The 72,089-nt window shown below is 43.5% G+C and overlaps 1 protein-coding gene across 3 annotated transcripts; it reads left to right on the plus strand.

Moving 5' to 3' along the window:
- The first annotated feature begins 271 nt into the window (after positions 1-271).
- Positions 272-49,731, plus strand: HCK (HCK proto-oncogene, Src family tyrosine kinase). 3 transcript variants are annotated; one of them, XM_075350547.1, is made up of 14 exons: positions 272-367; positions 452-570; positions 4,866-4,908; positions 12,892-13,139; positions 35,549-35,579; positions 37,960-38,059; positions 38,431-38,529; positions 40,961-41,064; positions 42,663-42,812; positions 44,497-44,649; positions 45,550-45,809; positions 45,904-46,057; positions 46,231-46,362; positions 47,030-49,731. In XM_075350547.1, the coding sequence occupies exons 4-14, from the start codon at positions 13,023-13,025 to the stop codon at positions 47,230-47,232; spliced, it is 1,503 nt and encodes a 500-aa protein (XP_075206662.1). In that variant the 5' UTR covers positions 272-367; positions 452-570; positions 4,866-4,908; positions 12,892-13,022; the 3' UTR covers positions 47,233-49,731. The 3 variants fall into 3 exon arrangements, with proteins under 3 accessions (XP_075206662.1, XP_075206663.1, XP_075206664.1); XM_075350548.1 differs by lacking the exon at positions 4,866-4,908; XM_075350549.1 differs by lacking the exons at positions 272-367; positions 452-570; positions 4,866-4,908 and adding an exon at positions 12,162-12,200.
- The last annotated feature ends 22,358 nt before the right edge of the window (positions 49,732-72,089 follow it).

A 72,089-nucleotide genomic window follows, 5' to 3' on the forward strand; every position in this document is an offset into this window, starting at 1 on the left:
AATAAAAATATTTTGTTTGGGTTTGGTTTATTTGTCCAATTACTTTTGACCTCCTAAAATGTGGAGTGTTTGTAAAGAAATGTGTACAATTCCTACAATTTCTATCAGATATTTTTGTTCAAACCTTCAAATTAAACGTTACAATCTGCACTTGAATTCTGTTGTAGAGGTTTCATTTCAAATCCAATGTGGTGGCATGCAGAGCCCAACTCGCGAAAATTGTGTCACTGTCCAAATATTTCTGGACCTAACTGTACATACCCTTACAGCTTCTTTATAGTGTTACCTGTCTGGAGTGGAAACAGCCGTAGCTCTCTTGCATCTATAGCCACACGCCAGGTGGCTGGAGCACAGTGGTGAATACATGGTAAATACTGGTGATGTAGAATGATTTCTCTGAATTACTGTTCTTGTCTGATATTGAGCCTCACTTGTCTTTTTTCCATGACAGGTGCACGGGAAGGAGATCATTACTGGTGATGGTTATCTGTGTAAAATATGTAAACTTCACAAGATCGAAATCACCCTCTAAGACAACACTGATTAATAACTGAAGACGCAACACAGATGGTAACCTATGCATAAGGAGAGATAAACAAGTGGATCATGAGAAATAAGTCTGTATATAGGATGCAATGTGTAATATCTGAATTGACACAAGCTTCTTATGAATGTGTACCCATAGTATTCTATAATCTTCACAGGGAGCTGTAATATAGCTGTTTTATTCTTGTACAGTAGCAGATCCTGACAGCTTGGAGCCCCTGTACATAAAATTGTGCCTGGCCCCACTTCTTTTATAGTGACAAAGCTGCAGATATAGATATGTGCCGCCCCACACCAGCAGCCGGGCTGCTCGGATCCGGATCTCCGGTGTGGCTCAAGGGGTCTCCGGACCCGGGGGTCTCGCGGACACTTCGAATAAAAAGGGGGGATGTTGTATGTGGGATTTTCTGTATAGACTGTGACGCCACCCACGGCGTATGGTAAGATGGGGTACCACCGCTGCTGTTAGGGAGCACCCGGGGGCGTTGGGATGGCAGTTGTTTTTAACCCTCCGTGGGTAGGGGTGGATGCCCCGGGGCCCAGTGTCTCTGTGCTGAGGATGGTGGCTGCAGAGGCCGGCGCGCCCGGTTGGACCGGGGGATGTTACTGTACTCACAGTTAAAGAAATCACACAAGTCCTGTGGTAAACCAAGGTGCCAGTGGCCAGAGCTCCGTGGCCGGGTGTATTCTGGTCCCTCACCCGGGGTGATGGTCTGTGTCACTTTCCTCTGCACTATTTTTAGTTCTCCTTGGACTTCTCGGTATAGAACACGGGAGTCTTCTCCAAGAACTACGGGTGGGAGCCTTGCCTTGCCTTGCAGACGCTGACCCTTGGGATCTATGGGGCCCTGGCGGATGCCCTATCCCCCGCGGTGGGCTGCCGGTCTGATCTTTTGGGACTTTGGGTGGGACAGGACCTATAATCCTATCCTCAGCTGGTTAATTAACAAAGCCGTTTGTTTTGGTCCTTGCTTCAGGGTCCAGGTACCCCCTCTGTGCACGGTTTCCTGGTCGGTTCTCCAGTGTCGGTACCGGCGGGCTCCTACCCTGTCCCAGTCCACCTCGGATCTCCGGTAACCGTCTTCCCGTCTCCTGACAGACACAGACCACCGTCTGCCACCTAGCCAGCACGCCGGGGCTCCAACCCCGACGCCTCTCCTCTCTGGCTTGCACTTGAATTTCACTTTCTCCTCTCCTCTCAGCTCAACTACTCCTTTCTCACTCCAACTACAATTCAAACCAGAACTTAACTACTCTTTTTCCCATCCCGGGTTCCCTAGACCCCTAGGTGGGTGTTTTTCTTCCGCCTGGTCCCACCCACTGGTGTGCTTTTCCTACCCTGGGGGGGTGACTAGGGTTTTGTTGGCTTGGTGTAACCCTGTGAGGGAAGCTGTTGTGTGGGGGCTATTTTGTGTGTGACCACCTGGCGGCGCCAGGGCGTCACATTCCCCCTTGGTTTAATACAGACCATCCACGGGCTGTCCGACCACTGACATTTATTTTAACTGCAACTGCAAATAGAAAAGTAGAAAACATAAATAACAGTAAAAACATTTCTTCCCTTACGGGAGGCACATTTCTTAAACGTTTCAAACAATAACTGGACCACTTTCCCATTGCACCCGCCACCCAAGAAAACCTGTTCCCTGGTGCCACCGCTAAAACTGGTTGGCACCCCTTTCCCAAGTCCAAAAACAGTTCTGGGTGACGCCCACACGGGCCGGGTAAAAAGCTCCTTAAGCGGCAGTCCTTGTCAAGGGTCCCTTGTCCGGGGGACCCTTGGCCTGGAGGTTAGCCACCGGTTTTGGTGATGGCTGGGCCTCGGCCTACTCTACCGCAGTCCCTTCCTCCAATCAGCCTCTCCGGAGGCCGTGCCGGTGCACAACAAGAAAGTAGAAGGGAGTATTTACAAGGCCCAAACGTTCTTGGGTTGGCCTGCCAGTTCTCAGCCATGGTCCATTTTAAACTGTATGATTTTCAACGGGGGTAAACATCTGGGGTAGCCGGGAAGCCGCTACCACTGCTGCCTAGGGCCATACGGCTCACTCAGCTGTCCGGGGACAGCATCCCTTGACCAGCCACAGCACATCCCAGAGCTCTGGACTTCTATCGGGAACGGAGGCTGTATAACAGGCGATACCTTCACTTCAGGGAGCTGTGTCAGCGGGTGTTCCATGGCCATATTGGGAACGGGCTCGGGGTGCGGACAGGTCAGCGAGGCCAGAGGGGTCTGTGTTCCTCTCTCCCGACACGGCGCTGCGTGAGCAGCTCGGTTCTTGCGGGCCCACACCACTGCCACCATTCTCCGAATCTCCGTCTTCCAGTCCAACACTTGTTGCATCGACTGGACTCTCACCTGGACACAGAACCGCGCTAATTCTCGCTCCAGCCAGGCAGCGGTCCCTGGTGGAAGACGGTCCGACTCCTGCTCCGCTGCGGGAGCCACCGCTCCACCTCCGTCACTGCTAGGCGCCGCCATCCATCCGTTGCTTCTCCCCCTTGATTTTTCGGGAGCAGTCTCTCAGCGCGTCTCTCTAGTTTCGTTTTCTCAGCAATCACTTCCTTCCACCCGCGTTCCCAGGGTGCGGGGCTTCCTGTTCGCGCTCTTTCTCAGGGAAGAAGACGCTGGGCTGTCGTTTTTTGCGGCCAAAGATGGCGGCAAAATGGTGACTTTTCAAAACTTTTACAGCGTAGCACCACTGACAGTCCAGAACAAGGCGCACTTCCACCAGGTAGGTGGATGGGTCAGAATCCTGTTCGTTTTTTATGTTATACAGAGCAGAATGGGCTCTTATATATAGCATTTTGGAATACTATATATAAGGGCTCACTGGCTTCATAATGAATTGTGTGGTGGGTGGGGCAAGACACAATAAGAACCATATAATGAATTGTGGGGTGGAGAGGACACTGAGGGCCATATAATGAATTGTGGGGTTCGGGAGGACACTATGAGGCCTTTTAATGATGGGGTGGGGAGGAGGCTATGAAGCCATAAAATGAATTGCGGGGAAGAAGTTATGGGAAACTTAACATCCTCCCCCACCATCCTTAAAGGGAACCTATCAGGACCTCCATGCCCTCCAACCCAGCAGCATGCACATCCATATGTCAAAATTCCCTGCCTAACCAGCCCTGTGTAAATGTCAAACTAAAACATGAATGTTTAAAAAAAGGAATTATAAAGTGCGCTGTTTCTATGCTAATTAGGTCCTTGACTAGTCGATTGGGCGTAGTTTCCGCAGACTAGTCGGCCATGTTTCCGTGTTCTCACGCCCCTGCCGGGCAGGGAGCAGAGGACAGATTCCTGTGTTCTGCTGCCTGCATTGTGCTGATCTGCAGGATTGCTACCTGCCAGGCATGCTGCTTGTCGAACGGGCAATCTGGCAAAGGGCCCATGCAGAGCCTCGCGCTCTGAACAACAGGCCAGATTGCCCTCATTATTAACCTGTCAGCATGTGCTCCCTTCACCTCCGGGCCCCGGTGAAGCTGCAGCGGCGGTATGTCCACCACTGTTCTTGTACCGAGAGGGCAGTATTAGTAGTTATAGTCTTGTACCTAGGAAGCAGTATTATACTAGTAATATTCTTGTACATAGGATCCAGTATTATAGTAGTTATATTCTTGTACATAGGGGGCAGTATTATAGTAATTATATTCTTGTAGACAGGGACAGTATTATAGCAGTTGTATTTTCGTACATAAGAGCATTATTATAGTAGTTATATTCTTGTACATAGGGGGCAGTATTATAGTAGTTATATTCTTGTACATAAGACCAGTATTATAGTAGTTATATTCTTGTACATAGGGGGCAGTATTATAGTAGTTATATTCTTGTACATAGGGGTAGTATTATAGTAGTTATATTCCTGTACATAGGGGTAGTATTATAGTAGTTATATTCTTGTACATAGAGGGCAGTATTATAGTAGTTATATTTTTGTATATTGAGGGCAGTATTAAAGTAATTATAGTCTTGTACATAGGGGAAGTATTATAGTAGTTATAGTTTTGTACATAGAGGACAGTATTATAGTAGTTATATTCTTGTACATAAGGGCAGTATAATAGTAGTTATATTATTGTACATGGAGGCAGTATTATAGTAGTTATATTCTTGTGCATAGGTGGCAGCATTATAGTATGGTGCTATAATTTTCTAAAAGGATATAATAATGGCAGATCAGTATGAGGACCACTAACCATGACGTGCAGGGCTCCATTGAGCGGAGTGTATAGGGTTCAGTGGTTATGCACTTGCAGCTTTTGTGTTTCCTGCTGATAGCTCACTTTTGGTTCCTCTTTCCCCCTTGCAGTTTTGTGAACGGCCAGAGATGTTTTGCCATCTTTGAGTTTACAGTAAGTCTTGTGGTCGCTTCCCTGTCTTGCCGCTTGCTTTGTGACTGAGTATTCGGCTCCTGGTCCTTGTGTATTTGTGTATTTCTTTTAGTGGAGCATCTTCTTTCCTTGTGTTTGTCTGCCTTTCTCTATTAGGAATTGCATTTGCCTTTAGACATAAGTGTATTGGTTGGCTCAGTGGAGTAATGTCGTATCGTAAGTTATGGTCTGTGCATGCAGACGCGTTATTAGAGAATAGAGAAAGTTCTACTAAAGCTTCAGTAGTCTGTAAAACTGTATGTATGTAATATGTCTTCATTCATTTATTTGTTTTGCTGCCATAAAAAAATATGGAAACCATCAACAAGCAGACTAATCACATTTTTGATTATAGCGTTATCTTCATTTGAATTGCATTGTGTCCATATCAGTTTATTATCTGGGTGCTTTGCATAAATATACAACTAGACGAAAGGTCCATTTACATGGACTGACCGCTGGCACGATACCACTGCCGATCATTTCACAGGAATTGTCACAGGAAGATGACAGTAAATGATGCGCACTGAGCGATCTGTACTAGCTTTGTAATAGATGGCTCAGTGCACACTGGCTGCCATTGTTCCCAGCAGTGGGATGTTTACACAGGTTGATGTGCCGACAAGGACGACAATCTTTTTCTTTGACAAAAGGATCCTATTATCCGATGATGTGCAGCCTGTTTACACTGCAAGATTATGGTGAAACAATCGATTTTAAGAACCTTTGTTTGCGATAATGCTTCAGCGTCAATGCAGATTAAAGCCCCCATAGACATTAGACTAATGTCGGGTGGACCTGCTGATATCAATGAGTTTGGCTGACAGTCTGATATGTATGGGAACCCTGCACTATTGATTGTCGGGGAGCATATCGATCTGGCATGTCCAGTTTCTGACTGCCGATCGTTTTCACTAGGGACATGTTTGGCATTAGCTTTTTCATAGAGAATACATTAGCCCCCGATGAGCAGCGCTCCTCTGTATGGGACAGCCGGACGAACCATTGCCTCAACCATCGTTCAGCCAATCACCATTTAATGTGTATGGCGGTCTGTATGTTCTTTAGATAGTTTGGTATTATTGTGCTTAAAGCAGTGTATTATAGGGATCTTGTCTGGTCCCCTATGCCCTCCAACCCAGCAGGCTGTATGTCCAAATATCCTCCCTATCTAGCCCTGTATTACGCTATTCACTAATATGAATGTTTAAAAAAAAGTACTTATAAACCTCACTATTCCTATGCTAATTAGGGCCTTGACTAGTCACAGGGTTGTTGTTTACCTAGACTAGTCAGCCCTCTTTCCGTGTTGTTACTCCCCTGTGGGCGTCACCACCAGTTCTTGGAAATCTCGCGGATGCGTGCTGCTCATTTTGGCCTTGTGAGTCTGTCTTTGAAGCCAGGTGTACGCTTCCCGGTTTCATTAGGCATACTGCACATGACCTTATGTTTAGAAGACATGTACGTGAGCCGTCTTCTGCATTACCGGTCATGCGCAGTGCACCTAATGTAGCTGGGAAGCGTCCACCCTTCGTCTGAGGTGCACTGACATTGCCAAAATCAGTTATACACATGTGCAAGATTTCAAATAGCTGAGGATGATGCCTACAAGTGGGTAATAACACGGAAAGAGGGCCGACTAGTCTGGAGAACTAATGCCCCTACGACTAGTCACAGGCCTAATTAGCATAGGGACAGGTTTATAATTCGTTATTTTAAACATTCGTAATAGTGAATAGCAATATCTAGGGCTGGTTAGGGAGGGATTTTGTACATACAGGTATGGAGGGCATGGGAGACCTGACAGGTTCCCTTTAAGTGTTTTAAGAGTCCAGTAGATCCCTATCGGTGAGCTGACACTGTGTGACTAGTGACCGTCACGATCGTCTCCCTGCATGTTGAGACCAGTGACAGCCTTTGGACTGGAGCCTCTCAACTGGCTCTCTTCATTTAAATGGGTTTCATTTCTCTTGGCACTGAAGTGGTTAAGTGTCAGTTTTTCTATTGCAGCTTCTCCATAGCAGTTCCTTGCTGAGTGATCAGCTGCACTTACTCAGTAGTCACACCCTTCAGCTTTAAATAATGATGTATCCCAGCATTTCTTGCTGAAGATACAAAGTCATTTGTGTCCTGGCCGCCTTTGAGGAAGGTTCTGCTAGTCAAGTTCCTGTGCTCAGGCTATATCCTTTTGGTTGTTTATTTTCCCCCTGTTTGTCTTTATTTCCCTGGTGTGTTGTTAGTGCAGTGGTGAGGTCTAGTGAACCCCACCTGCCCCTCACTGGTCAGAGTTACTATAGGGTCTTCTGAGGGTCCCAGGTTCCTGTTCGGCGACATTTGTGAAGACTGTATAGGGTCTGGTGAGGAGAGATTTGCAGGTGAGGGACCTTTGCAGGTGAGGTTAGGAGGTGCCCACCTACCCCTCTTACTAGTTCCAGGGCCTCCCATTGTTTTTGTGTTCCTGGTGCCACGCTTGCTTAACTCGGCAAGCGTGACATTATCTTCAGCCCTTTACATTTTTTCCATGTGTCACTATGGCTCAGGCGGCTGCGTTCGCACAACTGATCCAGACACGCTCCCCGGTTGTGCAGCAACTGCAGCAAATTGCTGGATTTCTGGTCTCACTGCATGCCCAGGCTCAAACAACCCAAGATAGTTCTCCTAGATAAGGTTGCTGATGGGAGTTATATTTACCACCTTGAGGGAAGACTGTAAATTGTACTTCAGTCTCCGCCCTCGAAGTTCCGGGAGTGAGGAGCAGTGGGTGGGGATAGTAGTCTCTCTGTTGCGGGGAGATCCCCAGTCCTGGGCCTTTTCTCTGCCGACCGACTCGCAGGCATTGTGGTCAGTAGATTCATTTTTCGCGGCTCTGGTCATAGTGTATGGAGGCCCTGACGGCATCACGCTTGCGGAATCTAAACTGAAAGCTCCAGCAGGGGGCGCAGCCAGTAGAGGACTATTGCTCAGAGTTCCGGAGGTGGGCCACTGACACCCAGTGGAATGACCCAGCGCTAAGAAGACATTTCTGTGAAGGGTTCTCAGGCTGAGGTACTTTCTGGTGTAGTACTCCACCCCGCAGTCGTTGGAGGCCGCCATGGACCTCGTTATACGAGTAGATCGTTGTCTCAGGGAGAGACCCTCTAAAGGTGGCATTACACGCTACGACATCGCTAAAGCGATCTCGTTGGGGGTCACAGAATTTGTGACGCACATTCGGCCGCTTTAGCGATGTCGTTGCGTGTGACACCTATGAGCGATTTTGAATCGTCGCAAAAACGTTCAAAATCGCTTATCAGTGACATGGTGGTCCCTTCCCAATTATCATTGCTGCTGCAGTAACGATGATGTTTGTCGTTCCTGCGGCAGCACACATCGCTATGTGTGATGCTGCTGGAACGACAAACATCTCCTTACCTGCGTCCGCCGGAAAAGGAGGAAGGATGTGGGCGGCATGTTCCGGCTGCTCATCTCCTCCCCTCCTTTTCTATTGGGCGGCGGTTCAGTGACGCTGCTGTGACGTCGCTGTGACGCTGAACGAACCGCCCCCTTAGAAAGGAGGCTGTTCGCCGGCCACAGCGACGTCGCTGCACAGGTATGTGCGTGTGACGCTGCTGTAGCGATAATATTCCCTACGGCAGCGATCACCACATATCGTTACAACGACGGGGGCGGGTGCTATCCGTTCGACATCGCTAGCAATTGCTAGCGATGTCGTAGCGTGTAAAGCGGCCTTAACACTATGTCCCCCGTCATCTTTCCCAGGGAACATCTCCCACTGGTGTAAGCTGACGAGCCCATGCAGTTGAGGGGACCCTGCCATCAGTCGGGGTCACTTGCGGTTTGTCATGGGTCTGGGTTTTTCTTTTACTGTGGGGACAAGAGTCATTACATCGGGGCCTGTTCTATAAGACCTAAGCCAAGTCCATCTGGCAATAAGCCGCTTCCGCCTGGTCGGGTGGAGAGAAACGACCAGGCCGTATACATCTCCATCTTCACGTCCCAATTTACCATCACAGCAGAGGGGATTATTGGTGGAAAAACTGAGACAATCTCTTTGTTGGTGGACAGCGGAGTCGGTGCCAATTTGGTGGATTCTTGCTTTATGCAGACTCGGGGTCTAACGTGTTGTGCACTGACAAGATCCATTCCCATCCAGGCTATTGACTCATCCCCTCTCAGCCAGAGTTCACACATACGGTGCCTAATATCAACCTGCGGGTGGGCTCAGTTCAAAAGGAATGTTTATCCTGTTATGTCCTGGAATGTTTGCCCACTTCTATCGTGCTGGGACTTCCTTAGTTGAAGAGGCATAACCCTGTGATAGACGGGCAGTCAGGTGAAGTGGTCAGTTGGGGCAGTTTTTGTGAGACTAAAGGCCCCGTTACATACTACGATTTATCTGGCAATATGTCGTCGGGGTCATGGTTTTCGTGACGCACTTCCGTCATTGTTAGCGACGTCGTTGCGTGTGACACCTACGTGCGACTCCGAACGATCGCAAATAGGTTAAAAATCGTTGACACGTCGTTCAGTTTAAAAATATTGTTTGTCGTTTGGAACGCAGCAGACATATTGCTACGTTTGACACCCTGCCAACGACGAACAACATCCACACGACCGCCTTGGTCAAACAATATATCGCTGAACGATGTTGCGTCATTTGTGAGATGTATACGTGTGACCGCTACTAAACGACCTATCTGCGATCTCGGCAAATCGTAGCTACGATCTGGGCATGTCACATCGCTACTGAGATTGTCAGATAAATCGTAGCGTGTAGCAGGGCCTTATGTGCCTGGGTGCTACCATTGCTGCAGTATTTATTAAACACCCACCACCCTTCCCGCCAGTAGTGACTTCTAACGTGTCAAATAAAAGTAAGGGTACGCTACCCCCACCTCAGGGGAAGAGTAGGCCTCAGTGCGGCTCCTATAGAGGTGATCGGGGGAGGGTAGTTGGTCCCTCTAAGTGTGCGGTTCCGGAGTGTAAGTTGTTTAATGGGCGGGTAGACTCCTCCATTGTTGGCTCTGTCAAGAGTTCTTCCTCTACGACCCGGTGCATGCGTGTGAATAAATGTCCAGGTCCAGACCTGAGAAAAAAATGACCTTGTATGGTGTCCACCAAGAACACCAGTTGGAAGTATGTGTCTGGGGCTCTAGGCTCAAAGTTGAGTGGTCCCTTTAGGGTTCTTAACATTCTCAATCCTATGGCCGTACGGTTGGAATTACCCCCATGACATAGTCCACAAGTCCCTGCTCTGGAAGTGTGTAGTGCCCCCTACTGGTAACTGGAAGGACCTGTTCACATTAAAATGGCAGTATCAATCTTGAGAGTCCAGAGGCCTCTCATTAAGGGGGAGGTACTGTCACGATCGTCTCCCTGCATGTTGAGGCCAGTGACAGCCTTGGACTGGATCCTGTCATCTGGCTCTCTTCATTTAAATGGGTTTCACTTCTCTTGGCACTGAATTGGTTTAAGGCTACTTTCACATTTCCATCATTTTCCCTCAGTCACAATCCATCTCTTTGAGAAAAAAATGAATCCTGTAAAATTATTTGCATAATTCCGTTTTTTCCCATAGACTTGTATTAATGACGGATTGCGACTGATGGCCTTGCGTTGCATCTGTCGCACGACGGATTAGTCGTGGAATGACTGACCGTCGGGCGGAAGCAACAGTCAATGTAACGTTTTTCGGAGCGTCGAAAGGACGCAGTGCGCAGGATTCAGTCTCAATATGTCAAGAGGTATCATTGTTGTCTATGGTGCAGGATTCCTCCATAATACGTCGCACAACGGAATCCAGTGCTGGATTCCGTCATTTTTATACTGAGCATGCCCAGTATGTACACAATCCCATTGCAAGGCTCCAGAGTGGCTTGATACGAATAATGCCCACCCAATTTTAGCTATAACACCATTCATTCTGCCCTTTTCTCTCCAAACTGTCACAGATGGCCTGTGAAAACACAGTAATAGGTCTCCAAAATATCTGGCACTCCCATTGGGCTGTCCCAAAAAAAAAAACAAATCACGACAAATCCATCGTAAAACAGACGCACAATGGATGTAACGGACGCAACGGATCAGTTATTTCACAGGATTCCTGTGAATGGAATACTGTGAAATAACTCATCCGTTGCATCCGTGGCCAGCTAAAAAAAACTACGCATCCGTTGTTCTGTCGCAACGACGGGCCTGGCGGATTTGAAACTACGGAAATGTGAAAGTAGCCTAAGTGTCAGTTTTCTATTGCAGCTTTTCCATAGCAGTTCTTTACTGAGTTATCGGCTGCAGCTGCACTTACTAAGTAGTCACGCCCTTCAGCTTTAAATAGTAGTGTAGCCCAGCATTCCTTGCTGAAGATACAAAGTAATTTGTGTCCTGGCTGCCTTTGAGGAAGGTTCTGCTAGTCAATTTCCTCTGCTCATGCTATGTCCTTTTGTTTTTTATTTCCCCCCTGTTTGGCTTTATTCCCCTGGTGTGTTGTTAGTGCAGTGGTGAGGTCTAGTGAACCCCACCTTACTATAAGATCTTCCGAGGGTCCCAGGTTCCTGTTTTGTGACAGTTGCAGAGACTGTATAGGGTCTGGTGTGGAGAGAAGGGACAATTGTAGGTGAGGGTAGGAGGTGCCCACCTACCCCTCTCAGTAGTTCCAGAGCCTCCCGTTGTTTTTGTGCCCCCCCTTTTGTGTGTTTTTTTGTTGTGCTTCAGACGCATGGAGTTCTGAACGCACCCCGCCATGCATGCTACACCCGGCAAGCATGACAGTGACACGGTGACATTCTGTCCGTCCTCTCGCGGGCCAATTCTAAAATAAGATCATGCAGCAATTCTCCCCACTTGTGTTTTGACAAAAGCTGCCAGCCTTCATGTGTGGTACCACCCTAAACCTCCAGGAAACCATGATACACAAAAAAACACCAAACAAAACATAGAAGTATATAAGATCTGTAGCAGCAGCTTGCTGATGGTTTCCACAATCAATGTATGATATTTTGCTCTGCATAGGGTAAAGACAGACAGAAAACCAGGTAAAAGCAGAAGACAATAAAAGGTTTGTTGACTTTAAGCTAACATCACTGAGGCGTGGCGCTTCAATTTCAGCCGATGACATTAGGTCATATGTGGGGTAAACCAGTTTCGTCCACACTATTTATGGAACATTTCCATTCTATGGTGGAAAAAAGATTTTAGATCCAGAGCTCGTTATATCTCATATCTGTGTCCGTGAAGCTCGGTGACAAGCAATATGGTGGCCATTATGGCTCCCACAGGTGAAGCTTCCTAGAGTATGCCTATTTGTATCGTGGTACTGTCTCGCTGCCTGACTTGTTGGGTTTGCCATTGAGGATCCTGGGTGACGCTGTCTATGAAAGCTCCATTGGTGACCATCGCTGTTCAGGGCTGTGGATAAGCTGGGTGACTGTATGATGGCTTTATGCTTATGACCTGCTTCATGATAGTTTTATTAGTAGTTATTTCTGTTCAGGACCCTGGATAAGCTGGGTGACCCTCCCTGTGGTTGCTGTAATGGTATCCATGGATGTTCAGGGTCATGAATAAGTTGGTTGCCACTTTCTGTGGTAGCTGTATTGGTAGCCATGACTGCTGAGAACCCTGAGTAAGCTGGGTGACATTCCCTTTGGTAGCTGTATTGGCTGACATTGCTGTAATCACCCAGCTTTCTGAGGATCAGATATATAACTGGTAAGTAGTGACATAGAACTGCTGAACATTTCACATGACGCTCGGATGTGGCCCTTTAAGGGCTATCTTTCTTTTGGTTTCTTCTGCTCTCTGGGGTTTGTCTCTAAACCGCCAGTTCTGCATTTTTAGAAGGAAGCTCATATTATGTAAATTTAGCTCTTGAAAAGTGAAGTGACTTGTAGCATTCAGCATTCAGCCGGCCGGAGAAGTTGTCACGTAACCTGCGCCGTCCAGTAATGTCACCTCCATCCCTTCTAGGAAACGCTGCTTACTATCTGGGAAACATGAGGATGAGCCACTAGTGACCTGGAGAAAAGTCAGGACATCTCTGGAGCTGTCACCCCCTCCCTGCACCCATATTACCTCTGCCCATCAGCAGTGCCACCAGCATGGGCTGCATAAAGTCCAAACCAGGTCCGAATGTGCCAGTGAAGACATGGGAGCCAGCCGCACCCAGGACCGAACCCGGGCACTATGTGAGGGATCCCACATCCCCCAATGGGGCGGTGAGTATATAATAATGTATACTGCATAGTATATTATTACACTGAATACAATATAACTAGGTATGTAGTATATTATTACACTGTATACAGTATAGCTAGGTATATAGTATATTATTACTCCGTATACAGTATAACTAGGTATATTACACCGTATACAATATAACTAGGTATATAGTATATTATTACACTGTATACAGTATAGCTAGGTATATAGTATATTATTACTCCGTATGCAGTATAACTAGGTATATTACACTGTATACAGTATAGCTAGGTATATAGTATATTATTACACTGTATACAGTATAGCTAGGTATATAGTATATTATTACTCCGTATACAGTATAACCAAGTATATTACACCGTATACAATATAACTAGGTATATAGTATATTATTACACTGTATACAGTATAGCTAGGTATATAGTATATTATTACTCCGTATACAGTATAACTAGGTATATAGTATATTATTATACTGTATACAGTATAGCTAGGTATATAGTATATTATTACACTGTATACAGTATAGCTAGGTATATAGTATATTATTACTCCGTATACAGTATAACTAGGTATATAGTATATTATTATACTGTATACAGTATAGCTAGGTATATAGTATATTATTACACTGTATACAGTATAGCTAGGTATATAGTATATTATTACTCCGTATACAGTATAACTAGGTATATTACACCGTATACAATATAACTAGGTATATAGTATATTATTACACTGTATACAGTATAGCTAGGTATATAGTATATTATTACTCCGTATACAGTATAACTAGGTATATAGTATATTATTATACTGTATACAGTATAGCTAGGTATATAGTATATTATTACACTGTATACAGTATAGCTAGGTATATAGTATATTATTATACTGTATACAGTATAGCTAGGTATATAGTATATTATTACTCCGTATACAGTATAACTAGGTATATTACACCGTATACAATATAACTAGGTATATAGTATATTATTACACTGTATACAGTATAGCTAGGTATATAGTATATTATTACTCCGTATACAGTATAACTAGGTATATTACACCGTATACAATATAACTAGGTATATAGTATATTATTACACTGTATACAGTATAGCTAGGTATATAGTATATTATTTTTCTGTATACAGTATAGCTAGGTATATAGTATATTATTTTTCTGTATACAGTATAGCTAGGTATATAGTATATTATTACTCCGTATACAGTATAACTAGGTATATTACACTGTATACAGTATAGCTAGGTATATAGTATATTATTACACTGTATACAGTATAGCTAGGTATATAGTATATTATTACACTGTATACAGTATAGCTAGGTATATAGTATATTATTACTTCGTATACAGTATAACTAGGTATATAGTATATTACACCGTATACAATATAACTAGGTATATAGTATATTATTACACTGTATACAGTATAACTAGGTATATAGTATATAATTACTCCGTATACAGTATAACTAGGTACATAGTATATGACACCGTATACAATATAACTAGGTATATAGCATATTATTACACCATATACAGTATAACTAGGTATATTACACCGTATACAATATAACTAGGTATATAGGATATGACACCGTATGCAATATAACTAGGTATATATATTATTACACTATATACAGTATAACTAGGTATATAGTATATTATTACACTGTATATAGTATAACGAGGTATATAGTACATTACACTGTATATATAGGATATATACTGTAATATATTACTGCACCATATACAGTATAACTAGATATAGTATATTACACCATATACAGTATAACTAGATATATAGTATATTATTACATTGTATAAAGTAATATTAGATGTAGTATATTCTTACACCGTATACAGTATAACTAGGTATATAGTATATTACACCGTATACAATATAACTAGGTATATAGTATATTATTACACCATATACAGTATAACTAGGTATATAGTATATTACACCGTATATAATATAACTAGGTATATAGTATATTATTACACTGTATATAGATAGTATAACGAGGTATATAGTACATTGCACTGTATATAAAGGATATATACTGTAATATATTACTGCACCATATACAGTATAACTAGATATATAGTATATTACACCATATACAGTGTAACTAGATATATAGTATATTATGATACCGTATACAATATTAGATATAGTATATTCTTACACCATATACAGTATAACTAGGTATATAGTATTACACTGTATACAGTATAACGAGGTGTATAGTATTACACCGTGTACCGTATATATATATAATATATACCGTAATATTAGTGCACCATATACAATATAACTAGATATATAGAATATTACACCGTGTACAGTATAACTAGAAATATAGTATATTACACCGCATACAGTGTAACTAGGTATATAGTATATTACACTGTATACAGTAATACTAGATAGATAGTATATTACTACACCACATACAGTATAAATATATATATATATATATATATATATATATATATATATATATATATATAAAATTACACTGTATACAGTATAACTAGATATATAGTATATTACACTGTATACAGTATAACTAGGTATATAGTATATTACACCGTATACAGTATAACTAGGTATATACCGTAATATATTACTGCACCATATGCAGTATAACAATATATAGTATACTATAAAACCGTATACAGTAATACTAGATATACTGTATATTACATCGTATGCAGTAATACTAGATATATAGTATATTATTACACCATATACAGTATAATTACTAGTAGATATATAATATATCATTGCACCATATAAAGTTAAACTACATGTATATTATAATACTGTATACCTAACCGGTATACCTATAACTAAACACATTGTATATTATTACACCCTATACAGTATAATTAGGTACATACCCTGTTTCCCCGAAAATAAGACCTAGTAGAGGTTTTGCTGAATTGCTAAATATAAGTCCTCCCCCGAAAGTAAGACCTAGCAAAGTTTTTGTTTGGAAGCATGCCCGCCGAACAGAACACCAGGGCATGTTATACATGGAAATAATGGCAGTAACAAGAAATTCTTGATAGATTTCACAGTTTGTTTATGCTGGTTTGTGATGACCACTACTGTACAGTATATAATAAATGTTCATTTTTTTTGTTCAACAATTAATATGAATTCTTCTTCATGGAAAAATAAGACATCTCCTGAAAATAGGACCAAGCACATATTTGGGAGCAAAAATTAATATAAGACACTGTCTTATTTTCGGGGAAACATGGTAGTATATTATTACACCATAACTAGATGTGGATGACATCACGGGGCAATCACCATGTTTGATGACATGACACCTTATATATTTACATTGTAATAGTAATCCATAAGAGGGTTGTCTACTCAGAGCGCAATTAAGATGCTATACTTTTTTCTAAGTTACTGTATATCTCTACTGATTTAATTGTGGGGGGTGGGGTGGGGACCATTGGTATTTACTATTTATAAGGTAGGATCCCTCTCCATAGAGGCACTTGGCATGGGTGGGCCCCTTTCCCCCACTACTATTTGCAAATGCAATTGAGCCACTGGCACCTGTAATTCGTGGGTCCTGTAATGTCCATAGGTCTCAATAGGGGACCCTGCAAAAAAAACTGCACTGCACATAAAAATCTGTTCTTCATAATGAATTGGTCTTATTTGTTGAGAGAGGAAGCCATGTGCATTATTAATAATTTGGGCACGTCATCAGGCCTCACAATTAATTGGAATAAATCCTGTCTTATAACCATAGGACATAAACACCGTCACCTAGATGAACAGGCCGGGAACTAGTGGATAGTTTTAACATTTTTATATCTAGGAATACAAATCAGTGAGAAAAGTATAGATTATGAAGACCTTAACAGCTTGTCCCCTTCCAAAAAAAATCTTGGTTCCCTGGTGCAGTTTGGCATGAAAAAAAAACCCCACGCTCCCAGGGTCTGGCATTGGCTATGGCACTAACGTAACATTGAGAGCACGACAGCCAATTGCCAGGCTCCGCGGCTCTGGCAGTGTAGACAAGGTGCCCCACTCAGAGCCGCTTAGCTCACTTATTGGCCATTGTTAGTGTTGGAGCCAATACTGGACACTGGGTGCAGTGGCGGAGATTCACCGGGGGATGGTGAGTATGGCGCGGTTTTTTAACTATAAATTTAATTTTGCATATCGAACTACCAGGGGAAAAAATAAAATAAATACCAAGAATTAAGTTGGATATTGGAGGACGGAGGTTTAGCTGCCCCAGACCCCTGGCTTTACTTTATTTCCGTCCAACTGTAACATCACAGAGGGTGGGGAGACCTTTTCTGTACTGTCTCATCTACACAAATGAGTGCAAGAGACCCTAAACTAGAACCATTTACTGGTTGCTTTAGATTTAGTTGTATTAACAACCTTATCCCTATGATATCACACGTTATTATACTGTATATACAGCAGACATGGAACAAAGTGATAGTAGGGATATCTGGATATAGCGTCCCACACCTCGTATGAGAAGCAATATCCCGAGTTCCAGAAGTTGGAGGGATATGAGTTTTGGCAAAGGGAAGGAATTCTATGAGCACCATGATTCAACGAAAGACCTACCCCAAAAATAAGCCCTAGCATGATTTTACAGGATTTTCGGAGTATGCTTGAAATATAAGCCCTATATACAGTCAGGCACGGCATTACGGGGAGTCAAACTATGCAATTTCTCAGGGCCCCCACTCTCTTAGGGAACCCATCATTTGTTTCCCATGGTTAAGATTGTTTAAGGACCTTTGATGACTTCACAGTCATGTGACCAAAGGTCTCTTAATTGCAGGACTCTAAAAAACTGAACAGACAACAGGCTGACATACAGGACTGGCATTATGGAGAAGGGAAAGCACACTGGTCATTTTCACAGGGACCCTTATTCTCCCAGGGGCCCCAGCATTTATATCCTGATGATAAGACTGCTTAAGGACCTTTTGTGACATCATGTCATGTGACTAAAGGTCTCTTAATTGCAGGAGTCTAAAGCTGAGAGGAGACAAGCAGGTACATATTTGCAGTGTGTGTGGATAGATAGATAGATACCATAGATACCATAGATAGATAGATAGATAGATAGATAGATAGATAGATACCATAGATAGATAGGCCAGGGCGTCACAGTATCTATCTATCTACCTACCTATCAGGTCATCCAGGGTATTGTGCAATCTGCCTTCTGCACAGTATCCTCCCTCCTTGGTTACGGGTCCTGGTCCTTTGGTGTTGCTAACAGCTTAGCCAATCAAAATCCTAGGAACACTCCACACATTAACCTACCAGACACACCATTGGGGGCCCTGAAGGGAATAGGGCCGCCCACATGGGGGGTTGGTAAGGGGACAGTGAGGAAAGTGACAGTTGAGCTTGAGGAGTTGAGCAGTGGAGAGTGAAAGGGGGGGGAAGAGGTGGAGTGGTGACCCTCGTGAGGAGAGGTCACGGAGCAGAGCTCCTGTGTACTAGGTGGCAGACATTGGTCTGGGCCTGGTAGGAGCTGGAACCCCGGTTGCAGGGGACAGTATCAAGGGGCACGGACTGCCGAGGAGGGCGGCCGGCGGCCTTGAGCTATCACCGGGCAGGGGCCAGGGCACGACGGTTTACGTGGACCATAGGCTGAAAAGTAGCTTCACACGTTCCGGTAATTTACCCGACGGGGGTGAAGACTTCAAGTGTCATCCCCAACCCGCTCCAAAATCGGGGTACTAGCGCATCGATGGGATAGGACTTTCCTAATACAGTCCAAAGAAATCCTACGCGTGAACCCTGAGAGCAAGCTCACTCAGTTAGCCATACGGGTGAGCGGGACCCGAAGAGTTTTATACCCACGGGTACAACAGAGACAGAGGTGCCAAGGACAGGGCCACAGGCTAACAGCAACGCCAAGGGCACGGACACAAGCGGGCTCCCTACAAGCTGCAGTGGTGCTCAGAATTCTGGTTTACAAGCTGTCGGTGTTGTTATTCCTGGACTGAGTGAGTACACTGAAATACCCCTGTTTCTACCCCAACGGCACCCAATCACCAACCATCCGACGGGTCCCAGGACACAAACCCCCTACCCACGGAGGTGTTAAACATCAGGCTGCCACACCATCGTCACTGGGCACCGTGGGTGGTGTCACGAACTTTCCAATCCCCCTGTACATAGTCCCCCTTTTATCGAGCGCCCGCACGACCCCCCCGGATCCGGAGACCCCTCGAGCCACGGCGGATCTGAGCAGCCCAACTGCTGGCACAGGGGCGGCACAATACCATAGATATATAGATAGATAAAGTGATAGATAGATAGATACATGTTACACACAGGATTTGGAGGGTTATGTTGATGTTCCAGAATGCAATATGACGAATAAATGTTGAAATTTTTTTTTTGTTCAAGAATAAATATGGATTGTTGTTTATGGAAAATTGTAAGACATCTCCTACAAATAATCCCTAGCACATCTTTCAGAGCAAAAAAAAATATATAACACCCAGTCTTATTTTTGGAGAAACACGGTACTTCCAGTTACGACACATTGAAGACAAGTTGACACCTTTTAGACTTTCATTGCATACATCCTTTATATAATATATAACACATGTGGCACACTGGGAGTGATCCCTTTACAGTACAAATGTCTACTGTGCCACTTTCCATTAGGACATTAACATTAATGATGCCACTTTCCATTAGGACATTAACATTAATGATTGGGATTCTTTCGGCATTTTTTTCCACCAACTCCCCAAGTTTATAGCATGGTAAATTCAGCAACGTCAGTTTTTGCAGGTGCTCAGTTAACACCTTGCCATAGTCAATAGTGACCCTTGCATGTAAGAGGAGTGTGACAGAGGTGGATCGCTCCCTCTGTCACTTCCTTGGCTCCCCGCAGCGCTATTACAGGGTGTCAATTGATGCTTTGGCCTAAAAATGGCATCTGCATCCACAATAGATTATTATTATTATTATTATTTATTATTATAGTGCCATCAATTCCATGGCACTTTACATGTGAAAGGGGTGTACATAATAGGGACAAGTACAATAATCATAAACAATACAAGACACAGACAGGTACAGGAGGATAGAGGTCCCTGCTCGCGAGGGCTCACAGTCTACAAGGGATAGGTGAGGATACAGTAGGTTAGGGTAGATATATATATATATATATATATATATATATATATATAGCGATACACTAATAGGTTTAGAAAGAGATCTGCGCTACATAAGTAGTGCAGGGTATTATCAATGCTTGTTCAAGTCTATTTGTGGGGCTAATAGATAATGTAAAAAAAAGTTTTTGAGTGTTTACAAAAATCTAAAAGCAAAATAATTTTTAATTTAATAAAAAAAGACACATCCTGTATAATCACATCCGTAATGACCAATACAATAGAAATACATCATCTTTTATCCTGCCTTTTGAACTGAATTGTTTTTTTGTCAAGCTCATTTTTTAGTTACCCCCCTACAAAAAAAAAAAAAATAAAAAGTGATCAAAAAGTTATATGTACCCAAAAATGGTACTAGTGAAAACCACATCTGGTCATGAAAAAAATAAGCGCCCTCATAAAGCTCCATTGTCGGAAAATGTTAAACTTGTGACTTTCGGAACATGGTGACACAAAAATGTTTTTTTGTTGTTTTTTTTTAAAGAGTGTTTATTATATAAAATTAATAAAATATTCAGAAACATATTATCAATTTGGTATCCCCAGAATCGTGCTGACTCACAAAATGAACACTTTATTTGTGCAGCAACTGAAAATCCTAAAATGTGTATAAAAAACAGAATGGGTGGGTTTTTTTTCCTCATTGCCTCCCATAAAAAGTTAATATGTCATGTATTAGGTTGTGTGTACCCCAAATGATGCCACTGACAAATGCAATAGAAAAACCCACACACCTACTCTACTCCCCCATACAGCTAAATCTACAAAAGAAGAACAATTACAGTTCCTGAAATGTGACAACACAAAGACAATAATGTGTGGATATTAATGTCAAATTAACACTTACTGCCTAAAGGGAATCTGTCAGCAGGTTTTTCCTATGTAAGCTGAAACCAGCATGCTGCAAGGGTTGACACAGAACGTTCAGGGATGCCTGTCTTGTCACAGTCCAATCTTTTGTTTATTTGCTGTTTGTTTAAGCAGCAGGACAATTATTATTAGAGGACTAGAAACTCGCATGCTGAGAAGTCTAACATACCAACTCACTGTCAATGTACAATCTCTATAGAGTGCCTGGTATGGGCGAGGAAAGCTCCCTAGACTCAGCTACATACCTCAAGCTAAAAATTCAGATTGAGTCAGAACGACTGCAGCCAGTAATCTAAGTAATACATCATTGGCCTGTCAATGTACAATCTCTATAGAGAGCCTGGTATCGGCGAGGAAAGCTCCCTAGGCTCAGCTACATACCTCAAGCTAAAAATTCAGATGGAGCCAGAACGGCTGCAGCTAGTAATCGAAGTAATACACTATTGCCCTGTCATTGTACAATCTCTATAGAGAGCTTGTTATGGCCGAGGAAAGCTCCCTAGGCTCAGCTACATACCTCAAGCTAAAAATTGAGATGGAGCTAGAACGGCTGCAGCTAGTAATCGAAGTAATACACTATTGGCCTGTCATTGTACAATCTCTATAGAGAGCTTGTTATGGCCGAGGAAAGCTCCCTAGGCTCAGCTACATACCTAAAGCTAAAAATTCAGATTGAGTCAGAATGGCTGCAGCCAGTAATCTAAGTGATAAATCATTGGATTCAGAATCTCCTTGCCTACATGATGCTGCTCTGAAATGAGGTAGCAAAAACCTGTGACCGATTCCCTTTAAGATAAATGGCATCAAAGATTTGGACCCTATCAGTGATCATATATGGGCGGAAACTTTATAGAAAGGAAAAATCTGCTTGATTAAGACCACAAATGCGGGCGTGTGGCCCAACAGTATGACCTGTCATGTGGCCCACTGCATGGTTCTTACTACTGAGTGGCACACCTGAAATGTTTGTATCACATCTTCATTACACTTTGTTAACCATTTTAGTGATACCACGCTATTTTTTGGCATCATTTACAAATTTCGACACCAATGACCAGGGTGTCAAATTAACACCAAGAAGTGCTTTGCATCCTGCCTCATTTGCTTTGCATGTGTTGAATAAGATCTTTTGTGTGGCCATCATGTTGCCCCCATCCATTATCGTGTCGGGTTACTGCACATTAATGCCCCAGCCTTTAGTCAGCCCTAGGACATTATGGTCAGTGTTCAGTTTCTAATAAGAGGTGTGGGATTATCTAACCACAAGTGCAATTCTCCAACTTCCCCTTATGTAAAGCTTGATATAATGGGCCTTCAGCTGATACCAGCTATTTTTGGATGGTTTGCAGAAACCACAATCGGCACACTTCCTATCTTTTTATTGCACAGTAGATCCAATTTGATAATTCTTTGCCATTGTATCTGGTTTGCTGCTATCCAATAGTTTCCTGCCTCTTCACCTCTATCCAGGAGATAATTTCCCCAGTTTCTGGTCTGGAGTAATTCAGTGCATCGGACCTTTGTCTACTGGTTCAGTGGTTTTGTCCTGGTATCTAGTGGCTGTGTCCCAATCTAAGGCTGGCTATCCACATCAGGTGGTTCTTGGCCAAACAATGCTTCAGCCATCTCAGCCGCTTCTCCCACACACAGTACTGCTCGCTCTGCCGGGCGCTTCGGTGTCCTCTATGGCAAAACGTATCTTAGAGAGAACAATGCGATTGGAAGTCCGAAATTGGACATGCATGATCAACCTCTTTCCCGACCATAAGCTGCCTGGCACCCCATACACATTAGACCATCGACCAAACCCATCCATATTGGCAGGTTCGGCCAACTTTATTATAATATCTATTGGGGCCCTAAATGTCCAGTTGTTTAGTGTCCCAGTGTCCATGTGCCGCACCTGGTGTTTAGTGTATGTGTCTTTATGTCCACTGGCTTAGTGTCCCAGTACTACTATCCAGTGGTTTAGTGTCCCAGTACTACTATCCAATGGTTTAGTGTCCCTGTACCGATGTCCAGTGGTTTAGTGTCCCAGTACTGATGTCCAGTGGTTTACTGTCCAAGAAAACTGATGTCCAGTGGTTTAGTGTCCCAGTACTGATGACCAGTGGTTTAATGTCTCACTACTGATGTCCAGTGGTTTAGTATCCCAGTACTGATGTATCATGGTTTAGTGTCCCAGTACTGATGTCTAATAGTTTACCAGTTCTGATGTCCAGTGGTTTACTGTCCAAGAAAACTGATGTCCAGTGGTTTAGTGTCCCAGTACTGATGACCAGTGGTTTAGTGTCCCAGTACTGATGACCAGTGGTTTAGTGTCCCAGTACTGATGACCAGTTGTTTAATGTCCCAGTACTGATGTCCAGTGGTTTAGTATCCTAGTACTGATGACCAGTGGTTTAGTGTTTCAGTACTGATGACCAGTGGTTTAGTGTCCCAGTACTGATGACCAGTGGTTTAGTGTCTCAGTACTGATAACCAGTGGTTTAGTGTCCCAGTACTGATGTCTAATAGTTTACCAGTTCTGATGTCCAGTGGTTTACTGTCCAAGAAAACTGATGTCCAGTGGTTTCGTGTCCCAGTACTGATGTCCAGTGGTTTAGTGTCCCAGTTCTGATGTCCAATGGTTTAGTGTCCCAGTACTAATGACCAGTGGTTTAGTGTCCCAGTACTGATGACCAGTGGTTTAGTGTCCCAATACTGATGTCTCATGGTTTAGTGTCCCAGTACTGATGTCTCATGGTTTAGTGTCTCAGTACTGATAACCAGTGGTTTAGTGTCCCAGTACTGATGCCTAATAGTTTACCAGTTCTGATGTCCAGTGGTTTACTGTCCAAGAAAACTGATGTCCAGTGGTTTAGTATCCTAGTACTGATGACCAGTGGTTTAGTGTCTCAGTACTGATGACCAGTGGTTTAGTGTCTCAGTACTGATAACCAGTGGTTTAGTGTCCCAATACTGATGTCTCATGGTTTAGTGTCCCAGTACTGATGTCTAATAGTTTACCAGTTCTGATGTCCAGTGGTTTACTGTCCAAAAAAACTGATGTCCAGTGGTTTAGTGTCCCAGTACTGATGACCAGTGGTTTAGTGTCTCAGTACTGATAACCAGTGGTTTAGTGTCCCAGTACTGATGTCTAATAGTTTACCAGTTCTGATGTCCAGTGGTTTACTGTCCAAGAAAACTGATGTCCAGTGGTTTAGTGTCCCAGTACTGATGTCCAGTGGTTTAGTGTCCCAATACTGATGTCTCATGGTTTAGTGTCCCAGTACTGATGTCTCATGGTTTAGTGTCTCAGTACTGATAACCAGTGGTTTAGTGTCCCAGTACTGATGCCTAATAGTTTACCAGTTCTGATGTCCAGTGGTTTACTGTCCAAGAAAACTGATGTCCAGTGGTTTAGTATCCTAGTACTGATGACCAGTGGTTTAGTGTCTCAGTACTGATGACCAGTGGTTTAGTGTCTCAGTACTGATAACCAGTGGTTTAGTGTCCCAATACTGATGTCTCATGGTTTAGTGTCCCAGTACTGATGTCTAATAGTTTACCAGTTCTGATGTCCAGTGGTTTACTGTCCAAAAAAACTGATGTCCAGTGGTTTAGTGTCCCAGTACTGATGTCCAGTGGTTTAGTGTCCCAGTTCTGATGTCCAGTGGTTTAGTGTCCCAGTACAGATGACAAGTGGTTTAGTGTCCCAGTACTGATGTCCAGTGGTTTAGTGTCCCAGTACTGATGTCCAGTGGTTTAGTGTCCCAGTTCTGATGTCCAGTGGTTTAGTGTCCCAGTACAGATGACCAGTGGTTTAGTGTCCCAGTACTGATTTCCAGTGGTTTAGTGTCCCAGTACTGCTGTCCAGTGGTTTAGTGTCCCAATACTGATGTCTCATGGTTTAGTGTCCCAGTACAGATGACCAGTGGTTTAGTGTCCCAGTACTGATGTCCAGTGGTTTAGTGTCCCAGTTCTGATGTCCAGTGGTTTACTGTCCAAGAAAACTGATGTCCAGTGGTTTAGTGTCCCAGTACTGATGTCCAGTGGTTTAGTGTCCCAGTTCTGATGTCCAATGGTTTAGTGTCCCAGTACTGATGACCAGTGGTTTAGTGTCCCAGTACTGATGACCAGTGGTTTAGTGTCCCAGTACTGATGACCAGTGGTTTAGTGTCCCAATACTGATGTCTCATGGTTTAGTGTCCCAGTACTGATGTCTCATGGTTTAGTGTCCCAGTACTGATGTCTAATAGTTTAGTGTCCAAGTACTAATGACCAGTGGTTTAGTGTCCCAGTACTGATGATCAGTGGTTTAGTGTCCCAGTACTGATGACCAGTGGTTTAGTGTCCCAGTACTGATGACCAGTGGTTTAGTGTCCCAGTACTGATGACCAGTGGTTTAGTATCCCAGTACTGATGACCAGTGGTTTAGTGTCTCAGTACTGATGACCAGTGATTTAGTGTCTCAGTACTGATGACCAGTGGTTTAGTGTCCCAGTACTGATGTCTCATGGTTTAGTGTCCCAGTACTGATGTCTAATAGTTTAACAGTTCTGATGTCCAGTGGTTTACTGTCCAAGAAAACTGATGTCCAGTGGTTTAGTGTCCCAGTACTGATGTCCAGTGGTTTAGTGTCCCAGTTCTGATGTCCAGTGGTTTAGTGTCCCAGTACTGATGTCCAGTGGTTTAGTATCCTAGTACTGATGACCAGTGGTTTAGTGTCTCAGTACTGATGACCAGTGGTTTAGTGTCCCAGTACTGATGACCAATGGTTTAGTGTCCCAGTACTGATGACCAGTGGTTTAGTGTCCCAGTACTAATGACCAGTGGTTTAGTGTCCCAGTACTGATGACCAGTGGTTTAGTGTCCCAGTACTGATGACCAGTGGTTTAGGGTCCCAATACTGATGTCTCATGGTTTAGTGTCCCAGTACTGATGTCTCATGGTTTAGTGTCCCAGTACTGATGACCAGTGGTTTAATGTCCCAGTACTGATGTCCAGTGGTTTAGTATCCTAGTACTGATGACCAGTGGTTTAGTGTCTCAGTACTGATGACCAGTGGTTTAGTGTCCCAGTACTGATGACCAGTGGTTTAGTGTCTCAGTACTGATAACCAGTGGTTTAGTGTCCCAATACTGATAACCAGTGGTTTAGTGTCCCAATACTGATGTCTCATGGTTTAGTGTCCCAGTACTGATGTCTAATAGTTTACCAGTTCTGATGTCCAGTGGTTTACTGTCCAAGAAAACTGATGTCCAGTGGTTTAGTGTCCCAGTACTGATGTCCAGTGGTTTAGTGTCCCAGTTCTGATGTCCAGTGGTTTAGTGTCCCAATACTGATGTCTCATGGTTTAGTGTCCCAGTACTGATTTCCAGTGGTTTAGTGTCCCAGTACTGATGTCCAGTGGTTTAGTGTCCCAGTTCTGATGTCCAGTGGTTTACTGTCCAAGAAAACTGATGTCCAGTGGTTTAGTGTCCCAGTACTGATGTCCAGTGGTTTAGTGTCCCAGTTCTGATGTCCAATGGTTTAGTGTCCCAGTACTGATGACCAGTGGTTTAGTGTCCCAGTACTGATGTCTCATGGTTTAGTGTCCCAGTACTGATGTCTCATGGTTTAGTGTCCCAGTGCTGATGTCTTATAGTTTACCAGTTCTGATGTCCAATGGTTTAGTGTCCCAGTACTGATGACCAGTGGTTTAGTGTCCCAATACTGATGTCTCATGGTTTAGTGTCCCAGTACTGATGTCTCATGGTTTAGTGTCCCAGTACTGATGTCTAATAGTTTAGTGTCCAAGTACTAATGACCAGTGGTTTAGTGTCCCAGTACTGATGATCAGTGGTTTAGTGTCCCAGTACTGATGACCAGTGGTTTAGTGTCCCAGTACTGATGACCAGTGGTTTAATGTCCCAGTACTTACATAGTTACATAGTTACTTAGGTTGAAAAAAGACCTAGGTCCATCTAGTTCTACCTTCCTACACCAGTTCTACATTTAGTCACTAAGTCATTTATAACCAACAATGTTTTGTGTACTGAGGAAATCATCCAGCCCTTTTTTAAAAGCTGTTATAGTATCTGCCATTACTACCTCTTGTGGTAGGGCATTCCACAGTCTGACCGCTCTAACTGTAAAGAACCCTTTCCTATTTAGGTGTCGGAATCGCTTTTCTTCCACTTGCAGTGAGTGCCCCCTGGTCCTTAGTATTGTTTTCGGAAGAAATAAGTCATGTGCCAGTCCTTTATATTGACCACACATGTATTTATACATATAAATGACATCTCCTCTGAGACGTCTTTTTTCTAAGCTAAACATATCTAACTTTTTCAATCTGCCATCATATGGGAGGCCTTCCATTCCTTGTAATAGTCTAGTTGCCCGCCTTTGAACTGACTCTAACTTCTGAATGTCCTTTTTAAAATGTGGAGCCCAAAACTGGATCCCGTATTCCAGATGTGGCCTTACAAGTGATTTATAGAGGGGTAACAATACGTTGGGATCACGGGATATAATCTCTCTTTTTATACACCCTAAAATCTTGTTTGCTTTAGCAGCTGCTGCTTGACATTGAGTGCTGCTGCTCAGCTTATTTGTAATGAGAATACCCAAGTCCTTCTCCTGTTCTGTAATCCCGAGTTTACTTCCATTTAATGTATACGCAGCTATAGGATTACTCCGTCCTAGGTGCATTACTTTACATTTATCAACATTAAATCTCATTTGCCAAGTATCTGCCCATTCTGACATCTTATCCAGATCTTTTTGTAATATTGTACTATCCAGGTCAGTTTTTAACATCCTACATAGTTTGGTGTCATCGGCAAAGACTGACACTGTACTATCAATCCCATCCACAAGGTCATTAATAAAGAGAGTAAAAAGAATCGGTCCAAGCACAGATCCCTGCGGCACCCCACTGCTGACTATAGCCCATTTAGAGAATGTACCATTTATGACTACTCTTTGTTTCCTATCTTTTAGCCAATTCCTTACCCAGTTGCATATTGTGTCCCCTAGTCCTTGCTTCTGGAGCTTTAGTATAAGGCTATTATGTGGTACAGTATCAAATGCCTTTGCAAAGTCCAAATAAATCACATCAGCTGCATTACCAATATCCAGGTTTGCACTTACCCCCTCATAGAACCCCAACAGGTTGGTTAGACACGACTTATCTTTCATGAATCCATGCTGTTTGTCAGTTATCATATTATTTTCTGCAATATATTTTTGCATGTCATCCCTTAAAATGCCCTCAAAAACTTTGCATACTACTGATGTCAGGCTTACTGGACGGTAGTTGCCTGGATCTACCCTCTTACCTTTCTTAAATATCGGTACCACATCAGCAATCCTCCAATCCTGAGGCACCAACCCTGTTACAAGTGAGTCTAAAAAGATGAGATACAGCGGTCTGTCGATTACGGAGCTCAATTCCCTCAATATTCGTGGATGAATGCCATCTGGCCCTGGGGATTTGTCAATGTTTAATTTACTCAGACGTAGGCGTACTTCATCTTGTGTTAAATTAATTATATCGGGTGGTGGACTTTGATTTTTCACTTGTTGAATGATCCCTGGTACAGTCAGTTCCTTGGTGAATACAGATGAGAAATGCCTATTTAATATCTCAGTCTTTTGTTTGTCCTCTATAACTAACTTGTTATTATATTTTAAGGGTCCGATACTATCCTTTGTTTTCCTTTTGGCATTAATGTATTTATAAAAGATTTTGTATTGATGTCCAGTGGTTTAGTATCCCAGTACTGATGACCAGTGGTTTAGTGTCTCAGTACTGATGACCAGTGGTTTAGTGTCTCAGTACTGATGACCAGTGGTTTAGTGTCCCAGTACTGATGTCTCATGGTTTAGTGTCCAAGTACTGATGTCTAATAGTTTACCAGTTCTGATGTCCAGTGGTTTACTGTCCAAGAAAACGGATGTCCAGTGGTTTAGTGTCCCAGTACTGATGTCCAGTGGTTTAGTGTCCCAGTACTGATGACCAGTGATTTAATGTCCCAGTACTGATGACCAGTGGTTTAGTGTCTCAGTACTGATGTCCAGTGGTTTAGTGTCCCAGTACTAATGACCAGTGGTTTAATGTCCCAGTACTGATGACCAGTGGTTTAGTGTCTCAGTACTGATGTCCAATGGTTTAGTGTCCCAGTACTGATGACCAGTGGTTTAGTGTCCCAGTATTGATGACCAGTGGTTTAGTGTCCCAGTACTGATGTCCAGTGGTTTAGTGTCCCAGTACTGATGTCCAGTGGTTTAGTGTCCCAGTTCTGATGTCCAGTAGTTTAGTGTCTCAGTACTGATGTCCAGTGGTTTAGTGTCCCAGTACTGATGACCAGTGGTTTAGTGTCCCAGTATTGATGACCAGTGGTTTAGTGTCCCAGTACTGATGACCAGTGGTTTAGTGTCCCAGTACTGATGACCAGTGGTTTAGTGTCCCAGTACTGATGACCAGTGGTTTAGTGTCCCAATACTGATGTCTCATGGTTTAGTGTCCCAGTACTGATGTCTCATGGTTTAGTGTCCCAGTACTGATATCTAATAGTTTACCAGTTCTGATGTCCAATGGTTTAGTGTCCCAGTACTGATGACCAGTGGTTTAGTGTCCCAATACTGATGTCTCATGGTTTAGTGTCCCAGTACTGATGTCTCATGGTTTAGTGTCCCAGTACTGATGTCTCATGGTTTAGTGTCCAAGTACTGATGACCAGTGGTTTAGTGTCCCGGTACTGATGCCCAGTGGTTTAGTGTCCCGGTACTGATGACCGGTGGTTTAGTATCCCAGTACTGATGCCCAGTGGTTTAGTGTCCCGGTACTGATGACCAGTGGTTTAGTATCCCAGTACTGATGACCAGTGGTTTAGTGTCTCAGTACTAATGACCATTGGTTTAATGTCCCAGTACTGATGTCCAGTGGTTTAGTGTCCCAGTACTGATGTCCAGTGGTTTAGTGTCCCAGTTCTGATGTCCAGTAGTTTAGTGTCTCAGTACTGATGTCCAGTGGTTTAGTGTCCCAGTATTGATGACCAGTGGTTTAGTGTCCCAGTACTGATGACCAGTGGTTTAGTGTCCCAGTACTGATGACCAGTGGTTTAGTGTCCCAGTATTGATGACCAGTGGTTTAGTGTCCCAGTACTGATGTCTCATGGTTTAGTGTCCCAGTACTGATATCTAATAGTTTACCAGTTCTGATGTCCAATGGTTTAGTGTCCCAGTACTGATGTCCAGTGGTTTAGTGTCCCAGTACTGATGACCAGTGGTTTAATGTCCGAGTACCGATGTCCAATGGTTTAGTGTCCCAGTACTGATGTCTAATAGTTTAGTGTCCCAGTACTGATGACCAGTGGTTTTGTGTCTCCGTACCAATGACCATTGGTTTAATGTCCCAGTACTGATGTCCAGTGGTTTAGTGTCCCAGTACTGATGACCAGTGGTTTAGTGTCCCAGTACTGATGACCAGTGGTTTAGTGTCCCAGTACTGATGACCAGTGGTTTAGTGTCTCAGTACTGATGACCAGTGGTTTAGTATCTCAGTACTGATGACCAGTGGTTTAGTGTCTCAGTACTGATGACCAGTGGTTTAGTGTCCCAGTATTGATGACCAGTGGTTTAGTGTCCCAGTACTGATGTCTCATGGTTTAGTGTCCCAGTACTGATATCTAATAGTTTACCAGTTCTGATGTCCAATGGTTTAGTGTCCCAGTACTGATGTCCAGTGGTTTAGTGTCCCAGTACTGATGACCAGTGGTTTAATGTCTGAGTACCGATGTCCAATGGTTTAGTGTCCCAGTACTGATGTCTAATAGTTTAGTGTCCCAGTACTGATGACCAGTGGTTTAGTGTCTCAGTACTAATGACCATTGGTTTAATGTCCCAGTACTGATGTCCAGTGGTTTAGTGTCCCAGTACTGATGACCAGTGGTTTAGTGTCCCAGTACTGATGACCAGTGGTTTAGTGTCTCAGTACTGATGACCAGTGGTTTAGTATCTCAGTACTGATGACCAGTGGTTTAGTGTCTCAGTACTGATGTCCAGTGGTTTAGTGTCCCGGTACTGATGACCAGTGGTTTAGTATCCCAGTACTGATGTCCAGTGGTTTAGTGTCCCGGTACTGATGACCAGTGGTTTAGTGTCCCAGTACTGATGACCAGTGGTTTAGTGTCTCAGTACTGATGACCAGTGGTTTAGTATCTCAGTACTGATGACCAGTGGTTTAGTGTCTCAGTACTGATGTCCAGTGGTTTAGTGTCCCGGTACTGATGACCAGTGGTTTAGTATCCCAGTACTGATGACCAGTGGTTTAGTATCCCAGTACTGATGACCAGTGGTTTAGTGTCCCGATACTGATGACCAGTGGTTTAGTATCTCAGTACTGATGACCAGTGGTTTAGTGTCCCAGTACTGATGTCCGGTGACTTATTGCGCATGCACCTGGTGTTTATCATCTTGGTTTCCATTGGATCAGTTCCTAAACTAATTAATTTAATTATCAAAGCTATATTACAAGGCAGGAGCTGTAAGAACATCTGATGATTTTCTAACCTTTAGGCTGGAATCACATTTGTGCGTGTAAAATCGGTCCGAGTCTCATGCTAGAAAGTAGCATGAGCTCTGTTCAAGTTGTGATCAGTGTGCAATGCAACTGCAATGTGATCCTGTGAATTTTCAATTGATTGTAGTCCATGTGCAATCCATGTCTGATGCATATGTTATCCGTTTTTATTCTCAGCAGCTATGTCATCTGCCATTCAGCTCTGCTACATGGCCGCTGACAGCAGACACAGACAGAGCCATGTAGCAGAGCTGAATGGCCGCTGATAGCAGACACAGACAGAGCCGCACGATCAGAATGAAGTCGGATGAACATCACCCGACTTTATTGTCATCCCGTGGCTCTGTCTGTGTGTCATGGCTTGATTTTCAGTCACTGGTGAAGGTCTCACCGGTGACCGCAAATTCCCTGAGTGACTGCAGTGATCTGCGCTATCAATGGTGCCGTCACTGAGGTCACCCGCGGACACAGCTGAAGTCCTCCCGCTGAGATCTGTGGCCGCGGGTAACCTGAGTGACAGCACAGCTGATAGCGCGACTCACTTCACTCGCTGCGGGGAGCTCACAGAGAGCGGTCGTGGTCTGTAACCGCTCTCTGTCAGCTTCTGATGTAGCAGAGCTGAAAGCATCGTGGGACCTCTGTGGATTACGTCGGACCAGGAGGGGTATTTGGGGACCTGAATAAAGTGGTGAAAGAGGGTGTTTTTGTTTTTTTTCATTTATTTCAATTAAAGGATTTTTGGGTGTATGTCTTTATTTTCTTTAACTTACAGGTTAATCATGGAAGGTATCTCGGGAAGATGCCTGCCATGATTAACCTAGGACTTAATGGCAGCTATGGGCTGATGCCATTGACTCCTTATTACCCCGATTGCCACCACACCAGGGCAATTCGGGATGAGCCGGGTACAGTCCCGGGACTGTTGCATCTAATGGATGCGGCAATTCCGGGCAGCTGCTGGCTGATATTTTTAGGGTGGGGGGGCTCCCCATAACGTGGCGCTCCCCATCCTGACAATACCAGCCTCCAGCCGTATGGCTTTACCCTGGCTGGTATGAAAATTGGGGGAGCCGCATGCCGTTTTTTTAAAATTATTTATTTAATTTACTGCACGATATAGTGTGATTGGTTGCAGTCAGACAGCTGTCACTCAACGTGGGGGCGTGTCTAACTGCAACCAATCATAGGCTCCGGTGGGCGGGGAAAGCAGTGAATACTAGGTGGAATAATAAGCGGCCGGCTTTTTCAAAAGAGGAAAAGCCGCCGGAGCTTTGTGTCAGCTGTGCAGCGCCGCGCCGGTGCTCAGGGATCAGTGTATGAGAGGGGGGGGGGAGAGGGATAGACAGACAGAGAGAGATAGGGACCGACGACAGGGAGACAGACCGACAGACAGATAGAAATTGACCGACATCGACAGACCTCACTCATTTCCAGTGTTTTCTGCAACATGCAATAAATGTATTTAGAAAAACGGATGTCACTAGGATGGTGTGTGTGCCGTCCGTGTGACATCCATTGTTTTCCACGCACCCATAGAATTTCATTGGAGTGACTAACACGTGAAACTTACCAAAACGCAGCACGCTGCGATTTTTTTCTCAGTCCGATTTGGACTGAGTAAAAAATAGCAGATGGGAGCTGCCTCGTTGATCATCATGGGTCTGAGTGCAATGTGAGATTTTCTCGCATTGCATTCGTGCGAGTTAATCGCAAGTGAGAAGCCGGCCTTAATAGAAGAAGCGGCTGTTATGTATTATCTAATATCAACAGCTGGAAACATTATAGTATGGCTGAGCCCTGACGATCGCACTGGTCAGGACTTCATTCCTGGTGGCCTAACCTGAAGCCCATGGGCCCCAATGCAAAAGCTCCAACGGGGCCCTAATTACTGCAAATCTTTACTACCATTACTCTTTCTATAGGCCAAAGGGACTTTTTGGGTCCCCCTAGGCTCCAGGACCCATGTACGATTGTAACGCCTGCACTTATTATAGTTACGCCCCTGCTATTGGCAGTAGGAGCGGCGGTCATACCTGGAAGGTATCCACATCTGAAGGAGCGGCTGTCATACCTGGAAGGTATCCACATCTGAAGGAGCGGCTGTCATACCTGGAAGGTATCCACATCTGAAGGAGCGGCGGTCATACCTGGAAGGTATCCACATCTGAAGGAGCGGCTGTCATACCTGGAAGGTATCCACATCTGAAGGAGCGGCGGTCATACCTGGAAGGTATCTACATCTGAAGGAGCGGCTGTCATACCTGGAAGGTATCCACATCTGAAGGAGCGGCTGTCATACCTGGAAGGTATCCACATCTGAAGGAGCGGCTGTCATACCTGGAAGGTATCCACATCTGAAGGAGCGGCTGTCATACCTGGAAGGTATCCACATCTGAAGGAGCGGCTGTCATACCTGGAAGGTATCCACATCTGAAGGAGCGGCGGTCATACCTGGAAGGTATCCACATCTGAAGGAGCGGCGGTCATACCTGGAAGGTATCCACATCTGAAGGAGCGGCGGTCATACCTGGAAGGTATCTACATCTGAAGGAGCGGCTGTCATACCTGGAAGGTATCCACATCTGAAGGAGCGGCTGTCATACCTGGAAGGTATCCACATCTGAAGGAGCGGCTGTCATACCTGGAAGGTATCCACATCTGAAGGAGCGGCTGTCATACCTGGAAGGTATCCACAGCTGAAGGAGCGGCTGTCATACCTGGAAGGTATCCACAGCTGAAGGAGCGGCTGTCATACCTGGAAGGTAACCACATCTGAAGGAGCGGCTGTCATACCTGGAAGGTATCCACATCTGAAGGAGCGGCTGTCATACCTGGAAGGTATCCACATCTGAAGGAGCGGCTGTCATACCTGGAAGGTACACACATCTGAAGGAGCGGCTGGCCTAAACCTTACAGATCTAATACCTGGAAATCTTCATTATGAGCCATGCAAAGGATAAAGTGTCTGCAGGACTTTCCTGAGACAATTGCTCATCGCCCTCCCTGGCAATGACGAGCTAAAGACGTGGTTCCTTTCTAGACACAACGACGAGTCCCATTTCCTCATTCTTCATGAACTCTCCGTTTGCAAAATGTTCATATCTTGCAAAAAGAGAAGATTTTATTTAAAGGTCTGCTGGGAAATTGAAGCAATGTTCTGTAAATTCCCTAATTACAGGCCCATACAACTTCATCTGCAAGATTGCACCAAGTATATAGGAAGCGACTGCAATAAACCCCAATTGCTTCATCCTAGTATGAGCGGAAGAGCTGACACTTCCCCAAACTGTTATGTAAATGCTCTCTTCATCGGAACAAGACCCCACCACAGTCCATGGTCACTAGTGTGGGGGGGGGGGGGGGGGGTCGGGGAAGGGAGGTGACAAGGGGCTGGCTGTGTAAATACAGCAATTACAGCAATATCTGTCATGGTTTTCTCATGGTTTGGCTTTTATAAGTTTTTTTAAAGGAATTGCAAGAATTTTTTTAAAAACATGCTTTTCTTCAAAAACAGCGCCCCATCCATCTGAGGGCTGTGTCTGTATTGCAGCTCATCTCCATTCAAGTGAATGGTGTAGAGCCGCAATCCCACAAACAACCTGCAGATGGGGGTGGCGCTGTTTTCAGGAAAAAAAATAGAGCAATATTTTTCTAATCCTGGACAATCCCTTTAAGTTTAGCCCTCTGTGTTGGTATGATTACACGTCCAGATAGTCATTCTAATGTGTCTATTGATTATTTTACAGAATAAACCAAAAGAAAACTCCGGTGGTGGAGGTAAGTGACCGAACCGGGACTGGACGGGGGCAGAAGACAAGGGGGGGGGACGTCACATCACATCCACAACATTACAGGATGGGGAACGTAGTGTGGTGTGGGTCTCCGAGATACCAACACAGCAGGGGTATCACACATGTTAGGCTTAGATACACAGCTGAATAGACGTATCACACATGGTAGGCTTCAATACACAGCTAAAAGTAAATGTATCATACATAATAGGATTAGATACGCAGGTAAGTAGACGTATCCCACTATAGGCTTAGATATACAGCTTAGTAGATGGTATCACGCATAACATGGCTTAGATACACAGCTGAGTAGATGGTATCACACATGGTAGGCTTAGATACACAGCTGAGCAAATGATATTACACATGATAGGCTAAGGTACTCAGTTGGGGAGATGGTATCACACATGGTAGGCTTAGATATACAGTTGGGTAGATGGTATTACACATGGTAGGCTTAGATACACAGCTGAGTGAATGGCATTACACATGATAGGCTTAGTTACACAGCTGAGCAGAGTATCACACAATAGGCTTAGATACGCAGCTTAGTAGACGGTATTACACATGATAGGCTTAGATACACAGCTGAGTAGACAGTATTACACGTGATTGTTTAGACCTGATGAGGCTGCTGTAATTTCTTTGAAAATCCGTGTCAGAATGGCTGTGTAATCCTGATAGTAATATCAGTGCTATGACATCAGGCAGGGGCTTTTCACAAAAGAAAAAAGCCATTCTGACATGGAAGTTCATACCATATACGTACACCAGCCATATCTGGATGAAGAGATCGATTTATTAATCTACACAGTTTGCATTGTGAAATCTGCCAACAGCTGGCTTTACAGTCAGTGACCCACATCATACAGAAGGCTTGGATACACTGTCTCTGCTAAGAGAATACGAAGTGATAGGCTCTGATACAGTATCACAAGTGAGAGGCTTAGATACAACACTTAATTAAACAGTATCACCTTTAATAGGCTTAGATACACAGCCGAGTACACAGTATCACACATAGTAGGCTTAGGGGTTCTTCTCACATAGCGAGATCGCTGCTGAGTCACAGGTTTTGTGACATACCAGTGACCTCATTAGCGATCTCGCTGTGTGTGACACTAAGCAGCGACCTGGCCCCTGCTGTGAAATCGCTGATCGTTACACACTGTTCTGGTTCATTTTTTGCTCGTTGGTCTCCCACTGTGCAACACACATCGGCGTGTTTGACGGCGGGAGACCAACGAGCACCGACTCTGTGTAAGCAGCGTACGCTGGTAACCAGGGTAAATATCGGGTAACTAAGCAAAGCGCTTTGCTTCGTTACCCGATATTTACCTTGGTTACCAGCGTACACGGCCTAGCGCTGGCTCCCTGCACACGTAACCAGGGTACACATCGGGTTACTAAGCAAAGCGCTTTGCTTAGTTACCCGATATTTACCCTGGCTACGTGTGCAGGAAGCCAGCGCTAAGCGGTGTACGCTGGTAACCAAGGTAAATATCGGCTAACCAAGCAAAACGCTTTGCTTAGTTACCCAATATTTACTCTGGTTACCAAGCGCAGAGTCGCTGGTGTCTGGTTGCTGGTGAGATCTGCCTGATTGACAGCTCACCAGCGACCATGTAGCGACGCACCAGCGATCCTGACCAGTTCACATTGTGGTCGGAATCACTGGTAGGTCGTTTAGTGAGACGATACCCTTAGATACCCCACCTCAGCTGACTGTTTCATGATAGGCTTAGATAAACAGCTTAGAAGACAGTATCACTCATAAAGGGCTTAGATACACAGATCAGCAGACAATATTATACATGGTAAGCTTGAATATACTGTACAGGTTCATTAGACAGTATCAACCATTATGGCTTAGATGCACAGCTATGCAAACATTATCACATGTGATAGCCTTAGATACACCATTCCAGCATACAGTATCACACTTTACTAAGCTTAGCTATATTTTGATACAGGGATTTAGATGACAGGGTTAGATACAACAGTTCAACTGTCAGTATTGTATGTGATACGCTTAGATACATAAGTTTAGCAGATAGTTTGATATATAATTGGCTTTGTTACAGTATCTCAGCTGTCAATGTTACCCATGATGGGTTTAGATACACAGCTCAGCAGATAGTATCACACATGATAGCCTTAAATACACTGCTAAGCAGACAGTATCAAGTGATAGGTTTAGATGCTCAGCAGACAGCATCACACATGATAGGCTGGCTTAGATACAGCTGCTTAGCTGTCTCTATTACCCATGATGGGTTTAGATACATAGCTCAGCAGGCAGTATCCATACAGGAATATGTAGTGGTGTACAGTGCGGGGATATTCACATGTGTGTTTGCTCACAGGCGACGATCCAGTCATGCTCGTGGCTTTGTATGATTACGACGGCGTGCACCCGGATGATCTGACATTTCAGAAAGGAGATAATTTACAGCTACTTGAGGAGTGAGTACTCGACTATTACAGGCTCATTGTTTACATATATCTGTGGTTTACAGCCACAGAATGAGAGGCTTTGCAGTGCTGTGGTCCGTGCTGCTGTGTCCCACCTCACTGCATAGTGTGAACCTGTCGGAACATTGCCCCCTGGTGGACCCTTGTATTACGTGCCACAGACAGGAGAACAAGGGTTGTTATCCGCTTCTAGAGGGGGCCCAATACCAGACAGCTTCTAGAATAATTCCTTCTTGCATGTAGGAATTAATATGGTGCTTTTTTTTTTTAGCCTAGTTTCCTTTTAACCTAGAGAGCGACTCTTTTACCTTCAACCTATCAATATTTAGGACAGTTCGTCATCACTTTTCTTCTTGCTTTAGGTCTGGAGAATGGTGGAAAGCTCGTCTGACCCAAACAGGACAAGAAGGTTATATCCCTAGCAATTATGTGGGAAGGGTTAACTCCCTGGAGTCTGAAGAGTGAGTATCCCTTTAAGGCTACATGCGCACGCTGCTTTTTTTCCTGCTTTTTTGCTGCTTTTTTGGCTGCAGTTTTGTCAGCAGAACTTTCTGACATCTGACTTCCCAGCAAAGTCTATGAGAAGTCAGATTTGTCATGCGCACACTGCAGTTTATTTGTCAGCATTTTTTTTGTCAAAAGTTTGTGACAAAAAAAATGCACCATGTTCATTCTTTCCTGCGTTTTTGTCAACATTTGTCACCCATTGAAATCAATGAGGGCATCAAAAACGCAGGAAAAAATGCATGTTATCAAAAGTGGTGCATTTTACCTGCCTTTTACCTGCGTTTTTGCTAGCAAAAACGCAGGTGATTTGTCAGGAAGTGAGGTCAGGCAAGTGGTCCCGTCCCGTCCTCCACGTGTTCCCCGAAGTACCGCTGTCCCCAGGGGAGATTATGTGGAGGACGGGACTATCAGCAGCGAGAGGGGGATGGACATTGGCAGCTGAAAACATTGATTTTTATCTCTCTCTGCTGCCGCCGCTGATAGTCCCGTCCTCCACGTGTTCCCCGAAGTATCACTGTCCCCAGCGTGCACGCACAAGGGAAAATGATGTGGAGGACAGGACTATCAGCTGCGGCGGCAGCGAGAGGGAAAAATCAATGTTTTCAGCTGCCAATGTCCATCCCCCTCTCGCTGCCGCCGCCGCTGATAGTCCCGTCCTCCACGTGTTCCCCGACGTACCGCTGTCCCCAGCGTGTACGCACAGGGGAGATGATGGACCCCTCTCACCGCCGCCGCCGCTGAAAGTCCCGGGCTCCACGCTCCTGCCGGCTCCACGCTCCTGCCGGCCCCACGCTCCTGCCGGCCCCACGCTCCTGCCGGCTCCACGCTCCTGCCGGCCCCACGCTCCTGCCGGCCCCACGCTCCTGCCGGCCCCACGCTCCTGCCGGCCCCACGCTCCTGCCGGCTCCACGCTCCTGCCGGCTCCACGCTCCTGCCGGCTCCACGCTCCTGCCGGCTCCACGCTGTAGCGCGATCAGCTGAGCTGTCACTGAGGTTACTCGCGGTCACCGCTGGATTCAGCGGTAGCCGCGGGTAACCTCGGTGACAGCTCAGGCTGATCGCGCGGCTGTCTTCATTTGCTGCATGGAGGTGACCGGAGCAGCGGTGTATGCTGCTTCTCCGGTCACCTCCATGCAGCACAGCTGGATGCGACGCTGGAGCATGCTGGATTACGCCGGACATGGAGGGTTTGTCGGGGTTAATAAATTGGTAATGAGGGAATGTGTTTGTGTTTTTTATTTCTAATAAATGATTTTATGTGTGTTTATTTACTGTAACTTACAGATTAATCATGGAGGGTGTCTCATAGACGCCTGACATGATTAATCTAGGACTTATTGGCAGCTATGGGCTGCCAATAACTCCTTATTACCCCGATTTGCCAACGCACCAGGGCAAATCGGGAAGAGCCGGGTACAGTCCCAGAACTGTCGCATATAATGTATGCGGCAATTCTGGGCGGCTGTTGGCTGATATTGTTAGGCTGGGGGGCTCCCCATAACGTGGAGCTCCCCATCCTGAGAATACCAGCCTTCAGCCGTATGGCTTTATCTGGCTGGTATTAAAATTGGGGGGGACCGCACGCCATTTTTTTTTAATTATTTATTTATTTCTAATTTTTTTTTCTTCAATTCAACAAGCTTTATGGGCTTGTTTGAACTGAAAAATACATGAAACATTTGTTGACAAAACTGCAGCCAAAAACGCACCAAAAACGCACCAAAAAAGCACCTACATTTTTTGTGACATTTCCAGGCTCTCTCTGACACGGTGCAGTTTTGGCTGCAGTTTTGGCTGCAGTTTTGGCTGCATTTTGTGAACACGAAAAAGAAGCAGCGTGCGCATGTAGCCTAAGGTGTTGTCTGAAATAAGTAAATGGGTCGACTAGTTGACTTATAAAGCAGATTGCACTGATTCATTTCATGATATATTGTTTAAGCAACCAGAGGTCCGTTTTTCTTCTATAAAGTGCTATATCCCCAAATAAGGTTACATTATAAAAATCTGACTGCACTGCCTGCAGCTTCCAGTAGGGGGAGCTCATGCACTTAACAATTTTTACTGAGTCCAGTGTGCAGTGAGCTCCCCCTAGTGGTGGCTGTAGGTAGACAGCATTTTACAATGCATTTTTTTACACTGTTTGAGGGATCTGGAGATTTGTGAGCTGCTGACAAACCTATAAAAATATATTTTGAAATCAGTCGGCGCGAAAATGTTATCCATTACCCTGTAAGACTTAAAAATGATTTGTAATGTCTCACTGGTCTTTGAAATAGCAGATTTGAAATTTCACAGCAGTAGGAAAGTATCAAGCAGCCCTGAATTGTATCAAATATTTAAGTTTTAATTTAGTAAATGGAGAATGTCTTTGTTTTATTTCTGCAGCTGGTATTTTAAGGCTGTTGGCAGGAAAGAAGCTGAGCGGCAGCTGCTGTCCCCCGAGAACCAGGCAGGAGCGTTCATGATACGGGACAGTGAAACCATGAAAGGTGCGAGCATATATGTGTGTGTGTGTGTGTGTGTGTGTGTGTATGCATGTGTTTACATATACAGTGTGTCCACCCATATCCTGTCCACCGCCATTAACTTGAGAATGGCGGCAGCTATAGGCATAGAAGTGGTGTCTAGGTATAGTAAAGTAGCCATGTGTTATGCAATGAAACCACCTATAGCGCCACTTGGTGGAAAACAACGGAGTTAGCATTTTTATCTCGAAAACGGAACAAGATAGAGAAAAAAGTGAATTACAAAGTTGTAGGGCATCATCAATTCAATACGAATCGACACCTTGCATACAGAAATGCTATGATTAGAACGTGTAAAACTCACAAGGCTGCGGATGTGAAGCGATACCTCATGGAGACCTTCCTACAAGTCATTGAGTATGGTGGTTGTGTGGAGTGGCCTCCACGCTCACCTGACCTGACCCCATTGGACTCTTCTGTGAGGTCACATCAAACAGCAGGTGTATGCGACCCCTCCATCAACATTGCAGGACCTACGGCGACGTATCACAGATGCTTGTGCAAACGTGTCACCTACCATATTGCACAATATGCAGCAAGATACAGTATGCTGTCCAGAGTCCAGATGTGCATTACAGCTGACGGGGGCCACTTTGAGCTTCAAAGTTAAATGAGCGCCATATGCATGACCAGTATTCAATGTTTTGGGGGGTCATGGGTTTCATATCATAGCATTTCTGTATGCAAGGTGTCGATTCGTATTGAATTGATGATACCCTACAACTTTGTAATTCACTTTTTTTTTCTCTATCTCGTTCCTTTTTTGAGATAAAAATGCTAACTCCGTTGTTTTCCACCAGGTGGCGCTATAGGTGGTTTCATTGCGTAGCACATGGACACTTTACTATATCTAGACACCACTTCTATGCGTATAGCTCCTGCCGTTCTCAAGTTAATGGCGGTGGACACACTGTATATGTGTGTTGTGCGTGTGTGTACATGTGCATACACATGTGTGTGCATGTGTGTATGTGTTAATTTGTTGTGGGTGGAGCACACGCGTGTCCGTGTATTCCGCACGGAGACGTGTCCATTTTTCTCCGGCAGCTCTGATGTCACACAGACCACACACTGATGTGATCTGCGTGACATCAGTGTGACACGTACTAAAGAAAACATTTGTCTGTGAAATAAAATTATTTTTTATACTCACCTGTCTCCAGCGCTGCTGTCACTTTCTTCTGGGACCACTCATTAACCTCATGAATATTCACTGCACCACTGACCCAGAAGCAGCAGCAGCAGCGCCTGAGACAGCAGCGCCAGACCCAGGTGAGTAAAAAGTTCCTGATCTCCATGTGCTATCACAGATAGCACACGGAGAACATACGTGTGCCAAGATCATAGCACATAGAGGACCATACACCCCTTCAACATGGACCATGAAAAACGTGCTTTTTTATATCATGAATTTGTGAAGGGGGCCTGACATTATGTTCAATACTCCAGTCACATCCAAAGCTGCATTTACAATCCTTTCTTTGTCTTCAGGCTGTAACATCTCTCTGCTGCCACCTGCTGGTTCCTGTCATGTCTGACATCGTCTACTGATATTTTTTCAGGTTGTTACTCACTTTCGGTCAGAGACTACAACTCTCAGTCTGGGAACATGGTGAAGCATTACAAGATCCGTACTCTGGATAATGGAGGTTTCTACGTCTCTCCTCGCAAAACTTTCAGCTCTCTGCAGGAGCTGGTCAGCTACTATAAAAGTAAGACAAGCAATGGTTAAAAGGGGGAAAAATCCTTCAGGGAACCTTTAGGCAGCTGAATGGGAGGACGTAACAGTGTGTGATTCAAGCCAGTGGTTACAAGGAGAGCGCCCAAGTCACTATGCTGGAATTGAATGGAACTATCATTGATTATATCCAGATACTAAGACCCTGCCCTGATCATGTGCCACTCACAATGCTGTGCGGTATATTATGGTATACCGACACAAACCCTGGGTGAATAGCACATGATCGGGAGAGTTTCCATTCACTGACTGCAAGCAGTAAACAAGGCTGTGACCTGGAATATAATTACATTAGGAAACAATAAATTATTTCACATAGTTTTCCCAAGAAAGGGTTGTAAAAATTTGTAAGTGAAGTGACGGTAGATTAATGGGAATCTGTCACCAGGTTTTTACCACCTAATCTGAAAGCAACATAGCGTGGGGGCAGAGATCCTGATTCCAGCAATGTGCCACTTACTGGGCTGCTTAGTGTAGTTTTGATAATATCACTGATTATCATTACAGGACTACTTGGCGTGCTGTCAGGTAGTCCAGCATATTCATAAGCTCTGTATAACTGCTAGATCTGCAGCAGAGAAAACATTGATTTTATCAGAATAACAGCAAACAGCTCAGTGACACATCGCTGGAATCAGGGTCTCTGTTCCTACATTATGCTGCGCTCAGATCAGGGAGAAAAAACCTGGTGACAAAGTCCCTTTAAATTATTATTCCCATTTCCAAGATCCTATCCAAATATGTAGTAGGTGTAATAATAATAGTATTAGCAAATATATCCAATTAGAAATGTAGTATAGTTCTCCTGATTAAGCTGTCACTTACCTCATGTGCAGGGCATTGCAGCTGTGGTATCCATAGTTATAACCACTCATATAGTGACTGTTAGTTGCTTGTGGTCATTACCATGGATACCTAAGCTGCAATGCCCTGCACATGAGGTAAGAGACATGGTTATATCAGGAAAACTATACTACATTTCTAATTAAGTGGGCTTTACACGCTACAATATATTTAACGATGTGTCGACGGGGTCACGTCGTAAGTGACGCACATCTGGCATCGTTAGTGATATTGTAGTGTGCGACAGCTATGTGCGATTGCAATTGAACGAATAAACGTTGATCGCATACACGTCGTTCAAAACCTAAAAATTGAACGTCAGGTTGTTCAATGTTCCCAAGGCAGCACACATCGCTCCGTGTGACACCCCGGGAACGATGAACACAGCTTACCTGCGTCCTGCGGCTCCCGCCGACAATGCGGAAGGAAGGAGGTGGGCGGGATGTTTACGTTCCGCTCATCTCCGCCCCTCCGCTTCTATTGGCCAACTGCCGTGTGACGTTGCTGTGACGCCGAACGTCCAACCCCCTTCAGGAACTGGATGTTCGCCGCCCACATCGAGGTCGTATGGTAGGTAAGTACGTATGATGGCAATTAATCGTCTGTGCGACACGGTCAACAAATTGAACATGCCACACATACGATGGGGGCGTGTCACATCGCATGCGATATTGTATGCTTAATTGTAAGGTGTAAAGCAGGCTTTAGAGGTATTTGCTAAGATTATTATTATTACACCTACTACATATTGGGATACGATCTTGGAGATGGGAATACCCCTTTAAGGCTTTATGTCTGATTATTTACGTTTTCAGGCAATATGGATGGGCTGTGCCAGTATCTCACCAAGGCATGTAAGACGGCTCGTCCACAGAAACCATGGGAGAAGGACGCTTGGGAGGTCTCAAGGGACTCACTGAAACTGGAGAAGAAGCTTGGAGCTGGACAGTTTGGAGATGTTTGGTTGGGTAAGTGCTCAGTAAACAGTATCACTCATTAAAAGGCTTAGATACACCATCTTTGGAGACAGTATCATACAGGAGTGGCTTGGATTCCCCATTTTGTTGCAGACAGATATGAGAAACTTAAGGTACCGTCACACATAACGAGATCACTAGAGAGATCGCTGCTGAGTCACGGTCCCGTTAGCGATCTTATTATGTGTGACACCTACCAGTGATCAGGTCCCTGCTGTGAGGTCGCCGGTCGTTGCAGAATAGTCAGGGCCATTTTCTTCAAAGGCGATGTCCTGCTGTGCAGGACACATCGCTGTGTTTGACACTGTGTGACAGGGTCACAGTGACTGCTGAGATCGTTATACAGGTCACTACTGCGACCTGTATCGTTACTGCATCGCTGGTAAGATCTGACTGTGTGACATCTCACCTGCGACCTACCAGCGATCCCTATCAGGTCAATATCGTTTTCGGGATCGCTGGTAAGTCGTTGTGTGTGACTGGGCCTTTAGATAAAACAGCTCAGATGACACATGAAGGACTTACATTTTCCAACTTCAAACACAGTATCACACATAATAGACTTAGATACAGTGGCTTATCAGTCAGAATCGCACATGATAGACTTAGATACCCATCTGAGATCACTGATTAGACATAGATCCATATTACACACAATATACTTAGTGCTCTATATCACAAATTATAGGATTAGATACGACAAATAAGCACACAGTGTACACATGATAGTGTCTGCTCGGCTGCTGTATCTAAACCTCACACACAATTAGCTTAGAGATTCCTGGTCACCAAACAGTATCATACAAGCCGATCAGACAGTATGATACATGAAGGCTTAGATAGACTCCCTGATTATTGTATGCTCACCTTTGTGCCATCTCTCACCCACAGCGACATACAATGGGCACACACAGGTGGCTGTGAAAACCATGAAGCCGGGCAGCATGTCTCCTGAGGCCTTTTTGGAGGAAGCCAACCTTATGAAGGGCTTGCAGCATGACCGCCTTGTTCGCCTCCATGCTGTAGTTACCCAGGAGGAGCCCATATATATCATTACTGAGTACATGGAGAAGGGCAGCCTTCTAGACTTCCTCAAGAGCCAGGAAGGCAATTGCCTGTCACTGCCGCAGCTTATCGACTTTTCCGCCCAGGTGAGGCTTACAGAGTCGGGCAGTATTAGTGCCACCTCCGTGATCACGTCTTTTTTCTTATTATTTCCTACATTCTTGCTTTTTACGGATGCAGATTTCGGAAGGAATGTGGTTCATTGAACAGAAGAATTACATCCACCGGGATCTCAGAGCCGCAAATTGCTTGGTGTCCGCATCTCTGGCATGTAAAATCGCAGATTTCGGATTAGCCCGAGTGATCGAGGACAGCGAGTATACAGCACGAGAGGGTAAGTATCGGAGCAGTAATGGGGACGAGCAGAGCTCTCAGCTGGAGCCTGCTGGCATCGAAAAGGGCACTGAGTCGGTGCACAATGACTGGCACTGTGGAGGCCACTGTAAATGGGCACTATGGCTGGTAAAGTCAGGTGGCATCTATACAGCTATGTTATTGATATTTTAGGGGCCAAATTTCCCATTAAATGGACATCACCGGAGGCAGCGAACTATGGCTCATTCACCATCAAATCTGACGTCTGGTCATTTGGCATCTTAATGACTGAAATTATCACCTATGGAAGGACCCCATATCCAGGTGAGAGCATCATATTTTGCAGGCTCTTTTAGGCTGCTTTCACATATCCGGCTTGAGCTGTGCGGCTCAATCCGGCTGTGTAAGCTATGCAACGGATGCGGTGAAAACACCGCATCCTTTGCATAAGTTTTTCCCATGCGGCCCGTTCGGTTTTTGCCGCTTGCGGCATACTACTGAGCATGCGCAGTGGCAAAAACCGCATGCAGCAGCCAGATGCGGTTTTTGCCGCATCCGGCCGCCATAGGCGTGCATTGAAAAATGCGCCGCATCGGCCGAATGCGGCGCGATGCGGTTTATTTGCCGCACGAAAAAACGTGCCAGGCAACGTTCCATCCGGCCGCCGCATCGGCTAAATCTGCCGCATGCGCCAAAAACCGGATGGAACGCAAGGCCTTGCGGCACAATGCGGCACTAATTAAAGTCTATGCAGAAAAAACGCAACCGGCAGCATAAAAAAACGGTTGCGATTTACCTGCAAAGTGCAGGATTGTGCCGCATTGCAGAAACCGGAGGTGTGAAAGCAGCCTTAGTGGACGTGGGTAATTTGTGGGCAGAACCAAGTAAAAGAAGGAATTAGCGAAAAGTATGTCCCCCAGACGAACAGGCGATGTACAATGGCATGACATGCGATGGCGAAGTGAATACAAATTATTTGCTCTTCTTTCAGGAATGTCCAATCTTGAAGTAATCACGGCTCTGGAGCGTGGGTATCGCATGCCGTGCCCGGCTAATTGCCCTCCGGAGCTGTATGGCATCATGCTGCAGTGCTGGCAGCAAAACGCAGAGCAGCGACCAACCTTTGAATATTTGCAAGGCGTCTTGGAGGACTTCTTCACTGCCACAGAAAGCCAGTACCAGCAGCAGCCATAAGGAGCACCAGGTCGTGCCCTATTGCCACTGACTGTCCATATCTGACGCTCCATCGCATCATTGCAAACCATCAGTGCGGCAATATACTGTTACAGATGCTATTATTTTGGTGTATTATTGATGCCCGCCCTTTATAGGGTCTTGCCTATTGACATCTCTGCGTTGCCTTTTATAGATGTATGTCAATCGGATGGCGGCAGACCAAGCAGTGTCTGCAAATTGATTTAACAGAGAACATTGATGAACAGTTACAGCTATAATTATGGTTTAGAAGCCCTGTATTTGAGATTTTCATAGCTAATTGAATAATGTTAGAGCAGAAACTGTATTTTGTGTTGTGCTGGCAATGTGCCCACCCCTGACAGTACTAGTATAATGTGCCCCTAAAAGCAAGATGGCCCAAAACTAACCAGCCATGTATACACTGGTCTTATTGGGTTGTGATTATAGACTGAGTCCTTGAAGTAGCAATTTGAGCCTGCTGTATGTGAACAGGTGAGTTAACCAACGCCATGTATTAGCTACTGAGCCATCAGTGTACACCTGCAGACTGAGCCAGCCCAGTGTATACTGCAGACCCTGAACAAGCAGAGTAAAGACTGCAGACAGTGAGCAAACACTGGTGACTGATAACCAGCATTGTCTATACTGCAAACCCTGAACAAGCAGAGCACAGACAGAGCTAACACTGGAGACTGATAACCAGCACTGTGTATACTGCAAACGCTGAGCAAACAGAGCACAGACAGAGCAAATACTGGAGACTGATAATCAGCATTGTGTATACTGCAGACCCTGAACAAGCAGAGCACAAACTGCAGACAGTGAGCAAACAATGGAAACTGATAACCAACATTGTGCATACTGCAGACCCTGAACAAGCAGAGTGCATACGACAAACAGTGAAAAACACTGGAGACTGAGAACCAGCACAGTGTATACTGCACACCCTGAACAGAGTGCATACTGCAGACCCTTAACAAGCAGAGCGCAGACTGATCAAACACTGGAGACTGATAACCAGCATTGTGCATACTGCAGACCCTGAATAGGCAGAGCGCATACTGCAGACAGTGAGAAAACACTGGTGACTGAGAACCAGCACTGTGTATACTGCAGACCATAAACAAGCAGAGCGCAGACTGAGCAAACACTGGAAACTGATAACCAGCACTGTGTATACTGCAGACCCTGAACAAGCAAAGCGTAGACTGCAGACAGTGAACAAACACTGGAGACTTTGAACTAGCACAGTGAATACTGCAGATACTGAACAAGCAGAGCGCATACTGCATACTGTGGGCAAACACGGCAGACTGAGAACCAGCACCGTGTAAACTGCAGACCCTGAACAAGCAGAGCACAAACTGTGGGCAAACACGGGAGACTGAGAACCAGCACTGTGTATACTGCAGACCCTGAACAAGCAGAGCGCAGACTGTTTGCAAACACGGGAGACTGAAAACCAGCACTGTGTATACTGCAGACCCTGGACAAGCAGAGCACAAACTGTGGGCAAACACTGGAGACGGAGAACCAGCACTGTGTATACTGCAGACCCTGGACAAGCAGAGCGCATACTGCACAAAATGAGCAAACACGGGGGACTGAGACCAAGCACTGTGTATACTGCAGACCCTCAACAAGCAGAGCGCAGACTGTGGGCAAACACGGGAGACTGAGAACTAGCATTGTGTACAATGCTGAACTAGCACTGAGTACACCAGAGACTGAACCAGCAGGAGTTACACAGGAGACTTATGAGCACCTGAGACTTTGTGCAGCACTATGTACAATGGAGATTTTGTTACACCACTGTGTAACCTAGATATTATCCGCAGCACTGAGTATATACCTGTACCCTGCGCACTGTATATGGGAGACTGTCGCTGAGTACACTGGTGTTCACCTGTTTGTGTGTAATCACCTCTTTCTATAGAAATACTGTTTTCACTGAGCGAGGCTTGTAGCACTTCATCATCTAATTGTGTCCTTATTATTCATTTACTATATCTGGCCGTAGTGCTGGGGATACAGCATATAATGTACAGGTGTGTGATCATCTGGTGCGGTCCGTCCAGCGCCGTGTGTATGTCCCTAACTGTACCAGAGCTAAAGCCATCACTGCCAAGCATACCCTGAGGTCACCATCTAGTACTCTTATACCATGCCTTTATAATACCTATGCTACATGTAATACTGCTACATAGAGACTACATAATAATGATATATGGTAGCTCATCATCATACAGCACTTACATAATACCATCATACCAAGCTCACATAATACCACCGTACTGTGATTACAGGGTAACCACATATTAATGTTATTCAGTACCCACATAAGGGTGTTCAGTTCCGTTTAATAATGCAATATAACAATAACATAATCTGGCTATACAGTGCCCATAAATGTCATTATCTTGCTTACAGTGCTCACATACAGGCATGGCCGAAAGTGTTGGCTCCCTTGAAATCGTTCTAGAAAATGAAGTATTTCTCCCAGAAAATTATTGCAGTTACACATTTTTTCAATGCTTGTTTCTTTTCACTTACAGATTAGTGATGGGGGTCTCAGACACCTCCCGTTAGTAATCTAGGGCGTGGCAGCTGTGCGCTGCATTTAACTCCTCCAATTGCCACCGCACCAGGGCAATCGGGATGAGCAGGGTAAAGGTGGTGTCACACATAGCGACGCAGCAGCGATCACGACCAGCGATCTGCCCTTATCAGGATCGCTGCTGCGTCGTTACATGGTCGCTGGTGAGCTGTCAAACAGGCAGATCTCACCAGTGACCAGCCCCCAGCCAGCAGCGACACGTGGAAGTGTAACTAAGGTAAATATCGGGTAACCAAGGAAAGCACTTCTCTTGGTTACCCGATATTTACCTTAGTTACTAGCGTCTGCCGCTCTCACGCTGCCAGTGCAGGCTCCCTGTTCCCTGCACTCCTAGCCAGAGTACTCATCGGGTTAATTACCCGATGTGTACTCCAGCTACGTATGCAGAGAGCAGGGAGCCGGCACTGGCAGCGTGAGAGCGGCGGACGCTAGTAACTAAAGTAAATATCGGGTAACCAAGGAAAGGGCTTCTTGGTTACCCGATGTTTACCATGGTTACAGCTTACCGCAGGCTGCCAGAAGCCGGCTCTCTGCTCGCTTCAGTTCGTCGCTCTCTTGCTGTCACACACAGCGATGTGCGCTTCAAAACGGGAGAGCAACGAGCAAAAAATAAAGCAGGACATTCAGCAATGACCAGAGACTTCACAGCAGGGGCCAGGTCGTTGCTGGATGTCACACACAGCGACAGCGACGGGACGTCGCTGCAACGTCACAGAAAATGGTGACTTAGCAGCGATGTCGTTGTCGCTATGTGTGACACCACCTTAAGTTCCAGGATTGACACATATACTATATAGTGAATAAATAATACTGCTATATGGTAAACACACGGTGCCTACCTATAATACTGCTTTAGTGTAATTATACTATCATACAGTGCCTACACAATGCTGCTAAATTGTAAGCATAAGGTCATACAGTGCATACATAATACTGTTCTATGGTACGTACAGTGTCATATGGTGCCTACATAAAACTGCTACATTGTAAGTATACTCTCATACAATGTCATATGGTTGCTGCATAACGCTGTTTTACAATAAGCATACTGTCATACAGTATGTACACAATACTGCTCTATAGAGATACTACATAGCAGGGCCAAATGAGGCTAAAAATTGTTGCTGTAGCTCTGGACAGCTCCTCTATATACTCCCATACTATAGTATAGGCTGTGGGGTCCATAGGAGAGGATCCAAAAAACCGTACCCAGACGTTAGTATATCTGATTTCGGCAAAGATGGCTGCCATTCAGAATTCCGTCATTACATTGCCTACAGAAGCTGCCACACAAATTTCCTGGTACCATAACGTATGCCCAGCTGTGCAGTGCAACCTATCAGCATCCGCGGAAAGTGGAAGATTTGCCTGTCAGTGGTGCAGGAAAGCTGAGTGTCAGGCAGGTTAGCAGCTGTTCTGGTTTCCCCCATCCTTCCTGGTAATAAGAACAGAAGAGATTGCATCGCTTTACTGCTGATGTTCTGATCTGAGGGCCCAGCGAGCGGTCGGGGCACAGATCACTATCAGCCGGAGACTATTTCACACATTTCTGGAGATAAGTTGCATCTGATAACCATTTTTTGCAGAATATCATGTTAGGGGCTGATGTTCGCAGAGGACACATATGCACCAGTCCTGCACGGCCACCAAGTCCGCACTGTCGCCACTCATCAGAGGTTACACGTGCAGCCACGTCCAGGACATCTCTACCATCACTGCTCACTACTTAGGGTTCACTCTATGACCTTTCCGAATGCACCCTAAAAATTGCACAGCTGGGTGTTGTACTGTGTTACCGCACATCCAAGCCAACTGGTGCATAGCTACAAGAAGTGCAGAGGTGGTAGGTATACCCAGGTCCAAAGGTCCAAAAAATACATGGTAGATGGGGGTCCCTAGTATATAAATAATACATGGTAGATGGGGTCCCTAGTATATAAATAATACATGGTAGATGGGGTCCCTAGTGTATAAATAATACATGGTAGATGGGGTCCCTAGTATATAAATAATACATGGTAGATGGGGTCCCTAGTGTATAAATAACACATGGTAGATGGGGTCCCTAGTGTATAAATAATACATGGTAGATGGGGTCCCTAGTATATAAATAATAAATGGTAGATGGGGTCCCTAGTATATAAATAATAAATGGTAGATGGGGTCCCTAGTATATAAATAATACATGGTAAATGAGGTCCCTAGTGTATTAATAATACATGATAGATGGGGTCCCTGGTATATAAATAATACATGGTAGATGGGGTCCCTAGTATATAAATAATACATGGTAGATGGGGTCCCTAGTATATAAATAATACATGATAGATGGGGTCCCTAGTATATAAATAACACATGGTAGACGGGGTCCCTAGTATATAAATAATACATGGTAGACGGGGTCCCTAGTATATGAATAATACATGGTAGACGGGGTCCCTAGTATATAAATCATACATGGTAGATGGGGTCCCTAGTATATAAATAATACATGGTAGATGGGGTCCCTAGTATATAAATAAAACATGGTAGATGGGGTCCCTAGTATATAAATAAAACATGGTAGATGGGGTCCCTAGTATATAAATAATACATGGTAGACGGGGTCCCTAGTATATAAATCATACATGGTAGATGGGGTCCCTAGTATATAAATCATACATGGTAGATGGGGTCCCTAGTATATAAATAATACATGGTAGATGGGGTCCCTAGTATATAAATAATACATGGTAGATGGGGTCCCTCGTATATAAATAATACATGGTAGATGGGGTCCCTCGTATATAAATAATACATGGTAGATGGGGTCCCTAGTATATAAATCATACATGGTAGATGGGGTCCCTAGTATATAAATAATACATGGTAGATGGGGTCCCTAGTATATAAATAATACATGGTAGATGGGGTCCCTAGTATATAAATAATACATGGTAGATGGGGTCCCTAGTATATAAATAATACATGGTAGATGAGGTCCCTAGTATATAAATAATACATGGTAGATGGGGTCCCTAGTATATAAATAATACAAGGTAGATGGGGTCCCTAGTATATAAATAATACATGGTAGATGAGGTCCCTAGTATATAAATAATACATGGTAGATGAGGTCCCTAGTATATAAATAATACATGGTAGATGGGGTCCCTAGTATATAAATAATACATGGTAGATGGGGTCCCTAGTATATAAATAATACAAGGTAGATGGGGTCCCTAGTATATAAATAATACAAGGTAGATGGGGTCCCTAGTATATAAATCATACATGGTAGATGGGGTCCCTAGTATATAAATAATACATGGTAGATGGGGTCCCTAGTATATAAATAATACATGGTAGATGGGGTCCCTAGTGTATAAATAATACAAGGTAGATGGGGTCCCTAGTGTATAAATAATACATGGTAGATGGGGTCCCTATTATATAAATAATACATGGTAGATGGGATCCCTAGTATATAAATAATACACGGTAGATGGGATCCCTAGTATATAAATAATACACGGTAGATGGGATCCCTATTATATAAATAATACACGGTAGATGGGATCCCTAGTATATAAATAATACACGGTAGATGGGGTCCCTAGTATATAAATAATACATGGTAGATGGGATCCCTATTATATAAATAATACATGGTAGATGGGGTCCCTAGTATATAAATAATACATGGTAGATGGGGTCCCTATTATATAAATAATACATGGTAGATGGGGTCCCTATTATATAAATAATACATGGTAGATGGGGTCCCTAGTATATAAATAATGCATGGTAGATGGGATCCCTATTATATAAATAATACATGGTAGATGGGGTCCCTAGTATATAAATAATACACGGTAGATGGGATCCCTAGTATATAAATAATACACGGTAGATGGGATCCCTATTATATAAATAATACACGGTAGATGGGATCCCTAGTATATAAATAATACATGGTAGATGGGGTCCCTAGTATATAAATAATGCATGGTAGATGGGGTCCCTATTATATAAATAATACATGGTAGATGGGATCCCTATTATATAAATAATACATGGTAGATGGGGTCCCTAGTGTATAAATAATACATGGTAGATGGGGTCCCTATTATATAAATAATACATGGTAGATGGGGTCCCTAGTATATAAATAATACATGGTAGATGGGATCCCTATTATATAAATAATACATGGTAGATGGGGTCCCTAGTATATAAATAATACACGGTAGATGGGATCCCTAGTATATAAATAATACACGGTAGATGGGATCCCTATTATATAAATAATACACGGTAGATGGGATCCCTAGTATATAAATAATACATGGTAGATGGGGTCCCTAGTATATAAATAATGCATGGTAGATGGGGTCCCTATTATATAAATAATACATGGTAGATGGGATCCCTATTATATAAATAATACTTGGTAGATGGGGTCCCTAGTGTATAAATAATACATGGTAGATGGGGTCCCTATTATATAAATAATACATGGTAGATGGGATCCCTAGTATATAAATAATACATGGTAGATGGGGTCCCTAGTATATAAATAATGCATGGTAGATGGGGTCCCTATTATATAAATAATACATGGTAGATGGGATCCCTATTATATAAATAATACATGGTAGATGGGGTCCCTAGTGTATAAATAATACATGGTAGATGGGGTCCCTATTATATAAATAATACATGGTAGATGGGATCCCTATTATATAAATAATACACGGTAGATGGGATCCCTAGTATATAAATAATACATGGTAGATGAGGTCCCTAGTGTATAAATAATACATGGTAGATGGGGTCCCTAGTGTATAAATAATACATGGTAGATGCGGTCCCTAGTACATAAATAGTACATGATAGATGGGGGTCCCTAGTATATAAATAATGCATGGTAGATGGGGTCCCTATTATATAAATAATACATGGTAGATGGGGTCCCTATTATATAAATAATACACGGTAGATGGGATCCCTAGTATATAAATAATACACGGTAGATGGGGCCCCTAGTATATAAATAATACACGGTAGATGGGGTCTCTAGTATATAAATAATACACGGTAGATGGGGTCCCTAGTATATAAATAATACATGGTAGATGGGGTCCCTAGTATATAAATCATACATGGTAGATGGGGTCCCTAGTATATAAATCATACATGGTAGATGGGGTCCCTAGTATATAAATAATACACGGTAGATGGGGTCCCTAGTATATAAATAATACATGGTAGATGGGGTCCCTATTATATAAATAATACATGGTAGATGGGGTCCCTAGTATATAAATCATACATGGTAGATGGGGTCCCTAGTATATAAATCATACATGGTAGATGGGGTCCCTAGTATATAAATAATACACGGTAGATGGGGTCCCTAGTATATAAATAATACATGGTAGATGGGGTCCCTATTATATAAATAATACATGGTAGATGGGGTCCCTATTATATAAATAATACACGGTAGATGGGGTCCCTAGTATATAAATCATACATGGTAGATGGGGTCCCTAGTGTATAAATAATACATGGTAGATGGGGTCCCTAGTGTATAAATAATACATGGTAGATGGGGTCCCTAGTATATAAATAATACATGGTAGATGGGGTCCCAAGTATATATTAGACTAGCTGTACTACCCGGCTTCGCCCGGGTTAATAACTGCTGTTAACAAAATAGAAAGTATTAACAAAAATGTATTCTGCACACAAACACCACAAAACAAATAGATAGAAATGTAATTATTAAATTGTTTCACATGGTGAGATGTGTGCTGAGGGTGGTATATGTGTTCAAGCACGTGGTAGTGTGTGGCGCATTTTGTGTGTGTGTTCATATCCCCGAGTGTGGTGAGTATCCCATGTCGGGGCCCCACCTTAGCAACTGGACGGTATATACTCTTTGGTGCCATCGCTCTCATTCTTTAAGTCCCTTTTGTTCACATCTGGAGCTGTCAATTTGCCCCCAACACTTTTCGTTTCACTTATTCCTCAATATGTAGATAGGGGCAAAATTGATTGGTAAATTGGAACGCGCGGGGTTAAAATTCCGCCTCACAACATAGCACCTGGCGCTGCCCGGGATAGTAACTCTCTCTCTGTTTCTCTCCCATTCTCTGTCTGTCTCCCCCCCTCTGTATATATCTCTCTGTCTCTCTCTTTGTCTGTCTGTCTCTTACTCTGTCTGTCTCTGTCTCTATCTCTATCTCTTTCCCTGTCTGTCTATCTATCTCTGTCACTTTCCCTGTCTGTCTCTTTCTCCTCTCTTTCCCTGTCTGTCTCTTTCCCTCTCTTTCCCTGTCTGTCTCTTTCCCTGTCTCTGTCTCTTTACCTGTCTGTGTCTGTCTCTTAACCTGTCTCTCTCTTTCCCTCTCTTTCCCTGTCTGTCTGTTTCCATGTCAGTCTGTCTCTTTGTCTGTGTCTGTCTCTTTGTGTCTGTCTCTTACCCGGACTATGTCTGTTTCTTACCCTGTTTGTGTCTCTCTCTTTCCCTGACTGCATTGTGACACGCCAACATTCCATTTAAGGGCGTGTCTGCGCATTCTTCTGAAGTTCTGGCTGCACTGTGGCTCCCAGCTCCATTTGCTTTAATGGAGGCAGGTTTTTTGGTGCATAACTGTAAAGCGCAGGGTTAAAATTTCCCCTTAAAGCATAGCCTATGACGCTCTCGGGGTCCAGAAGTGTGAGTGTGCAAACTTTTGTAGCTGTAGCTGCGACGGTGCAGATGACAATCCCGGATACACACACACACACACACACATTCAGCTTTATATATTAGATACACGATAGATGGGGTCCCTAGTATATAAATAATACATGGTAGATGAGTGTCCCTAGTGTTATGATTCAGAGACCGAGGAGGATCAAAAATGCGGAATCCCAAATGGTAACAGAGTGTCTGGAACCTTAATGGATTGCAGACCTAATCCTGACACACAACTAGAAGTAGCCGTGGGACAAGCCTACGATGACCTAGTCATCTCAACACAGCCAGAGAACTAAATATTCTCACAGATAGAGATATAAGAAAGCTAATCTGCATCAGAGCAGTTCCCAAAGATAGATACATAGCCCCCCACATGTAAAAGCTACGGTGATATAGAAAAACACAATTCAAAGCTAGAAAAGACAGATTCAGCAAAGGTGAGGTCCAAACTATCTTTATAGGAAAGGATAGTAAGGAGAAACTGTCTGCAACTGTAAAAAACCCTAATATATACCAGCACTTCTGATATGGAAAAATCCTGAGGTCACACAACTTCTCCCCCACTGTATCAGCACTCTGATGTTACTGGGATTCAAAAACACAAATACAGATGAGGGACTGAATTAATACCAAGCATGACAAACACAATACCTTGCAGAATCATGGAGCTAAGTATACAGACACTCCCAGCAGGGAATGATCCCATTCCACCAAGAACTCCACACAGACAAAATGGAATCAAGCATTATTATCAAAGCAGAAAAAACAACAAGAAAATGGTAAACAAACAGCAGAGGTACAAAGACCACTTATCTGAGAGGATGTCTGGTAGTGAGCAGAGCTGGTTACAGAATGTCGTTAACACACAGGAGACCATTGAGCACCGGCAAGTAACAAGAGAAAACTACTCAGTTATATAGTCCCAATCTGACCCTGATTGCCAGTCCTCTACAGGTGTGAGGCTTTCATTCCACCAATCAACTGCACCGCCAGCACTGACCACAAGAGGGAGCCCCAAACTGAAAAATGTATTCACAACAGTACCCCCCCTTAAGGAGGGGTCACCGAACCCTCACCGGAACCCCCGGGTTTGTCAGGATGGGCTTGATGAAAAGCACAGATCAAGCGAACAGCATGTATGTCGGAAGCAACTACCCAAGAATTATCCTCCTGACCACAACCTTTTCACTTGACCAGATACTGGAGCTTCTGTTTAGCAATACGGGAATCCAAATTTTTTTCCACTACATGTTCCAGATCCCCTTCGACCAACACAGGATCAGGAGGCGCAGCCATGGGCACTACTGGTTCAACATATTTTTTCAACAAAGACTTATGAAAGACATTATGAATCTTGAAAGTCTCTGGAAGAGCCAAACGGAAAGAAATAGGATTAATTACCCTCGAAATTCTATAAGGTCCAATAAACCTTGGCTTATATTTCGGAGAAGAAACTGTCATAGGAACATGTCTGGAAGACAACAAAGCCAAGTCCCCTACCTTAAACCGGGGACCCACAGTCCTACGTCGGTTGGCAAACCGTTGGGCATTTTCCTGGGAGTGGGACAATTTATCCACCACTTGATCCCAAATATGCTGCATTTTCTCCACTGCCGAATCAACACCCGGGCAGGTGGAAGCCTCCATCTGCCCCGAAGAAAACCGAGGATGAAACCCGAAATTGCAAAAAAAAGGAGACCTCAAAGTGGCCAAACTAGCTCTATTATTAAGAGCAAACTCAGCCAAGGACAAAAAAGGAACCCAGTGGTCCTGATCAGCCGACAGAAAACATTACAAATAGGTCTCCAAAGTCTGATTTGTCCTTTCAGTCTGTCCATTGGTCTGAGGATGAAATGCAGAGGAGAAGGACAACTCAATTCCCAGCCCAGAATAAATAGCTCTCCAAAATCTAGACACAAACTGGACTCCCCTATCGGACACAACATTCTCAGGAATACCATGCAAACGAACCACCAGACGAAGAAACAAAGGTACTAACTACGAAGCTGATGGCAACTTAGGCAGTGGCACCAAATGAATCATTTTGGAAAATCTATCACAGATTACCCAAATAACCATCATCCCCTGAGAAACAGGGACATCAGAAATAAAATCCATAAAGATGTGAGTCCATGGTCTCTTAGGCACTGGCAACGGCAATAATAGTCCACTAGAACGAGAACAAGAAGACTTGGATCTAGAACAGATCTCACAGGACTGCACAAAACTCCTCACATCACGAGACAGAGAAGGCCACCAAAAGGACCTACTCACTAAATCCCTGGTGCCAAAAATCCCAGGATGACCAGCCAACACAGAACAATGAACTTCAGACATCACTCTACTCCTCCATTGGTCAGGAACATACAATTTCCCTCCTGGACATCTTTCAGGTTTGTTCTCCTGAAATTCCTCAAGAGCAAGTCTCAAATCGGGTGAAATCGCAGAGAGAATCACTCCCTTGTGCAGGATGGTAACAGGCTCGGTACCATCCAGAAAATCAGCAAAGAAACTCCTAGAAAGGGCATCCGCCTTAATATTCTTAGTACCCAGAATATTAGAGAGCACAAAATTAAAGCGCGTGAAAAACAAGGCCCATCTAGCCTGCCTAGGATTCAACCTCTTGGCAGATTCAAGATAGATCAAATTCTTATGATCAGTAAGTACTACAATTTGATGTCTCGCCCCCTCCAGCCAATGTAGTCATTCTTCAAAAGCCCACTTCATAGCCAATAACTCCCGATTCCCCACATCATCACTCCGGTGGTGAAAATGTCCGGGGGAAAAAAGCACAGGGTCTAATTTTAGAAGTCACAGGGTCTCTTTGAGACAAGACAGCCCCAGCTTCGATCTCCGAGGCATCGATCTCTACCTGAAAAGGAATAGACACATCAGGCTGCCGCAAGACCGGAGCAGAAGTAAACCTCCTTTTCAGCTCCTGAACAGCCAAGACTGTCTCTGAAGACCAATTCACAACATCAGCTCCCTTCTTGGTCAAATCAGTCAATGTCTTGACAATACTGGAAAAATTGCCTATGAATTTTCGATAGAAATTAGCAACACAGAAAAACTTCCAAAGGCTTTTCAAAGAAGTAGGTTGTACCCAATCATGAATGGACCTTGGACCTTGACCGGATCCATCCCAATAGAAGATGGGGACAAAATAAACCCCAAAAAAGAGACCTTTTGTACGCCAAACAGACATTTCGATCCCTTGACATATAATGCATTATCCCTGAGAACCTGAAATACTGTCCGAACCTGTTCAACATGCGAATCCCAGTCGTGAGAAAAAATCAAAATCATCCAAATAGACAATCAAAAACTTGTCCACAAAGTCCCGGAAAATTTAATTCATGAAAGATTGAAAGACGGAAGGGGCATTAGTAAGCCCAAAGGGCATCACTAGGTACTCAAAATGCCCCTCAGGGCCTTTTGCCCGCAGCCAACACCCCGACCGACCCGTTACCCCTGCCACCGGTAGCGGAGCCCGCAGCGTCCGTGGGAGAGGGCCCAGACCTAGGGCCCCCAGGCCTTACCTTTGTCATCACCCTGGCACCCGTCCCGACTTCCATCCCGGCCGCGACGGAGATGACGACGGCCCCGGCAGTCCACCCGGCCGCAACGGAGGCGACCCTCGCCCAGAAGTCCAGACACCCGGCCTCGGCTGAAGCACGGCGGGGACGCAGCTGCCAAGCGGCAGAGCAGGCCATGTCACAGTGGAGTCCCTCATTACTGAAGGTGCCGGTCGTAGCCGACACGAAGGGACCCCAGCTGGGCCTGTCCCCCACACCGGCTGATCCAGAGCAGGCCACTGATCGGTGGGGCCCACGGCAGTATGAGAGGCTGGTCGTAGCCGGCGCTGTGGGCACCCAAGTGGTCCTGGCTCCTGGGCAGGAGAGCGGATGTGAATGCCCGCGTTTATTCTGAAGAGAGTTGAATCGGCAGCGGTCCTCAGTTGCAACAAAGTTGTCCCCGTTGGGACCCTCAGCACTGTTTTTTTCATTGAATGAACGTAAATCAAACCGAAGTTTCACCAGATTGCCGTCCGTTTTAAGACAAGTTGTCCCCGGATGGACTCTCTGTGTTTTTACCGCCACATGAGAAACTGCTCATAAACATGGCCGAGAACGTGCAGGCCACCCACGAACTTGTGGGTTTGTAAATAGTTTGGTGGGCTGGTTTCCGTACGTGCCACCTCCGGAGAGGCAGATTGGAGGAAGGGCCCGCAGCAGAGCAGGCTGGGGCCCGGCCACCACCAGGACCGGTGGCCATCCTCCGGGGGTCAGGGGTCCCCCTGGACGTGGGGTCCCCTGAAGTGACAGCCGGGTGCGAGACACCGTACCCGTTCCCGCTCGGGTAACCTGGACCAGGACTGGGGAAGAGGGGTGCTGCCCGTTTCTTAGGGGCAGCATCAGGGATCAGGTTATTTGGGTGGGGGAGCGGATGACCATGAACCCGTCCGTTTTAATAAAAATGTTTGAAACGTTAAAGCACTGTACCTCCCGTAAGGGAAGATTTGAAAACATACTTACGTTAAATGTTTAATATGTTATTTATCTTTTGCAGTTTGAAAAAAAATAAAACCGGTGATGGACGGGCAGCCCGCGGATGGTCTGCATTTTACCAAGGGGGAGTGTGACGCCCTGGACTAGCCAGGTAGTCACATACATACCAACATACACACCCCCCACCCTAGACAGTTACAACAGTCAATCAAAAACCCTTGTTGCCTCCCTCCAAGGTCTGATGTCCACACCAAGTGGGGCGGAGCCAGGCGGTTGGCCCCACCCACCGAGGAGTTCACAGGCCTGGAGGCGGGAAAAGTGTTAGATTAGTTTTGGAGGTGAAAGTGAGAGGAGTGAAACATCTGCGTGTGCCTGGGTAGGAGCCCAGGCACTGACAGCAAGGTTGGCAGACGGTGGTGGCCGTTTGCAGGAGTTGGTGGAACTCTGCAGAGCCGTAAGGACCTTGGCCCGCCGGTACCGAACCAGGGAGCGGAGTAAAGCTAAGCACACAGGCAGGGCCATCGGACCCCGACCAGGCTTGGAGCCGCCGTCAAAAGTCAAATCCGAGTGTGACAGGAACCCCAGGGGTTTCCGAACAACCAAGTCCCGACAGAAGGCAACCGCTCACACCGTGAGGATATACAGCCACCGCCACAGGCTAGAGATCCAAGGGCCAGCGCCTGCGGGCAAAACGGGCTCCTATGGCACCTAGACAGCCACCATCAGCCGTCCGGGGAGAGCACAACAACACTGCAGCCGGCTGCGGGACCCGTCCATCCGGCCGTTTGGTTTACCAGAGACTCTGTCATTGATTGTCTGAGTGAGTACACCAGTGCCGTCTGGCACCACGCTGCGCTGTCCCTGCAACCCTGCACCCCAGCCATCCAGCCTCCCCGTTACACCACCGGGCCCCGGGATCACCAACCCCCTACCCACGGAGGGGACAGACAACATCCTAGCTGCTCCCTACCATCTCTCCCGGGATCCCCGTCACCAGCAGCAGTGGTGCCATCATCACCACGTCCCGTGGGTGGCGTCACGAACTCTCTCCCCAAACAAACCATCCCTTTTCACTCACGGGTGAGCAGAGCTGCTTGAGTCCCCGGGTCCGGCCCACCGCTCGAGCCACCGAGCAGCAGCAGCAGAAGCCCCGGACCAGAGCGTGGCGAGCGCGTCCCCTCCGCCCGCGACATATACAGCCCAAAGTAAATGAACGGGCAAATTGTTTCTCGTGCTTAGGGCAGACAGAAATAGTATGAGAGGCATCTCCACAGAAGAAACATAGCTTATTCCGCCATCTAAAATCCTGCCGTTCCACCCTAGAAAGGACCCTATCACACTGCATAGGCTCCGGAGACCGTTCTGAGAGCGAAACCGCTGCACGCATTGTTTTATGTTCACGTAAACGTCTATCAATCTGAATGGCCAATGACATAGAGGCATCGAGACCAGAGGGGACAGGAGAGCCCACCATAACATCCTTTACAGGCTCTGCCAACCCCTTCCGAAAGAGAGACGCATCATTCCACTCAGTAAGGACTGCCCACTTACGAAACTTCTGACAATATATCTCTGCAGGTTCTTGACCCTGGATCAAAGCCAATAAAGATTTCTCGGCTTGATCAATAGCATTAGGTTCATCAGATAACAACCCTAGAGCCTGAAAAAAAACCAAAACACATCAGCAAGAGCAGGATCTTCAGGCGCCAGAGAAAAGGCCCAATCCTGGGGGTCACCACGCAGCAAAGAGATAACAATCTGAACTCTCTGCCTGGAAGACCCTGAGGACTTTGGTTTCAAGGCAAAGAACAACCTACAATTGTTCTTAAAGTTCAAAAATTGATTGTGTAACATCCATTGCAGCACAAGATCCTCCACGGCACCCAGAAAAAAAAAACACAAGAAAAAAAAATTCTGACACACTTTTTTTTTTTTTTCCTTCTTCTGAATGCCCTGGAATCTAGGTGAGGCCGGTGCTACTGTTATGATTCAGGGACCGAGGAGAATCAAAAAATGCGGAATCCCAAATGGTAACAGAGTGTCTGGAACCTTAATGGATTGCAGACCTAATCCTGACACACAACTAGAAGTAGCCGTGGGACGAGCCTACAATGACCTAGCCGTCTCGACACAGCCGGAGAACTAAATATTCTCACAGATAGAGATATAAGAAACCTAATCTGCCTCAGAGCAGTTCCCAAAGATAGATACATGGCCCCCCACATGAAAAGGCTAAGGTGATATAGAAAAACCACAATACAAAGCTAGAAAAGACAGATTCAGCAAAGGTGAGGCCCAAACTATCTTTATAGGAAAAGATAGGAGGGAGCAACTGCCTGCAACCATAAAAAACCCTAATATATACCAGCACTTCTGATATGGAAAAAACCTGATGTCACACAACCTCTCCCCCACTGTATCAGCACTCTGATGTTACTGGGATCCAAAAACACTAATACAGATGAGGGACTGAATTAATACCAAGCATGACAAACACAATACTTTGCAGAATCATGGAGCTAAGTATACAGACACTCCCAGCAGGGAATGATCCCATTCCACCAAGAACTCCACACAGACAAAATAGGAATCAAGCATTAGTATCAAAGCAGAAAAAACAACAAGAAAGTGGAAAACAAACAGCAGAGGTACAAAGACCACTTATCTGAGAGGAGGTCTGGTAGTGAGCAGAGCTGGTTAAAGAACGTCCTTAACACACATGAGACCATTGAGCACCGGCAAGTAACAAGAGAAAACTACTCAGTTATATAGTCCAATCTGACCCTGATTGCCAGTCCAATACAGGTGTGTGGCTTTTATTCCACCAATCAACTGCATCGCCACACTGACCACAAAAGGGAGCCCCAAACTGGAAAATGTATTCACAGCACCCCAGTATATAAATAATACATGGTAGATGGGGTCCCTAGTATATAAATAATACATGGTAGATGGGGTCCCCAGTATATAAATAATACATGGTAGATGAGGTCCCTAGTATATAAATAACACATGGTAGATGGGGTCCCTAGTGTATAAATAATACATGGCAGATGGGGTCCCCAGTATATAAATAATACATGGTAGATGAGGTCCCTAGTATATAAATAATACATGGTAGATGAGGTCCCTAGTATATAAATAATACATGGTAGATGGGGTCCCCAGTATATAAATAATACATGGTAGATGGGGTTCCTAGTATATAAATAATACATGGTAGATGGAGTCCCCAGTATATAAATAATACATGGTAGATGGGGTCCCCAGTATATAAATAATACATGGTAGATGAGGTCCCTAGTATATAAATAATACATGGTAGATGAGGTCCCTAGTATATAAATAATACATGGTAGATGAGGTCCCTAGTATATAAATAATACATGGTAGATGAGGTCCCTAGTATATAAATAATACATGGTAGATGGGGTCCCCAGTATATAAATAATACATGGTAGATGGGGTTCCTAGTATATAAATAATACATGGTAGATGGGGTCCCCAGTATATAAATAATACATGGTAGATGGGGTCCCCAGTATATAAATAATACATGGTAGATGAGGTCCCTTGTATATAAATAATACATAGTAGATGAGGTCCCTAGTATATAAATAATACATGGTAGATGAGGTCCCTAGTATATAAATAATACATAGTAGATGAGGTCCCTAGTATATAAATAATACAGGGTAGATGAGGTCCCTAGTATATAAATAATACATGGTAGATGGGGTCCCTAGTGTATAAATAATACATGGTAGATGGGATCCCTAGTGTATAAATAATACATGGTAGATGGGGTCCCTAGTGTATAAATAATACATGGTAGATGGGGTCCCTATTATATAAATAATACATGGTAGATGGGGTCCCTATTATATGAATAATACATGGTAGATGGGATCCCTAGTATATAAATAATACATGGTAGATGAGGTCCCTAGTATATAAATAATACATGGTAGATGGGGTTCCTAGTATATAAATAATACATGGTAGATGGAGTCCCCAGTATATAAATAATACATGGTAGATGGGGTCCCCAGTATATAAATAATACATGGTAGATGAGGTCCCTAGTATATAAATAATACATGGTAGATGAGGTCCCTAGTATATAAATAATACATGGTAGATGAGGTCCCTAGTATATAAATAATACATGGTAGATGAGGTCCCTAGTATATAAATAATACATGGTAGATGGGGTCCCCAGTATATAAATAATACATGGTAGATGGGGTTCCTAGTATATAAATAATACATGGTAGATGGGGTCCCCAGTATATAAATAATACATGGTAGATGGGGTCCCCAGTATATAAATAATACATGGTAGATGAGGTCCCTAGTATATAAATAATACATAGTAGATGAGGTCCCTAGTATATAAATAATACATGGTAGATGAGGTCCCTAGTATATAAATAATACATAGTAGATGAGGTCCCTAGTATATAAATAATACAGGGTAGATGAGGTCCCTAGTATATAAATAATACATGGTAGATGGGGTCCCTAGTGTATAAATAATACATGGTAGATGGGGTCCCTAGTGTATAAATAATACATGGTAGAGGGGGTACCTAGTGTATAAATAATACATGGTAGATGGGGTCCCTATTATATAAATAATACATGGTAGATGGGGTCCCTATTATATAAATAATACATGGTAGATGGGGTCCCTATTATATGACTAATACATGGTAGATGGGATCCCTAGTATATAAATAATACATGGTAGATGAGGTCCCTAGTATATAAATAATACATAGTAGATGAGGTCCCTAGTATATAAATAATACATGGTAGATGAGGTCCCTAGTATATAAATAATACATAGTAGATGAGGTCCCTAGTATATAAATAATACAGGGTAGATGAGGTCCCTAGTATATAAATAATACATGGTAGATGGGGTCCCTAGTGTATAAATAATACATGGTAGATGGGGTCCCTAGTGTATAAATAATACATGGTAGATGGGGTCCCTAGTGTATAAATAATACATGGTAGATGGGGTCCCTATTGTATAAATAATACATGATAGATGGAGTCCCTAGTATATAAAAAATACATGGTAGCTGTGGTCCCTATTATATAAATAATACATGGTAGATGGGGTCCCTAGTATATAAATAATACATGGTAGATGGGGTCCCTAGTGTATAAATAATACATGGTAGATGGGGTCCCTATTGTATAAATAATACATGATAGATGGGGTCCCTAGTATATAAATAATACATGGTAGATGGGTCCCTATTATATAAATAATACATGGTAGATGGGGTCCCTAGTGTATAAATAATACATGCTAGATGGGGTCCCTTGTATATAAATAATACATGGTAGATGGGGTCCCTAGTGTATGAATAATACATGGTAGATGGGGTCCCTAGTATATAAATAATACATGGTAGATGGGGTCCCTAGTATATAAATAATACATGGTAGATGGGGTCCCTATTATATAAATAATACATGGTAGATGGGGTCCCTAGTATATAAATAATACATGGTAGTTGGGGTCCCTAGTGTATAAATAATACATGGTAGATGAGGTCCCTAGTATATAAATAATATATGGTAGATGAGGTCCCTAGTATATAAATAATACATGGTAGATGAGGTCCCTAGTATATAAATAATACATAGTAGATGAGGTCCCTAGTATATAAATAATACATAGTAGATGAGGTCCCTAGTATATAAATAATACATGGTAGATGAGGTCCCTAGTATATAAATAATACATAGTAGATGAGGTCCCTGGTATATAAATAATACATGGTAGATGAGGTCCCTAGTATATAAATAATACATGGTAGATGGGGTCCCTAGTGTATAAATAATACATGGTAGATGGGGTCCCTATTATATGAATAATACATGGTAGAAGGGGGCCCTAGTATATAAATAATACATGGTAGATGAGGTCCCTAGTATATAAATAATACATGGTAGATGGGGTCCCTATTGTATAAATAATACATGATAGATGGTGTCCCTAGTATATAAAAAATACATGGTAGATGGGGTCCCTATTATATATATATATAATACATGGTAGATGGGGTCCCTAGTATATAAATAATACATGGTAGATGGGGTCCCTAGTGTATAAATAATACATGGTAGATGGGGTCCCTATTGTATAAATAATACATGATAGATGGGGTCCCTAGTATATAAATAATACATGGTAGATGGGGTCCCTAGTATATAAATAATACATGGTAGATGGGGTCCCTAGTGTATAAATAATACATGGTAGATGGGGTCCCTAGTGTATAAATAATACATGGTAGATGGGGTCCCTAGTATATAAATAATACATGGTAGATGGGGTCCCTATTATATAAATAATACATGGTAGATGGGGTCCCTAGTATATAAATAATACATGGTAGTTGGGGTCCCTAGTGTATAAATAATACATGGTAGATGAGGTCCCTAGTATATAAATTATACATGGTAGATGAGGTCCCTAGTATATAAATAATACATGGTAGATGAGGTCCCTAGTATATAAATAATACATAGTAGATGAGGTCCCTAGTATATAAATAATACATAGTAGATGAGGTCCCTAGTATATAAATAATACATGGTAGATGAGGTCCCTAGTATATAAATAATACATAGTAGATGAGGTCCCTAGTATATAAATAATACATGGTAGATGAGGTCCCTAGTATATAAATAATACATGGTAGATGGGGTCCCTAGTGTATAAATAATACATGGTAGATGGGGTCCCTATTATATGAATAATACATGGTAGATGGGATCCCTAGTATATAAATAATACATGGTAGATGAGGTCCCTAGTATATAAATAATACATGGTAGATGGGGTCCCTAGTGTATAAATAATACATGGTAGATGGGGTCCCTAGTGTATAAATAATACATAGTAGATGAGGTCCCTAGTATATAAATAATACATGGTAGATGAGGTCCCTAGTATATAAATAATACATGGTAGATGGGGTCCCTAGTGTATAAATAATACATGGTAGATGGGGTCCCTATTATATGAATAATACATGGTAGATGGGATCCCTAGTATATAAATAATACATGGTAGATGAGGTCCCTAGTATATAAATAATACATGGTAGATGGGGTCCCTAGTGTATAAATAATACATGGTAGATGGGGTCCCTAGTGTATAAATAATACATGGTAGATGGGGTCCCTTGTATATAAATAATACATGGTAGATGGGGTCCCTAGTGTATAAATAATACATGGTAGATGGGGTCCCTAGTATATAAATAATACATGGTAGATGGGGTCCCTAGTATATAAATAATACATGGTAGATGGGGTCCCTATTATATAAATAATACATGGTAGATGGGGTCCCTAGTATATAAATAATACATGGTAGATGGGGTCCCTAGTGTATAAATAATACATGGTAGATGAGGTCCCTAGTATATAAATAATACATGGTAGATAAGGTCCCTAGTATATAAATAATACATGGTAGATGGGGTCCCTAGTGTATAAATAATACATGGTAGATGGGGTCCCTAGTGTATAAATAATACATGGTAGATGGGGTCCCTATTATATAAATAATACATGGTAGATGGGGTCCCTAGTATATAAATAATACATGGTAGATGAGGTCCCTAGTATATAAATAATACATGGTAGATGGGGTCCCTATTGTATAAATAATACATGATAGATGGGGTCCCTAGTATATAAATAATACATGGTAGATGGGGTCCCTAGTATATAAATAATACATGGTAGATGGGGTCCCTAGTATATAAATAATACATGGTAGATGAGGTCCCTAGTATATAAATAATACATGGTAGATGGGGTCCCTATTGTATAAATAATACATGATAGATGGGGTCCCTAGTATATAAATAATACATGGTAGATGGGGTCCCTATTATATAAATAATACATGGTAGATGGGGTCCCTATTATATAAATAATACATGGTAGATGGGGTCCCTAGTGTATAAATAATACATGGTAGATGGGGTCCCTATTGTATAAATAATACATGATAGATGGGGTCCCTAGTATATAAATAATACATGATAGATGGGGTCCCTATTATATAAATAATACATGGTAGATGGGGTCCCTGGTATATAAATAATACATGGTAGATGGGGTCCCTAGTGTATAAATAATACATGGTATATGGGGTCCCTAGTATATAAATAATACATGGTAGATGGGGTCCCTATTATATAAATAATACATGGTAGATGGGGTCCCTAGTATATAAATAATACATGGTAGATGGGGTCCCTAGTATATAAATAATACATGGTAGATGGGGTCCCTAGTGTATAAATAATACATGGTAGATGGGGTTCCTTGTATATAAATAATACATGGTAGATGGGGTCCCTAGTATATAAATAATACATGCTAGATGGGGTCCCTAGTATATAAATAATACATGGTAGATGGGGTCCCTAGTGTATAAAATAATACATGGTAGATGGGGTCCCTTGTATATAAATAATACATGGTAGATGGGGTCCCTAGTATATAAATAATACATGGTAGATGGGGTCCCTAGTATATAATTAATACATGGTAGATGGGGTCCCTAGTATATAAATAATACATGGTAGATGGGGTCCCTAGTATATAAATAATACATGGTAGATGGGGTCCCTAGTATATAAATAATACATGGTAGATGGGGTCCCTAGTATATAAATAATACATGGTAGATGGGGTCCCTAGTATATAAATAATACATGGTAGATGGGGTCCCTAGTATATAAATAATACATGGTACATGGGGTCCCTATTATATAAATAATACATGGTAAATGAGGTCCCTAGTATATAAATAATACATGGTAGATGGGGTCCCTAGTGTATAAATAATACATGGTAGATGGGGTCCCTATTATATAAATAATACATGGTAGATGGGGTCCCTAGTATATAAATAATACATGGTAGATGGGGTCCCTAGTATATAAATAATACATGGTAGATGGGGTCCCTAGTGTATAAATAATACATGGTAGATGGGGTCCCTTGTATATAAATAATACATGGTAGATGGGGTCCCTAGTGTATAAATAATACATGGTAGATGGGGTCCCTAGTATATAAATAATACATGGTAGATGGGGTCCCTAGTATATAAATAATACATGGTAGATGGGGTCCCTAGTATATAAATAATACATGGTAGATGAGGTCCCTAGTATATAAATAATACATGGTAGATGAGGTCCCTAGTATATAAATAATACATGGTAGATGGGGTCCCTTGTATATAAATAATACATGGTAGATGGGGTCCCTAGTGTATAAATAATACATGGTAGATGGGGTCCCTAGTGTATAAATAATACATGGTAAATGAGGTCCCTAGTATATAAATAATACATGGTAGATGGGGTCCCTAGTGTATAAATAATACATGGTAGATGGGGTCCCTAGTGTATAAATAATACATGGTAGATGGGGTCCCTATCATATAAATAATACATGGTAGATGGGATCCCTAGTGTATAAATAATACATGGTAGATGGGGTCCCTTGTATATAAATAATACATGGTAGATGGGGTCCCTAGTGTATAAATAATACATGGTAGATGGGGTCCCTAGTGTATAAATAATACATGGTAAATGAGGTCCCTAGTATATAAATAATACATGGTAGATGGGGTCCCTAGTGTATAAATAATACATGGTAGATGGGGTCCCTAGTGTATAAATAACACATGGTAGATGGGGTCCCTATCATATAAATAATACATGGTAGATGGGATCCCTAGTGTATAAATAATACATGGTAGATGAGGTCCCTAGTATATAAATAATACATGGTAGATGGGGTCCCTAGTGTATAAATAATACATGGTAGCTGGGGTCCCTAGTGTATAAATAATACATGGTAGATGGGGTCCCTTGTATATAAATAATACATGGTAGATGGGGTCCGTAGTGTATAAATAATACATGGTAGATGGGGTCCCTAGTATATAAATAATACATGGTAGATGGGGTCCATAGTATATAAATAATACATGGTAGATGGGGTCCCTATTATATAAATAATACATGGTAGATGGGGTCCCTAGTATATAAATAATACATGGTAGATGGGGTCCCTAGTGTATAAATAATACATGGTAGATGGGGTCCCTTGTATATAAATAATACATGGTAGATGGGGTCCCTAGTGTATAAATAATACATGGTAGATGGGGTCCCTAGTATATAAATAATACATGGTAGATGGGGTCCCTAGTATATAAATAATACATGGTAGATGGGGTCCCTGGTATATAAATAATACATGGTAGATGGGGTCCCTAGTGTATAAATAATACATGGTATATGGGGTCCCTAGTATATAAATAATACATGGTAGATGGGGTCCCTAGTATATAAATAATACATGGTAGATGGGGTCCCTATTATATAAATAATACATGGTAGATGGGGTCCCTAGTATAGAAATAATACATGGTAGATGGGGTCCCTAGTATATAAATAATACATGGTAGATGGGGTCCCTAGTGTATAAATAATATATGGTAGATGGGGTTCCTTGTATATAAATAATACATGGTAGATGGGGTCCCTAGTATATAAATAATACATGGTAGATGGGGTCCCTAGTATATAAATAATACATGGTAGATGGGTTCCCTAGTGTATAAATAATACATGGTAGATGGGGTCCCTTGTATATAAATAATACATGGTAGATGGGGTCCCAAGTATATAAATAATACTTGGTAGATGGGGTCCCTAGTATATAAATAATACATGGTAGATGGGGTCCCTAGTATATAAATAATACATGGTAGATGGGGTCCCTAGTATATAAATAATACATGGTAGATGGGGTCCCTAGTATATAAATAATACATGGTAGATGGGGTCCCTAGTATATAAATAATACATGGTAGATGGGGTCCCTTGTATATAAATAATACATGGTAGATGGGGTCCCTAGTATATAA

The sequence above is a fragment of the Anomaloglossus baeobatrachus genome, chromosome 5 (assembly GCF_048569485.1).
Source record: "Anomaloglossus baeobatrachus isolate aAnoBae1 chromosome 5, aAnoBae1.hap1, whole genome shotgun sequence".
Taxonomy (NCBI): Eukaryota; Metazoa; Chordata; class Amphibia; order Anura; family Aromobatidae; genus Anomaloglossus; species Anomaloglossus baeobatrachus.

What these genes read in the sequence shown, in the direction of transcription:
- HCK (XM_075350547.1), top strand. Translation starts at nt 13,023, where the DNA reads ATGGGCTGCATAAAGTCCAAACCAGGTCCGAATGTGCCAGTGAAGACA. An exon ending in AATTTACAGCTACTTGAGGA is followed by an intron (nt 38,060 to 38,430) that starts GTGAGTACTCGA and finishes TTCTTGCTTTAG; the next exon opens with GTCTGGAGAATGGTGGAAAG. An exon ending in AACTCCCTGGAGTCTGAAGA is followed by an intron (nt 38,530 to 40,960) that starts GTGAGTATCCCT and finishes TTATTTCTGCAG; the next exon opens with CTGGTATTTTAAGGCTGTTG.